This window comes from Apium graveolens, chromosome 8, assembly GCF_009905375.1.
Source record: "Apium graveolens cultivar Ventura chromosome 8, ASM990537v1, whole genome shotgun sequence".
Taxonomy (NCBI): Eukaryota; Viridiplantae; Streptophyta; class Magnoliopsida; order Apiales; family Apiaceae; genus Apium; species Apium graveolens.
Genome location: NC_133654.1, coordinates 252,706,638 through 252,778,726, shown reverse-complemented (window position 1 = coordinate 252,778,726; position 72,089 = coordinate 252,706,638). Strand labels below are relative to the sequence as shown.

The 72,089-nt window shown below is 35.2% G+C and overlaps 2 protein-coding genes, 1 long non-coding RNA gene and 1 other non-coding gene across 5 annotated transcripts; 2 read left to right on the top strand and 2 right to left on the bottom strand.

Moving 5' to 3' along the window:
• Nucleotides 1-4,829: 4,829 nt before the first annotated feature.
• Nucleotides 4,830-8,320, bottom strand: LOC141677083 (uncharacterized). The gene is made up of 3 exons (XR_012557323.1): nucleotides 8,154-8,320; nucleotides 8,011-8,068; nucleotides 4,830-4,992 (listed from the first exon to the last, which is right to left on the bottom strand). It is a non-coding gene; the product is annotated as an uncharacterized LOC141677083 (long non-coding RNA).
• A 12,836-nt stretch (nucleotides 8,321-21,156) lies between these two features.
• LOC141681365 (small nucleolar RNA R71) lies at nucleotides 21,157-21,263 on the top strand. Its single transcript, XR_012558804.1, has one exon. It is a non-coding gene; the product is annotated as a small nucleolar RNA R71 (small nucleolar RNA).
• A 16,833-nt stretch (nucleotides 21,264-38,096) lies between these two features.
• Nucleotides 38,097-53,707, top strand: LOC141678003 (vacuolar protein sorting-associated protein 52 A). The gene is made up of 21 exons (XM_074484177.1): nucleotides 38,097-38,231; nucleotides 39,481-39,621; nucleotides 39,799-39,893; nucleotides 41,114-41,171; nucleotides 41,278-41,373; nucleotides 41,810-41,911; nucleotides 42,219-42,302; nucleotides 43,291-43,371; nucleotides 43,598-43,741; nucleotides 44,209-44,300; nucleotides 44,963-45,044; nucleotides 45,980-46,162; nucleotides 47,373-47,488; nucleotides 47,595-47,653; nucleotides 50,011-50,111; nucleotides 51,230-51,280; nucleotides 51,563-51,742; nucleotides 51,854-51,988; nucleotides 52,203-52,274; nucleotides 53,079-53,136; nucleotides 53,222-53,707. The coding sequence occupies exons 2-21, from the start codon at nucleotides 39,595-39,597 to the stop codon at nucleotides 53,524-53,526; spliced, it is 2,121 nt and encodes a 706-aa protein (XP_074340278.1). The 5' UTR covers nucleotides 38,097-38,231; nucleotides 39,481-39,594; the 3' UTR covers nucleotides 53,527-53,707.
• Nucleotides 53,708-54,753: 1,046 nt separating this feature from the next.
• Nucleotides 54,754-58,487, bottom strand: LOC141678605 (ATP-dependent Clp protease proteolytic subunit 2, mitochondrial). 2 transcript variants are annotated; one of them, XM_074484951.1, is made up of 3 exons: nucleotides 58,106-58,487; nucleotides 56,973-57,392; nucleotides 54,754-54,927 (listed from the first exon to the last, which is right to left on the bottom strand). In XM_074484951.1, the coding sequence occupies exons 1-2, from the start codon at nucleotides 58,407-58,409 to the stop codon at nucleotides 56,974-56,976; spliced, it is 723 nt and encodes a 240-aa protein (XP_074341052.1). In that variant the 5' UTR covers nucleotides 58,410-58,487; the 3' UTR covers nucleotides 54,754-54,927; nucleotide 56,973. The 2 variants fall into 2 exon arrangements, with proteins under 2 accessions (XP_074341052.1, XP_074341051.1); XM_074484950.1 differs by lacking the exon at nucleotides 54,754-54,927 and adding an exon at nucleotides 55,024-55,411 and having other exon boundaries at nucleotides 58,106-58,486.
• Nucleotides 58,488-72,089: the final 13,602 nt, after the last annotated feature.

Genomic DNA, 72,089 nt, shown 5'->3' with positions numbered 1-72,089 from the left:
GATGATGACGACCCTGTGACCTATAATGAGGCTATGAGTAGTCTTGACTCAGAGAAATGGCATAGTGCCATGAAATCCAGAATGGAATCTATGTATACGGTATACAAAAGATAGATTATAGCAGTTGGCCAGGTGGAGACCTATAAGGCCAGGCTTGTGGCAAAAGAATTCAAACAAAGGCAATGGATTGACTTTGATGAAATCTTTTACCTGTAGCCCTGTTAAAATCAGTTCGGATTTTGCTTGCGATTGCTGCTTACTACGACTATGAGATCTAGCATATAGCCAGATGGTTTTCTTTCCAAGGGAAATGAAAGCCTAGTGTGTAAGCTACTGCGAACCATATGTGGTTTAAAGCAAGCTTCTCGAAAGATGGAACATCCGTTTTGATGAGACAATCAAGGAGTTTGATTTTATCAAAAACGTAGATGAACCATGCGTCTACAAAAGGGTTAGTGGGAGCGCGGTAACATTTCTTGTATTGTATTGAATTAGAATTGACACACATAACAACATAGCAGACCCACTCACAAAGCTACTTTATGAAAGTCACTTTGATCGTCATAAAGACAAGATGGGTATTAGATACCAGAGTGATTGGCTTTAGTACAAGTGGGAGATTGAAAGGAATATGTCCTAAGTCCAATCATGTATTAGGATTTAAGAATAACTTTTATGTAATCTGTTTTGATTTCATTGATATTAATAAAGACTTGTTTTGTTTTTATTACGGGCTTTATCTATTTTAAGTGTTTAAATAAGATATACCATAGTTTAGAGTAAAGCTTTTTATGGATTATGATGAGATCATAATAGTGAGACCTAAAAAGATGATAACTCTAAACTTAAATAGTTCCTGGTCGTAGGATTACTAACTGGTAATTAATAATCCGCAAAGATCGGTACATACTATGCTTGCTTCATTATGAAGAATGTCTGTTCTCATAGACATTTGTGTGGTGACACTATAGCTAGTATGTAGGTGCTTATTATAGAATAAGTTCACTGAACATGACTCGCCCAGCTGAACAACTGATGGAGTTCACTCACGTGTCAGCAGTTGTTCGCTTAGTGATAGTTGTACAAGTATCATTAGATTGAGGTCATCATAGTCATCTTGTGTACACTGAACTATGTTTTGGTTTAGTTCTTAGTCTCCAAGGACAATTATTAGAGCTCTTCTGGGTATAGGAATTTGTACACGAAGATAGTGTATGATCAATAAAGGATCTACCCCTTCCAGTGAAGGAAGCGAATGTTCAAGGCTGATCCACTTATGCTACTTCAGGAATCTCTGGTCAGAGTGAATGAAATTAGAAAGGAGTTTCTAATTTGTATAGAACTAAGCATAGTAAATGGTAAGCAAGCGATTAAATTAGATAGGCTTGACACGAGATCCATGCCTTGTATTTAATCGGGACATTGTAGGGTAGAAGGAGTTTATTGTACGGTAACTATTCACTGAATAGGTTATTGATATTCTAAGCAGTGAATTCATATTATCCGGATAGTCGCGATATGCTGAGAAGTATCCCTCACGATGTAGAATAAATGTGATTAATTAATTAATCATATTTAATAAATTAGAGAATTTATATAAATAATGATAAAATAGTTTTATTATTATTTATTTCTACTACCGGCTTAATATTGAACCTACAGGGTCACACCATAAAAAGAGAATGATTTAATGGTGGAGGAATTAATTAATAATGGCTAATAATTATTTATTTATGAAATAAATAATTAATTGGCAAATTTAATAATTGATTAAATGAGATTTAATTGATTATAAATTAATTAAGAAAAGTTCTTAATATTATTAATTAAGGATTTAATTTTTGGAAATTAAATCAAGAGAGAGAATTATTTCTAAAGTGTTTTGAAAAAGGATTAATAATTAAAAGGTGTTTTAATTATTAATGAGAATAAAAAATGGGATAATAATAATAATATTTATGGGAAAATTTCAGCTGAAAATTTTGCCTATAAATACACTATTATAGACCCTATTTTATTCTAACCCACATCAAACCCGAAAACCCAAAAAGTTTGGAAAACCCAATTCTCTCCACCTTCTTCCTCCTCCTTAACATCGTTTTCTTGGTGGATACCGGTGGAGTGCTTCACACTTGAGGAGCAACTGCTAAGGATCTCTGATCGTTGTCTCCGAATTATTTTAAAAGGTTAGATTCGATCCCTCGAATTTTTATTCACGATTTATATGCTTTTATTTGGATTTTGTATGTGTAAAAGTGTTTTGCCATGTCCCCGCTGCGTTTAAAATCCATCAGTCTTCAGGTACTGATAACACATTCAACCTTTCCTTCCGACTCAATGCGTCTGCTACCACGTTCGCTTTACCGGGATGATAATTAATCGAGCAATCATAGTCTTTGATCAACTCTAACCATCTCCTTTGTCTTATATTAAGTTCCTTCTATGTGAATATGTACTTTAAGCTTTTGTGATCCGTGAAAATCTCGCACTTTTCTCCATACAAATAATGTCTCCAAATCTTCAAAGCGAAAACTATGGCTGCTAGCTCCAAATCATGAGTAGGATACTTCTGTTCGTGTGGTTTCAATTGCCTTGACGCATACGTAATCACCTTTTCGTGCTGCATTAGAACACATCTTAATCCTTTGTGAGAAGCATCACTATAAATTACAAAATTCCCTTGATCATCTGGAAGTGACAAAATAGGTGTCGTGATCAATCGTCGCTTCAACTCCTGAAAACTTTCCTCGCATTTATCGTTCCATATAAACTTCTCATTCTTTCGTGTAAGCTTTGTTAATGGTGTGGCAATCCTCGAGAAATTTTGAACAAATCGACGATAATATCCCGCCAATCCTAAGAAACTTCTTACCTCAGTGGGTGTTTTCGGTCTCTCCCAATTCGTAATTGCCTCGATCTTTGCCGGGTCCACTTTGATCCCTTTATTACTAACTATGTGCCCTAAGAACTGAACTTCCTATAGCCAAAACTCACACTTCGAGAATTTAGCATATAACTTCTTTTTCCTTAAAATCTCCAAAGCCGTTCTCACATGTTCCGCATGATCCTCTTGTTGGGAACCACGGACTTAGGGTGTTACTACGTTTTACGATAAATATTACGAAAAGAGGATTACCTTGTTAATGGTTGATTCCACGCTCTTCTATTGTATTCCCAAATTCCCTTGAGCGAAGTGTGGCCTCCGTCTTCTCAAGTTATCCTCTCTTCTTGCTCCTTGGTGGCTATAATATGTTTTCACACAATTCCAAGCAAGAAGAGAATAAGAATATATATAGGCTACAATATGGACCATGGATAATTAGGTTGGGCCTTCTAATTACATCTTGAGCCTAGCCAAATGTAATTAAATATTAATTCAATCCACTAAAGAATTAATATTTGCACTACCTTTCCTAATACTGTAATTTAATTAATTCGGTTCCAATATTATTTGCTTAGACCATGGATAATTAGGTTGGGCCTTCTAATTACATCTTGAGCCTAGCCAAATGTAATTAAATATTAATTCAATCCACTAAAGAATTAATATTTGCACTACCTTTCCTAATACTGTAATTTATCCTCTCTTCTTGCTCCTTGGTGGCTATAATATGTTTTCACACAATTCCAAGCAAGAAGAGAATAAGAATATATATAGGCTACAATATGGACCATGGATAATTAGGTTGGGCCTTCTAATTACATCTTGAGCCTAGCCAAATGTAATTAAATATTAATTCAATCCACTAAAGAATTAATATTTGCACTACCTTTCCTAATACATCATTAACCCGAATATTATCAGGACATGGATTCCTTCAATAAATAATATCCACCATGTATATAATTCCATCACCCAAAATATAATGATATAATTCAAAAGAATTATTTCATATATAAATCAAAGCATGTAAATAATATACACGTGTCAATTACTATTTTCGGATTAAGAACCTAAGCATTAATAATAACATAGAATCTTAGTTCTCCTTCTTAATCAGTATTAAGGGAACAATTCTAAATTTGATCATGTTCAATATACACAAAGTATACTAGCATTATTTATTAGTCAATATAAACTAATCTAAATAATACTACAGCCATACCAGTGGATTGTCCAACACCACCTGTGCTGTGAACCTTATTATATTATATAACCGTATTTAACAATCTAATATTCTGTATCCCATTTGATACTAGATTGTTCACAATATATAATATTAGACAACATGTAAACATTTAAATGATTCTCAAATAAACTAGCCAGAAATAAATGTACATACTTCAAATAAATATTTTCAGTATACACTAACAATCTCCCATAATGTACCAGAACATATAATTCGTTTATTCATCATAATAGAAACATTACGATCCAAACAAACATTATAACCATCCAAAGCAAGTTTAGAAACCGAAATTAAATTCCTTCTAAAAGAAGGTACATAAAGACAATTGTTCAAAACCAAAATCCTATCAGAACCAAAAGATAAATGAATAACTCCTACTGCAACTACTGCTACTTTCGTAGCATCTCCCATGAACACGTATATCTCACCATCTCTAAGCATTCTGGATAGTTGGAACCTGTAACACCCCCAAATCCGGGGTCGGGGATCCGGGTTGTCACGAGTTCCATTTCCCTTAATAACACCCAATCTTAATAAATAATCAACTACTCTGTACTGTGACCCCACAATAAACACACACACCACAAGTTATAGTCTCAGAGATGAACACTCAAAAAATAACACAAGTCCTTATATTCCATAATTATAAACCGTTACACCTTAAAAAGGTTCTGAATAAATTTACATATTCCTTGCCATTATTACAATTCATATTATACATAAGTCTGGTTCATCAATAGTTGAAAACCTAGCCTATTGGTAGCTCCTACCTCAGCTACGGGGCATCAGCGCTTTCAGAAGACTGCGGAACGTTTTCTAACCGCTTGCGAATCGGGAGCTTGGTCCTGTTCATCTTTTCTATCTGTTGTTGTGTGATGAAAGAAGAAAGCAAGGGTGAGCAGCAAGCCCACCAAAATAATATGTATAATGATTAACAATATATGAGCCTTCTCATAGTACTCATGAAAGTCTTGGTCAAAAGAAATGAACCAAATTTGATATCTTAATGCGATGAAGTCGCAAAATATTCAGTATATATACATATATACTTTTCAAAATCTTGGAAGTCCTCTTCCATACATAATATACACAGAGTTCCAGTTATAATTGTATAAAAATATCGGTGCAAGGTGATCTCATATATCTACCCTTGTCTCAACGTTTTTCTGAAAACTTTTGATATGCATAAGATAATCATTAACTAGATATAAGTTGAAAATATGAAGTTACAAGATACCCCAATATACTTCTATCTTTTCCAAATATTACTTGAACTACCACCGTTCAAGTTATAATCAGTTCAAAAGTTCATCACATAGATGAGACTACAAGACAAGATTTGAATAGATTCAATCTTTGAATATCATTATAAATAATGAAGTTACGAGATACTTCATTAAATCTCGATATATATATACACCTATATATATACATTTCATACACTCCTTGAAAACCTCTGTTATGAAAATTATAAACAGAGTTGCAATATCCAATGAATTTGGAAAGGAGAAAACCTTGGCATAAACCTGATATCTTGCTGATCAGGCAAAGATACCAATAAGTAACCTTTTCTACTAGTAGATGGACGAATTCCCCACTGGTCATCACCCTGGCCGCAATAGGACCTTATGCTGGACTGCCACTCAGCCACTTACGCATTTGATGGACTCCCACTGAGCCACTTACACTTTCATGGACGCCCACTGAGCCCATGTTGCTTATGTCGACTCAAATAGATGAACTTACTTCCCGAACGATGGGCAAGTAATCAAGATGTTTTCTCAAAACAGCAACCTCGTTGCGAATGTAAAATACACCACTGAGCCGGATCCCTCAAGTTTTGAACGAGTATTTAAATCCCCTTTAAAAGGAAGATCTTAAATATAAAAATGAGTTTTGGGATCCGCTCTAACTTTTAAAAATCATTTTGAAGACTCGAAAACACTTTAAAGAGTGTTTGGAGTAATGCTGATTTAATGAAATAAATCAGTCCCAATATATTAGAAAATATCTGAATATTATTATTTAAATAATATTCCCATAAAGAATAATCTTTATAAAAAAATAATTGAAGTAGAAGTTTTAAAACTTATACTTGAAATGAGTATTAAATAACCAAAGATATACTTATACGAAAGTACTATCTTTATTTGAATAATCAAAGATAAGTTTGATTATCGACACCTTATTCTTTAATAAAATAAAGAATATCTCAGCAAATAATCAGAGTCATAGATCCTCAAATGAATATTCAAATAATATTTTTTAATTAAATAATATAAACTGAGTCATAAGCCCTCGAATGAATATTCAAATAATATTCAATAAATAATATAAAAGAGTCATAAGCCCTCGAATGAATATTCAAATAATATTCAAATAATAAAATAAAAGGAGTCATAAGTCCTCGAATGAATATTCAAAATAATATTCATTTAATAAAATAAAGAAGTCATAAGCCCTCGAATGGATATTCGTAATAATATTCATTAAATAAAATAAATGAGTCATAAGCCCTCGAATGAATATTCGAATAATATTCAATAAATAATATAAAAGAGTCATAAGCCCTCGAATGAATATTCAAATAATATTCAAATAATAAAATAAAAGGAGTTATAAGTCCTCGAATGAATATTCAAAATAATATTCATTTAATAAAATAAAGAAGTCATAAGCTCTCGAATGAATATTCGTAATAATATTCATTAAATAAAATAAAGTTATCGAATAAACCTTATTCGGTTAATAGTTTTAAAAACTATATCAATATATATATATATAAATATATATTATACTCGGGAGCCTCGCCTCCCGGTTTTAGAAAAAGTTCACCTTTTGATCCCCTATACTAAGGGTATACGCAAATACCGCTTATCTCTAGCATAGGTATTATGCAACGAATAAGTATTTGAACCAACAGATATATAAATCAAGAATACAAAACATGCATGCATATATACCATATCACATGCTACAATATATCGCAAGAATTTGCTAATAACAAATATGCATTTATCACAAGATCATGCATATACACATATACATCACAACAACAGTATAACGGGTAGAAAATTTGCCTGAGCGACTGGGGGTTACAAATGGCTCGGGACGAGTCTGGTAACCTATAAACAACATATAAGTTGGAATTAAACCGAAGTCACTTGTAAATCTATACTTTAACCAAATTAGACTCTAACGCTCGCTTTGCGCTTACTGATTCTCTTAAGTCGCTCGAGTACCCTCGGCTCCACCATTTTTAATAAATTAACCATTACGAGTTTTAAGGCGATTCCTTCGCGAGTACCTTACCAACTGCCTAATCCACTTAACATAATTGTTTCATACCCCAATTAGTCATTAAAGGTCCTTAAACACGGTTTCAAAGTAAGGCGAGGGGTAATGGTTCGGTCGCGAAACACCGTTACTTAAAACGGTCGTTTCTCCTAAACCGTACATCGGAATCAAACGAACTACATATCAAAACGAAGCTCGTAACATGAACTATCTAATAATGGCAATGGTCAAAACCTAACAGGGAGTTCTAGGGTCCTGATGTTAAGAGCAAAAACAGTCTAAAGTAAATCGGACATTACGACGGCTATGTTTACGCGATTTCCCAAATTTTTACCATTCCAAATCATATCAATCCAACTACCAATCAACAACAACTCAAGATACACATCAATGCTACTGATTTCAGTCATAATAAGCTCAAGGATCTCAATCCAATCATATATTATAACATCTCCAAATTCAACTAAACTACTTAACAATTAAGCTCGAATCATGCTTATCATTCAAATTACTACTCATCCATCCAAACCATCTCCAAACTTCAACATTCAAACTTATTACTAAAGGGTGTAAAGATTTATACCTTTCTTGGAGGGTGGAAAGTTACTAGGAAGCCTTATGGAGCCTCCTACAAGCTTGATCTTTCCAAAGAAATCAAGAACACAAAGTTAGGCTTTGAAGTTTCTAAAAGTCCGATTTAAATAACTGTAAAAATGAGGGTCTTACCATGATTATTTGGATGATACTTGTGAACAAGAGTTGTAGGCCATCTCAATACCTTTCCAACGAGCTATAGAACACAACATTTGAGTGAGAAATGAAGGAGATACACCAGTTTTAATGTGCTGGTTCTGTTTTGGCCGAGAGCAATGAAAATGGGGGAGAAAAAAGCTTGCTTGTTTTGACTTATTTTGTGGTGTAAATGGAATGGTAGGTGGATATTTGTTTGGCTAACTCTTGGTTAGTTAGTGGAAAGTGATGTAAGCAAGCCTATGTCACCACTTACATCACTCTTGCCACTTGTCCTCTTCTTATGGTGGAAGCTTTTCATTAAGCTTAATCCTTATTAATTAGGTGCTTTAATACTTGTATTATCCTTGCTAATCCCCTAGCTACTTGCCCAAGCTTGATCCTTAGTCGTTTAATTGCTTTACGACTCGTTTATTATTCATTCTCGTTGATCGTTTGAGGGATCATATCCGGGATCTTATTACTTGGGTTCCCCTAAACCTTTCTCAATATTTTATATTCCTTTTATGATCCTCTCTTATAACCCTTGAATTTAAATCCTTTTAATCATGTTACCTTATACTCAATTCTTTCGGTATCTGGTGGATTTTCGAAAAAAATCAAAGTGTCCGGATCCGAATTCTAATGACCTTTACATACACTCATTTAATTTATGGAATACTAATACGATCTTAGAATTTCCATAACAGTACTCCTATATAACGTGGTCTGATAATTTTCCTTAATCAGCATTGTCAGCAAAAGTTACTATTCATCCGTGTTTTAAAAATTCCAAAAATTGGGGTTATTACAGAACCCCTGCATAGAATTACAAACATGATCAGTGGCTCCTGTATCTACACACCAAGTGCTCGTAGATATAGCCGCTATAAATGTGTCTGTAACTAGAGAAAGAGACATACCAGTATTGTTTGTCTTCGTAGGAAGAGGACAATCATGTTTCCAGTGACCTGACTGTTTGTATCTGAAGCACTTTCCCTTAGGCTTTTTCACACCACCCTGAACTCCCACTGCCTTCACAGCTTTCCATGTCTGAGCCTTTTTCTTCTTCTTAATACCTTTCGGCTTAGAGGAAGAACCTTTCTTAGCCACATTCACTTGAACACTCTGCCGAAATAATCCTTCAGCTGCCTGAAGTTCTGTCAGCAGTTCCGCGAGACTATACTGCCTCTTGTTCATGTTGTAATTCAAACGGAACTGCTCAAAACTCTGGGACAAGCTCATAAGGATAATGTCAATCTGGGTTTCCCCGTCAAGTTCAGCACCAAGGATCTCTATCTCATTCAGATGCGACATCATCTTGAGAACATGATCCCTTACAGGTGTGCCTTCAGCCATCTGAGTGTTCATTAAAGCCTTCATGGCTACTTGCCTAGCAGCCCTATTCTGATCTCCAAAAAGTTCCTTGAGATTAAAGAGCATATCTGAAGCAGTGGCCATAGACTGATGCTGATGCTGCAAAACACCCGACATTGCTGCCAGAATGTAACATCGCGACATCTCATCATCCTTAATCCACCGTTTATAATACTCTTTCTCATCTTCAGGAGCATCAGCAGCAGGCTGTTCAGGCTTGGGTTCATAAGTGCAAAACTTGTACTCCTCAGCAGTCAACACAATGTCCAAATTTCGTTTCCATTCAATATAGTTAGGTCCGGTAAGTTTGTTATCCTTAAGTATGGTGAATAGTGGATTAAAACCCATTTTATCCTGAGAATCATGCATAAAAACATCATATAAATAAGGGTGCATTAATTATTAAGATCTAAATTATTAAAATTTAATGCACTAACATCTAAACACCATAAGCTTCTGGTACGCCACGATGTGTGACATGTATACCACCTAATTTTGTTTAAATGTTACTTCGGTCCTATTACTAAACAATATGCCACGTTGGGGTTGACTATATTATTTTTCATAGCTAAGTGTATACCATCATCAAATCTTAAATTATTCGAAATCTATGGAACTTGGTACGCCACGATGGGTGGCGTGTATACCTTCCAATATTCGTAATTTTGCCTTGAATAGAATATTTCAATTCAATATTCATCAATGGTTTGATTTCCAGGTAGTGGAGGAGTCACATCGGTCTCGCTTAAAACCCACAACCTTACAAGTTCGATAAACCCGTTTTTGACAAAATCACCCCAAATCAGAAATAAAGAAAATCCGTATTTATTCCTTTCAAAATTTATTAATTTAAGAAGTTTGTTCTAGTAATTTCTATAACATTCTATACACCATAAATTACATGCCACGATGGGTGACGTATATATAATTTATATTCGTCTTTATGTTAAATTACCTACAACCAATAATGGAGACCATGAGATTTAATTTCATATTAATTCCCTCTCCCACTTAGATTTTTTTTTTATTAAAATTGAGGAATTTTAAAATTAAATGGGGCCCTATGTTGTTATGATTATGTCTAATCATGCATTCAAAATACACACATAATTTTAGCAACATATAACATTTAATTAAAGCAATAAATAAAATTTATGTCCATGTCGTCCTAATTAAGTTAAACATGCAATTTTAAAAGAATTACACACATAATTAACGACACATATAATCAATAAATTAAAGCAATAATTAAAATTTAATGGAAAAAATTAAAATAAATTTTCCACTATTATGGCCCTTGAAAAAAAAATCCAGCTCTCAAAAAAAAATCTGCCCCAAGCGCGCCCCGACGCCCCCAGCAGCCCCGACAGCCCCAGCAGTCCCAGCTGCCGCAACGGCCCCAGCAGCCCCAGCTGCCGCAGTGGCCGCAGCGCGCGCGCCTGTTGCTTTTCTGTGAGTTTTGTTTTGATTTTGTTCGATCCAAACATCAACAGCAGCCCCTTGTAATCGCACAGCGGAACAAAAAACTACCGGAATTGATTTCCGATTGCACATAACTATTACAAAATACCCGGAACAATTACAAAAAAATAGATCTAATACAAAATTAATTTTGTAAAATCTATTCTAACACGATCAACCCTCGTGTAAATTACAACCACGATTAAACCACGTGGAAACCAAAACAAAAATTAACCACGATTAAACCATGTGGGATCCAAACACATAATTAAAATATACATGGCCATAATAGTGGATTAACAACCTGCATCAAAACCAATACAAGCAAAACACTATATACACGCATATATAATTACGACATGGATATTATATCATAAAACGTAGAACCCATTACCAGGCTCTTGATACCAATTGTTGGGAACCACGGACTTAGGGTGTTACTACATTTTACGATAAAGATTACGAAAAGAGGATTACCTTGTTAATGGTTGATTCCACGCTCTTCTATTGTATTCCCAAATTCCCTTGAGCGAAGTGTGGCCTCCGTCTTCTCAAGTTATCCTCTCTTCTTGCTCCTTGGTGGCTACAATATGTTTTCACACAATTCCAAGCAAGAAGAGAATAAGAATATATATAGGCTATGTTAGGGCGAAAACACGCGCTAATATTCACGCAAGTATACGCGTTCGCAAGTAATATAGAATATTTTCTAGTTCGTTCCCTCAGAGACTCAGACTAAATTATTGTCTAATTAAACTCACTCACCAATGTATGATTACTTCTCAATGTTAAGATACTAACACTTAAAATTGTTGATTAAATATTAACTATAATTAACTACTTACTTAATCACTTAACTAACACTTCAATTTATCAATAATAAAACACTCATGAGATCACAACTTCATTATTACTTCCTTCTATAGCCATTGTTATTACCTTTAGCATGTGACAGTGATGATATTAATCGAATAACACGAAACTGATAAAAGCCAACTTTCATTGTACTAATACCATTCTACCAAGCATCCACAATTAAGATAGAAGTTGAATAGTCATCAATTATGTTGAGTTCCCATATGTCTACAGAAATTGACAACACAACGATTTAAGCACAAGTTATTCCTTTTGATTACATAGGGCAAATAAAACGGTTAGAGTTACCCACTAATCATGCACAACGGACATGAACCCATGCTAGCATGGCAAGTTCTAAATCTCAAGATCCACCGTCGCTTCACAAGAGATTAACACCCTATCTTATATGTTCGCGACGCACATAAGACGAATACGCACAACCAATACTAGATATCATGCAATTATCACACACTAAAGTATTAAACAATTAACTAAAGAATTCCATAATAAATCCGTTGCAACCCCATGATCACGATTAGCCCACAATAGCACTTATCGTCATCATGGGTTCATATGAAATCATGATAAACAAACACAAGAAAATAATAACTAAACTAATTATATTAAAACAGAGTACGTCACAAGAGTAAATAAGTTCAAAGCAAGAAAACTAGCATCCAACGTTACAACGAAACAAGAATCACAAGAATATATGCTTCCTCTTCGTTGCGGTGTGCTAAATCGGTCTTCTTCCTTATCTCCTTCGCTCCTTGCGTAAAAACACAATCTTCTTCAATCCACACTTGTGAAAACGTCTCAAATCTACTTATATAATAGTCCCATAGAACTCAGATTACATAGAAGTGGAAACCAAACAAAAGTAGAAGTCCTAAAATAATTTATCTTTTTTTCCCGACCCTGCGCGGCCGCTCAGCATAGCTGAGCGGGCGCTCAGCTTGCTGCGCGGCCGCTCAGCAATGCTGAGCGGGCGCTCAGACCTCTACTGGAAAAAAATTGATTTTGCTTCGTTTCTTCGCCGTAATCTGCCCATTTCTTTCCTCTCGCAATGGTGAACACACGCCAAGGCTTATTCTTGATGATTCCTCCCCCGAAATGCAACTAAACCCTGAAATGCATAAACACTAGAAAAATGCATCAAATACACAAAATACTTGATTTCAAGACACCAATTTAAGCCATTTTAAGACGCTCTAAGTGGTATAAAATGCCACTTATCACACCCCCAAACTTAAATCGATGCTTGTCCTCAAGCATCACAGACTCAAAAACAAATAAAAATATGCATGAATGCAATCTATATGAAAATGCAGCGATCCCCTTACTACAATTAATCAACCAAATTGCCACATCCCAACGAATGCAGTTAGACAACTAAAGATCAATAAACTCATGCAAACGGACATACAGCCAGAAACGTGGTATGTGCAAATGCTTAACAGATATGCTTCAGAACTAGACCAATTACTATGACTAGACTATCCTCAAGGCAATCCTACGATTATACAAAGAATAAAAAATTCTAGGCACAAAGTGATATACAACACTACAAGAACTCTGGAGCTTACTACGGAATCGTGCTTTTTATTTATAACTCAAATGCTTATTTTGACCGTGCAATGAGTGAGGTCCACAAAAGACTTATACAATGGTATCCATGTAACGAGCGTTAGGTTAGCGGATCCCAGACTCTAAAAGCCTTAGGTCACTAGGCACAAAGTCCCCTAAGAACTTAATAACTCGAATACCAAAGAGCCCACTCTTGATCAATTATGCAAATTTTTTTTTTTTTTTTAACTTCTGAGCAAGTGCGTTTCGCTCCATCTTGCTCAACCCTAGACTACTCGCACCATATGCGAGCCGGCTACTAGCCATTTGACGCCTAGCCACAACTAGCAACAACTTCCATATTTTTTTCTCCAAAATTTTTTCTTTTTCATGCCTTTATCACTAAAAACCTATAATCGAATTCTAAGTATAATAAGTAGATTGACCTTGAAAATAACCAAATCATAACAACAATCTAGCCCTTACGCATTCTCTAAGACTTAGTGGACTTACAATTGTTTCTAGCATGCATATCAACCTACACAACTTAATATCACTTTAATGCTATCACTACACTCGCATCAATATCACAATCCAGTCGATAAATCATTGCAAAAGGGATCATGGTAAATGCATGAGCTACATGACATTCATAACAAAAAAAAACTATATGGCATAAATTATGCAACTATATGAACTAAACTATCATGAATATGCAACTAAATGACACACACACAATATTCCTTAACTACCACCCCCAAACTAAAAATCTTCACTGTCCTCAGTGAAAGTAGTAGAAAGGAACACAGGGTATACCTACTCGGAGTCATCATCATCATCACCCTCAGTGGGTGGAGTATCAGGCGGCGGGTATGCAGAGTCCTCACCAAAAACTGGCCACTGGATATCAGCTCCAAGGCCTCGAAAAGCAGTCCCTAACGCAAGGGTGAGCTCCTGAGCAAACCTGCTCTGCGTCTCATACATGGCATCCATCCGCCGTGAAAGCCTCCTATACTGGGCATCAACCATCCCAGCACCCTCCTGAGCTCTCGAAGAACCAGCCTCATCACGCCCTGGCCTAGCCATAGTAGCACCTCGTGCTGGACGCCCTCCTGGAAGACGATAACCCAGCCCATGCTCCTCAGGCTCACCACCGGTCCACTCCTGCATCCCATTCAGAGTGCCAGAATCAATCGAAGCTGCTGGCAACTGCAACTGCTCATGAGCCGGCCAGTTCACTCCCACTGCTAGGCATAGCTTCATAACCGTAGATGCATAAGGGATGTTCATATATATCGCTCCCCTCAAAAACTTCAGAATTCCTTGGTAGATAAACTCACCAAGGTCCACATAGTATTCCTCATTCAGAATTCCCCACAACAACTGTGCTCTCTCAACTGTGACCTCGTGTGCATGCGAAGAAGGCAAAATATTAGCACAAATAAATGCATTCCATGCACGGGCATACCTGTTCATGGCGATCGCCGGAAAGTGACGATACTCATTAGTGCCGGTCCTGCAGGTCCAAACTGTGCCCGGTCGACAGAGAGTCGCACAAATCAAATCCAAGTCAAAATCCTCAGCAGTCTTTTCATTCCAGTTCTCCTCCTCGGGCTTCCTCTCTCGCTGTCCAATCACACGGCGAATCGCCGCAGGATGATAATCAACCGTCAGCCCTCGGACCACAGAAAACCCATTCTTTTCAGCCTTCGCGTTCGCGTAGAACTCGCGAACAACGCTCATCGGTACTGCTTCGGGTGACTCACAAAAAGCTATCCACCCCTTCTCTGCAATCATGGGCAGCAACTCACCATCCCTCCCCGATGGTAAAAACCCCCTCTCCTTCAGAATCGGCTTCCCCAACAGCCTAGTGTACTCCTCTTCCGTGGCTCCGTCAGTTAACCGAGGCCTTGCAGCAGTACCCATCGATGAATCAGCAGTAGGAACCGTGCTGCTGCTGTCAATAGTGCGTGCTCTCTTGGGTGCCATTGATTCGTGAATAAAAGTGTGTAAGAACTGATTTTTGATGTTTGTGAGAGGGTTTAAGTGTAGGAAGTTTTGTGGGAGATATGTAGGATAGGTGTATGTATATATAGGGTGTGGATTAGATTAGGGTTTGGAAATTAAGGGGTAACATGATGGGGTAGTGGGAACAAATCGTGGGTTTATGGGCTAAAACTGTTTTTGTGTTTTTTTTTTCTGAACTGTAAAAAAAATTCTGGTACTCGACCCCTGAGCGGTCGCTCAGCAAAACTGAGCGGGCGCTCAGCTTGCTGCGCGGTCGCTCAGCAAAGCTGAGCGGGCGCTCAGGGGGTCACTGGAATTTTTTTTTTCAGCCCCTGTTTTCTGATTTTTTTGTGTTTTTGGATAGGTTATTAACTTCTAAGGGTTCCTGTAACAACAATTCATGGGTTGCCTCCCACGCAGCGCTTCTTTTTCGTCATTAGCTTGACATTTCGTACCCTTCTCAAGTAGTCAACAAAATGGCACTAACCACTTCTCGGTTTGCCATGTCCCCATAGTAGTGCTTTAACCACTGACCGTTAACCTTGAATGCTTGGTCTGGATCATTCTCAAAAATTTCCACCGCTCCATGTGGAAACACAGTTTTGACAATAAAAGGTCCAGACCACCTTGATTTCAACTTCCCAGGAAAAAGTCGGAGCCGAGAGTTGAATAAGAGAACTTGTTGCCCTGGCACAAATAACTTTGGATGTAGCCTCCTATCGTGCCATCTCTTCACCTTTTCCTTATACATTTTGTTATTTTCGTACGCTTGAAGTCGAAATTCATCAAGTTCATTAAGCTGAAGCATTCTTTTCTTACCAGCTGCATCTAAATCCAGGTTCAACTTTTTCAATGCCCAGTAGGCCTTATGCTCAAGCTCCGCAGGTAGATGACATCCCTTACCGTACACCAACTGAAACGGTGACATCCCAAGTGGAGTTTTGTATGCTGTTTTGTAAGCCCAAACAGCTTCATCGAGCTTTAAAGACCAATCCTTCCTTGACGGACAAACAACCTTCTCTAGAATGCGCTTTATCTCTCTGTTAGACACTTCCGCTTGACCATTTGTTTGCGGATGATAGGCAGTAGCTACTCTATGATTCACATTATAACGCTGCATCATAGAAGTGAACTTACGGTTGCAAAAATGCGATCCTTCATCACTTATGATTACCCGAGGTGTTCCAAACCTTGTGAAAATTTGCTTATGAAGAAAATTTAGCACTGCCTTTGCATCATTTGTCGGTAAAGCTTTAACTTCGACCCATTTTGAGACATAATCGACTGCCAGCAAGATGTACTGATTATTGCAAGATGAGATAAAAGGCCCCATGAAATCGATTCCCCACACATCAAAGACCTCAACTTCAAGCATCACATTTAATGGCATCTCATCCTTTCTTGACAAATTTCCCACTCTTTGGCAACGATCACACCTTAAAACAAACTTATGAGCATCCTTGAACAAAGTAGGCCAGAAAAAACCTACTTGCAGAATACGAGCTGCCGTCTTCTCACCACCATAGTGTCCACCATAAACCGTGGAATGGCAGTCTCGTAATATCCCCTCTGTCTCACAGAACGGGATACATCTCCTGATGATCTGGTCAGCTCCCTGTCTAAACAAATATGGTTCATCCCACATATACCACTTCACCTCATGCAGAAACTTCTTCTTTTGAGCGGATGTCAAATTAGGAGGCATTATATTGCTGACGAGATAGTTTACAATATCTGCAAACCATGGTTCTTCCTCCTGAATTGCAAACAACTGCTCATCCGGAAAAGATTCATTGATTAACGTCCTATCTTGTGAAGAAGAATCGGGATTCTCCAACCTAGAGAGATGGTCAGCTACTTGATTCTCAGTACCTTTTCTATCTTTGATCTCTAACTCAAATTCCTGAAGTAAAAGCACCCAACGAATGAGTCTCGGCTTCGAATCCTTCTTGGAAACCAGATAGCGAATAGCTGCATGATCAGTGAATACTGTTACTTTCGTACCAAGCAGATAAGATCGAAATTTCTCAAAACCAAATACTATAGCCAAAAGCTCCTTCTCAGTAGTGGTGTAGTTCAATTGGGCACCATTTAAAGTCTTACTCGCATAGTAGACCACATGGAAGAGATTTTTCTTGCGCTGTCCCAGAACTGCACCTACCGCATAATCACTTGCATCACACATCATCTCAAACGGTTCTGTCCAATCTGGTGCTGTAATAACTGGTGCAGTGATCAAACTCTTCTTGAGAGTCTCGAATGCTGCCAAACATTCATCATCAAATTTGAAAGGCACATCTTTCTCAAGCAAATTGCACAACGGCTTAGATATCTTTGAAAAGTCCTTGATGAATCGCCGATAAAAACCCGCATGACCAAGAAAACTACGGATTCCTTTCACAGAATTAGGTGGGGGAAGATTTTCAATGACTCCCACCTTGGCCTTGTCCACCTCCAGACCCTTGCTAGAGACCTTATGCCCAAGGATAATGCCTTCACGCACCATAAAATGACATTTCTCCTAATTGAGCACCAAGTTAGTTTCCACGCATCTTTTGAGTACGGCGCGCAGATTATTCAAACATTCATCATATGAGTGTCCAAAGACGGAGAAGTCATCCATGAACACTTCGACGTTATTTCCAATCATGTCAGAGAATATAGCCATCATACATCTCTGAAAGGTGGCTGGGGCGCCACATAACCCAAACTAGGGCTGAGCAAAACCGAACCGAAACCGAAAAACTGAACCAAACCGTGCTAATTCGGTTCTAAATTTTTCAGAAATTCGGTCTATTCGGTCCGGACCGAATAGACCGAATTAAAATTCGGTTCGGTTCGGTTCTTTTCACTAATATTTCGGTCCGGACCGAATAGACCAAATCATAAATACTATAATTTTGTATTATATATATTTTACATATATCTTAAAAATTATAATCAAAATTTTTAATTTGTAATTATATTTATGAAATATTAGAACTCTACATATCACATTACTTTAATTATATTTTAAAATTTATAACTTGTGATTTAATTTATAATGCAATTTTATTTTTGAAAAAAATTTCGGTCTATTCGGTCCAAAACCGGACCGAACCGAATTATTTCGGTTCGGTTCGGTCCGGTCCATAATATAACTTCGGTCCGGTTCGGTCCAAGAAAAAATGACTATTCGGTTTTTCGGTCTATTCGGTTCGGTCCGGTTTTGGACCGAACCGACCGAATGCTCAGCCCTAACCCAAACGAAACTCTGCGAAAAGCAAACGTGCCAAATGGACAAGTGAAGGTAGTCTTTTCCTGATCCTCTGGTGCAATACAAATCTGATTATACCCGGAATAACCATCCAGAAGACAAAAGTACTCATGACCCGCCAATCTGTCAAGCATCTGATCAATAAATGGAAGAGGGAAGTGATCCTTCCTTGTGGCTTTGTTCAATTTTCTATAATCCATGCATACTCTCCATCTTGTAACTGTTCGAGTAGGGATGAGCTCATTCTTTTCATTTGCGACCACAGTGATACCTCCCTTCTTAGGTACACATTGTACGGGGCTCACCCACGAGCTATCAGAAATAGGATAAATGATGCCTGCATCTAGCCATTTCAGAATTTCTTTCTTCACCACCTCCTTCATGATGGGATTCAGTCTTCGCTGCTGTTCCACAGTTGGCTTACTACCTTCCTCTAGCAGAATTTTATGTATACAATATGAAGGACTTATCCCCTTGATGTCTGCTATGGTCCATCCTATAGCCGATTTGAATTCTCTCAAAATCCTTAAGAGCTTGTCTTCCTCACTACCTGAAAGGTCAGATGAAATAATAACAGGTAACGTAGATGAATCACCTAAAAAAGCATACCTCAAGTGCTCAGGTAATGGCTTGAGCTCCAAGGTAGGTGCTTCCTCTATTGATGGTTTGAGCTTCCCTTCAGCGTTCTTAAGGTCAGAAGTACCAAGAAATTCAAATGGTATGTCCAGCTTTCGCTTCCAGGGAGAAGCGTTCAGATATTGTAATTGCTCGTTGCTATCTTCATCATCGCTGTCAAAATCCCCCACTAAGGCCTTTTCCAATGCATCAGACATTAGCATGTGATCGAGTTCCGAAGTAACCGCAGAATCAATCACATCCAATTTTAAGCACTCCTCATCTTCTGTAGGGAATTTCATTGCCTTGAATACGTTGAAGGTCACATCCTGATCTTGGACCCGCATAGTAAGTTCTCCTTTTTGCACATCTATCAAGGTACGGCCAGTAGCCAAGAAAGGCCTTCCCAAGATTATGGGAATCTTCTTATCTTCCTCAAAATCCATAATAACAAAATCTGCTGGAAAGAAGAGCTTATCCACCTTGACGAGCACATCCTCAACTATGCCCCTTGGGTAAGTAATAGAACGGTCAGCCAATTGTAGCGACATGTATGTGGGTTTTGGATCTGGCAGATCCAGCTTTTTAAAGATCGACAACGGCATCAGATTAATGCTTGCTCCCAAATCACAAAGGTACTTGTCGAAAGTCAGATTGCCAATGGTGCAAGGAATGGTGAAGCTTCCTGGATCTTTCAGTTTTGGTGGTAACTTTTGTTGTAGAACAGCGCCGTATTCTTCCGTGAGAGCAACGGTTTCAAGGTCATCCAGTTTCACCTTCCTTGAAAGAATAGTCTTCATAAACTTCGCATAACTGGGCATTTGTTCCAGAGCCTCCGCGAAAGGTATATTGATGTGAAGTTTCTTGAACACCTCCAGAAACTTCCTGAACTGTCTATCCAGCTTTTGTTGCTGCAATCTCTTAGGAAAAGGTGGTGGAGGATAGAGCTGTTTCTCCCCTGTATTAGCCTCAGGCAGAGTGTGTTCAACAGTAGTCTTCCTTGGTTCCGCCGCTTTCTCCTTTTACTTAGATTCTTCACCACTAATTTCAGCTTCTACTTCTTTTGCCTTTTCAGCATCAGTTACTTTTCCAGACCTTAAGGTAATAGCCTTGACCTGCTCTTTAGCTTCCTTCCTGCCTGGTACTTCCGTGTCACTGGGAAGAGTGCCAGGTTGATGATTGAGCACTGCATTGGCTAATTGACCTATTTGATTTTCCAAGGTCTTGATAGAAACCGCCTGACTCTTGCACAACAGCTTAAGTTCCTCAAAATCAGCACTAGTAGGTGCAGCTGCACTTCCCTATTGAGGATATGATTGCCTTGTAGCATACTGCTGTGGTTGCTGGAATCCAGGTGGGTTAAACTGTTTACTCACTCATTGCTGATATGGTGGCTGAATAGCATTCTGATTATTCCCCCAGCTGAAATTTGGATGATTTCTGTTGTTAGGATGATAGGTCGCTGGCACAGGCTGCTGTTGTCGCTGATAATTATTCACATACTGAACAGATTCGTTGACAAAAGAACACTGATCCGTAGCATGAGAACCTGCACAAAGCTCACAAACCATAGCTATTTGATTAACTCCATACGTAGCCAGAGAATCAACCTTCATTGATAGCGCTTGGAGCTGGGCTGCAATAGCGGTGGCTGCATCAACTTCCAGAATACCTGCTACCTTGCCTGAAGTCATCCTCTGAGTTGGGTTTTGATGCTCATTTGCAGCCATCGTCTCTATAAGATTATACGCCTCAGTATAGCTTTTAGCCCATAAGGCGCCTCCAGCTGCTGCATCGAGCATGGGCCGAGATTGGGCCCCCAAACCATTATAGAAACCAGTGATCACCATCCAATCCGGCATTCCATGATGTGGACATTTTCTCAACATTTCCTTGTAGCGTTCCCAAGCCTCGCACATAGATTCTGTAGGTTGCTGTGCAAACTGAGTGAGAGCACTCCTCATAGCAGCAGTCTTTGCCATCGGATAAAACTTCACCAGAAACTTTTGCGCAAGATCTTGCCACGTAGTGATGGACCCAGCTGGTTCAGAATGTAACCAGTCTTTAGCCTTGTCCCTCAGTGAGAATGGGAAAAGCCTCAACTTGATAGCCTCATCAGTCACGCCATTATACTTAAAAGTGCTGCAGATCTCGACAAAATTCCTTATGTGCATGTTGGGGTCTTCAGTTGCCGCTCCTCCAAAAGAAACAGAATACTGCACCATCTAAATAGTGCCCGGCTTGATTTCAAAGGTGTTAGCTTGAATAGCCGGATGAAGGATGCTTGACTGAATGTCATCAATTTTAGGTCGAGAAAAATCCATAAGAGCTGGATCAGCTTGAACAATACGATCTCCCATGTTTACTGGTTCTTTCTGCTCAGTTCCTGAATCCGAATCCTCAAAATCTAACTTCTCCGGAATATCAAGAACTTCGTCTGTCTCCTCAGCTGTATCTAAAGTCCTCTTGCGAGCACGAGAACGAGTTTGCATAAACGCTTGCTAAAGTACCTGAAACACAACCAGAAAAAATAAGTAACTACTACGTCCTAATCACTGAGTCCTAATGACCAATGATGGTAAGTACATAAACTAAACAAATACGTCGAGTCCCCGGCAGCGGCGCCAAAAACTTGTTAGGGCGAAAACACGCGCTAATATTCACGCAAGTATACGCGTTCGCAAGTAATATAGAATACTTTCTAGTTCGTTCCCTCAGAGACTCAGACTAAATTATTGTCTAATTAAACTCACTCACCAATGTATGATTACTTCTCAATGTTAAGATACTAACACTTAAAATTGTTGATTAAATATTAACTATAATTAACTACTTACTTAATCACTTAACTAACACTTCAATTTATCAATAATAAAACACTCATGAGATCACAACTTTATTATTACTTCCTTATATAGCCATTGTTATTACCTTTAGCATGTGACAGTGATGATATTAATCAAATAACACGAAACTGATAAAAGCCAACTTTCATTGTACTAATACCATTCTACCAAGCATCCATAATTAAGATAGAAGTTGAATAGTCATCAATTATGTTGAGTTCCCATATGTCTACAGAAATTGACAACACAACGATTTAAGCACAAGTTATTCCTTTTGATTACATAGGGCAAATAAAATTGTTAGAGTTACCCACTAATCATGCACAACGGACATGAACCCATGCTAGCATGGCAAGTTCTAAATTTCAAGATCCACCGTCGCTTCACAAGAGATTAACACCCTATCTTATATGTTCGCGACGCACATAAGACGAATACGCACAACCAATACTAGATATCATGCAATCATCACACACTAAAGTATTAAACAATTAACTAAAGAATTCCATAATAAATCCGTTGCAACCCCATGATCACGATTAGCCCACAATAGCACTTATCGTCATCATGGGTTCATATGAAATCATGATAAACAAACACAAGAAAATAATAACTAAACTAATTATATTAAAACAGAGTATGTCACAAGAGTAAATAAGTTCAAAGCAAGAAAACTAGCATCCAACGTTACAACGAAACAAGAATCACAAGAATATATGCTTCCTCTTCGTTGCGGTGTGCTAAATCGGTCTTCTTCCTTATCTCCTTCGCTCCTTGCGTAAAAACACAATCTTCTTCAATCCACACTTGTGAAAACGTCTCAAATCTACTTATATAATAGTCCCATAGAACTCAGATTACATAGAAGTGGAAACCAAACAGAAGTAGAAGTCCTAAAATAATTTATCTTTTTTTCCCGACCCTGCGCGGCCGCTCAGCATAGCTGAGCGGGCGCTCAGCTTGCTGCGCGGCCGCTCAGCAATGCTGAGCGGGCGCTCAGACCTCTACTGGAAAAAAATTGATTTTGCTTCGTTTCTTCGCCATAATCTGCCCGTTTCTTTCCTCTCGCAATGGTGAACACACGCCAAGGCTTATTCTTGATGATTCCTCCCCCGAAATGCAACTAAACCCTGAAATGCATAAACACTAGAAAAACGCATCAAATACACAAAATACGTGATTTCAAGACACCAATTTAAGCCATTTTAAGACGCTCTAAGTGGTATAAAATGCCACTTATCAGGCTACAATAGGGACCATGGATAATTAGGTTGGGCCTTCTAATTACATCTTGAGCCTAGCCAAATGTAATTAAATATTAATTCAATCCACTAAAGAATTAATATTTGCACTACCTTTCCTAATACCGTAATTTAATTAATTCGGTTCCAATATTATTTGCTTATTAAATTCCCCATGTTTAAAATATCATATGTCCATTAATTAAATAAATTATTGATAATTTATTTAATTAATATCTTTTATCCTTGATCATCCACTCAACCTTTATTTAATTATGCCAGAATAAATTCCACCTGCAGGGTTTCACATAATTAAATCTTTTTGAGCTTTCAAGGGGACATCATTAACCCGAATATTATCAGGACATGGATTCCTTCAATAAATAATATCCACCATGTATATAATTCCATCACCCAAAATATAATGATATAATTCAAAAGAATTATTTCATATATAAATCAAAGCATGTAAATAATATACACGTGTCAATTACTATTTCCGGATTAAGAACCTAAGCATTAATAATAACATAGAATCTTAGTTCTCCTTCTTAATCAGTATTAAGGGAACAATTCTAAATTTGATCATGTTCAATATACACAAAGTATACTAGCATTATTTATTAGTCAATATAAACTAATCTAAATAATACTACAGCCATACCAGTGGATTGTCCAACACCGCCTGTGCTGTGAACCTTATTATATTATATAACCGTATTTAACAATCTAATATTCTGTATCCCATTTGATACTAGATTGTTCACAATATATAATATTAGACAACATGTAAACATTCAAATGATTCTCAAATAAACTGGCCAGAAATAAATGTACATACTTCAAATAAATATTTTCAGTATACACTAACACCTCTTCCGTCTTTGAATAGATTAAAATATCATCTATAAACACAATAACAAACTTATCCAAATACTCCTTGAAAATTCTGTTCATCAGGTCCATAAACGCTGCCGGGGCATTGATCAATCCAAAAGACATCACTAAAAACTCGTAATGTCCATACCTTGTTCTGAAAGTTGTCTTTGGTATATCTTCTGGCTTGATCTTTAGTTGATGATATCCTGATTTTAAATTAATTTTGGAGAAATATTTGGCTCCCTTCAACTGGTCGAACAGATCGTCAATTCTGGGTAACGGATACTTGTTCTTGATTGTCAGCTTGTTGAGCTCCCTATAGTCAATACACAGTCTCATGCTTACATCTTTCTTCTTGACAAATAATACCGGGGCTCCCCACGGGGATACACTGGGTCTGATTACTCCTTTCTCTAACAGCTCTTGCAATTGCTTCGCTAGCTCTTTCATCTCAACAGGCGCCATTCTGTACGGGGCCTTGGATACTGGTTCTGTTCCAGGTGCTAAGTCGATCGCAAATTCAATTTCTCTATCTAGAGGAAGTCCTGGTAACTCATCGGGACATACGTCTGGAAATTCATTCACAACTGGAATATCTTCAAGTTTTGTTGGTTCTTGACTTCTGTCAATCACATATGCCATGAAATGCTCACATCCTTGTCGTAGTAACTTCTTGGCTTGAATCATCGTTAAAAACTTCTTTACTTGTTTTTGACCCTTGAACGTTATTATCCTTTCGTCAGGCGTCTTCACCATTACCTTCTTATTTCGACAATCTATCTGGGCATCGTGCTTAGATAACCAATCCATCCCTAATATAACGTCAAATTCTCCTAACTTAAATGGTATCATATCTACACAAAACTTACTACCAGAAATCTCAATCTCACAATTCCCACAAACTTGATTAACAGATACACGTTCTTGATTTGCTAATTCCATAGTCATTATTTCATTTAAACACTCAACTGGACAATTTAACTTACTAACAAAATCTTGTGAAACAAACGATCGAGTTGCTCCCGAATCTATTAACACTTTGGCACATAAAGAATTCACATTAAGCGTACCTGCCACGGCATCCGTATCTTGGATCGCCTCCTTCACCGATATGTCAAAAACTCTAGCCCTTGGAGTCTCATTCACTGCTGGGGTAGATCTCATAATCCTTAATACATTACTGACTGGGGCTAATGTCTTGCAATCCCTGACCATATGTCCTGGCTTTCTACATTTAAAGCACGTAAATCCAATGGCTGGAACCTTTACTGCTGGATTCCGGATAGGCTGATCCTTACTTGTTGGTTCTCTTGCTGGCTGATTTCGGCACTCCCTCGAATAGTGCCCTTTCTGGTTGCATTTAAAACATACCACATTCAACTTATTACAAACTCCTCCATGCTTCTTTCCACATACTTGACAATCTGGAAAAGTTAGTCTCAACTGATTTGGCTGATTTGTATTAACTGGACGGTTGCTCTGGCCTCCGTCTCCAGCATTCTGTTTTCTTAAATTAAAATTTCTCCCTGGCTGAAACTTGCCCTTCTTAAAATTTGGAAACTTCCCTGGTTGTGACTGACCATCACTTCCCTCAACCTTCCTTTTCTTGCTTTCTTTCTCCTTCGGGAACATCTCACTCTCTGTCTCTGCGATCATAGCCTTTTGTACTACTCATGCATAGGTATCCAATTCAAAAATGGCTACCTTCCCGCTGATCCAGGGTTTCAAACCTTGCTGGAATCTTTTAGCCTTCTTTCTGTCAGTATCCACATACGACGGTACATACTTTGACAATTCCTCAAATTTACCCTCATAATCTGTTACCGACATGTTCCCTTGCTTTAATTCTAAAAACTTCAGCTTTATTTGATCCTGAACAAACTGAGGAAAATACTTTTCTAAAAACAATTCCTTAAACATTTCCCAAGTAATAACATATGTACCTTCCAATGTCTTCACCATCTCCCACCAATAGGTGGCTTCATTCTTCAGATAGTAACTTGCAAACTCAACCTTCTGTTCCTCCTTTACTTTCACTTAGGCAAATGCCTTCTCTATTTCCTTTAACCACACATTTGCTTCAATTGGCTCTAAGGAACCCTTGAATTTTGGTGGGTTTACTGCCTGAAAAGTTTTGAAAGTTACCTGGGGGTTGGTCTGCCTTTGTTGTTGTTGTGCCAGGTGAACTGTTTGTTGGGCCAAGATTTGAAGAATCTGGGCTATTGCTGGGTCTATGGGTCCTGGGTTCACATTTGGGTTTGTATCATCTTGGTTGTTATTGTTGTTGGTTCCTTCATTCTGGGTGTTGGTGCGGGTATTTCTTCTGGGAGGCATTTCCTTTAAAGAATCAAACAACTTATTCAGCTTTTGAATCAAATCTTTGTATAAAAGAAAAGTTTTGTAAAACAGAGGTATCTCTTTTTGAAAACAGTTGTAACTAAGTAAATTGCATGCTTCCTTACAGAATATAAACAGTCATGGAAAACAGGGTACATGGTATCACAGGGGTATAACTGGTGCAATAGATAAGGTAAGGTAAAACAGGTGCAATAAAATAAATGACAGTGCTGGAAAGGAAAAAGGTACGGATATATATAGATCAAAAGTTTTAGGTAGTACAAGCGTAAAGACGCTTCGGAAGTAAAAGCAAAAGGGTACAACAACCTACTCACTAGTCATCATAGCTAGTCTATAAAGACAACTCAAAAGTCTACTGATACACACTACACACTACTATACATACTACATAACCATAACAACACTGCTCAGCATCTCCATCTCTAAATTTCTGGCTCATGGCAAATCTAGGCCTCCAATCTCTTCAAGCTCCTCTAGAACCCACTTAGCCCACTCCACTAAGAAATCAGGAGTGATGTCCTCATGTGTAGCCTCAGCAATCCTCACAGCAGCTGCTCTATGAAACGCCTGGAGCCTCTCCCTAAGTCGCCTCTCACCACTCCCCATCTCTCTAGTACGCATGATATGCAATAACTCCTGGATCTGACCCTGTAGGAATCGCTGCTCCATAAGGCAAGCCTCAAACTGATGATATGGGACATGATAGGAAGAGAATTGGAAAGTTACTCCTATGACTGAATGACTAGTAAAGCCTGAATCAGCAGGTGGGGGTCCTCTGACAGGTGGCCTCATGCCTGGAGGTGGAATAGCCTGCAATGGTACGGGATGCAATATATGTGGAGGTAGTATAGCCAACACTGGTGGAACAACAAGACGTGGATCCGATGACGGCACTCCAACTGAAGGCTCTGAGTGATCAGCTGATACGGGAATAAAAGAGTCGGCCATCGCTGCTATCTGAAATCATATCGCAATATCAGAATCTCAACTCATAACGCGATTTACACTAATACCTGATATACTGAAGCACTCAACCTCTCGACGTTCTATCTTTCTATTCCTTACTTCTAATCCTAACCCTCTACCCATTCCCGTCAACCTAGGCTTGTGTCAGTGACTTATAATCCTGTAGCTCTGATACCAAACCTGTGGCGCCCTCCAAACCCGGGTCAGAAGTTTGGGGTCCACACACACATACACGTACCTTATTTATAACCTGCTTATAACAATAATAAAGATAACAATAATATGCAGTGACCCTATTTACCAACTACCACGGATCACAACAGGCTAAAGTATGCACACAAGCCACACATCTACTTATATTACATATCATTCAAATCCCAATCATTCAAACTCAAACTGAGTATTAAACTTTATTACAAACTTTTACAGACTTAAATTATTCCAAAAGAAGCCTACTAGCTCAGCTTTCTCAACCTGAACCCCTAGCTCTCACGCTGGACTGGGGATCCTCGTTACCAACTGGTTCCTTTTTAGCTGGAAAGAATATAAACAACATCGCACAAATGAGCTAACTAGCTCAGCAAGTCACAATGACAAAACTGAGAATAATGATCATCAATAGAACATGATTATGGTATCAAGTGAACAATGGAGTATGATTTATAATTGGATATTATACTTTTAATTTAAAAACCAAGGTTAGGCTGCTGATCAGTCACGCACTAACCCCGAGCAAGGCGCACAACATTGCTCTAACTACTGGATCCAAGGCACACATTGGCCTAACTTGACCATTATATGGTCTGACCACGAATCTGGTCCACAATTTTATAAAAACAATCCAATTCTAACATAATAACTGAATAAGCAATAATAAACAATAACCAGAATCATTAACAACAATGAGTGTTTAACAATGAAAGGGTTTCAATCCTTGTAAGGATCAATAAATTAATTTCAAAGCTTGGATGTTGGGTAATGAAAGCATTGGATAACAAAGGAATCAATATTTCAGGGTTTTAAGGATTTGGTCATTCAAAGCATAAGATATCATGGATTGAGTATATAAGTAATTCAGTTCAGCGTTTGGTATTTAGTTTGTATGTATTTCTGAAGTAGTATCGTAGATTCGTGGTTCGTGTTTGGGTATACAACAATCAGTGGTCTAGAAAGAATCAGGTTACGGCTCAAGATCAATAACTGGAATCAGGGTTTAGGTTTCTGTGCTTCAAAGCACTTGCAATATCACAGGATTATCAAGTACCACAATATCTCGAGAAAGTTCAGAACACTTGCCTGGTACTAGCTTACTATTCTGCTCTCGCTTCCAATCACAATCGTCTTATTCCTCAACTACCTGTTTTCCTTTCCTACGCCTTGCCTCTTCTGCTCACATATCATAAACATCTATCAATAATCGACTCATAGAGTTCTATTCAACACATACTTCTATCTACCCTTCGTTTTACCCAAATCCGATTAACGGATTGAAACTTATGTAATAATCAAGTAAACACCGAATATATAGACTGATAGTTAATTAACAAGTCACATATAGCACATAATACATCACGTACTCAATGATATATTATTTATAAAGAAGTCTCGGGTCATAAATAGGCTTTCGGGTATTTAAAATGATTTTTAAAATATTTTTCGGAATTAAAACGGGTCGTTGGATCAATTCCGGGTTAATAAACAGGATTCGGTTGGCCAATTCTGGCTCCGAAACAATTTTATACTAATTATCGAGCCTTGGAAATAATTTAGAATAATATTTTAAAGCTCAAAATTATTTTTCGGAATTTTTAAATCATTTTTAAGTAATTATATCTAATTAAATAAGTAAATAAAATCAATTAATAATTAATTAAATCAATTAATCAATTAATTTCCAAATTAATTGACCAATTAATCGATTAAAAATTAACTGAAATTAATTAACTAATTAATTCAGATTTATTTCTGAATTAAAAATAATTTTCAGAATTAAAATACTAATTTTTAGAATTTTCAGAAAATAAAAACGAATTTTTATAATAAAAATAAATAGGAAATATGATTTTTAAACATTTTTAAAACAGGAATCCAATTTTTGCAAAGTCTGGAAACCTGGGGGACCAAACTTCATCGTTTTCAAAAGTACAGGGACCAAACTGCAATTTTGCAGTTCCAGTCGCCGGAAAAGTCGGGGGTGGCCGGAGAACTCGACTCCGGCATCCTCCCACCACCACAAGCTCCAGATCAATACTACACAACACCAGGAATCTATATCTGCAATCAAAATTCATCAATAACCCCAGACTTGGCCGGAAATTGGCCAAGAACATCGCCGGTTTCCGGCGAACATAGTGAATTTTAAAAACACAACTCCCTTCGATTCAGACATCCTCTGTTAACGAGCTATATACCAATCGATTGAAAATTTCATAAGAAACACAACCCACTATAAATCAACAGCTAATAACCCCTAAATCAAAAACCCCCAAATTTCAATTGAAAACATTCATACGGGTTATAAACCCTAATTTTAAAATTCGAAAATCAAACTCAAATTTGAACATGTTATTGAACTCCAAATCAGACGTATAATATATCAAAATCATCAGGAAAACAAGCTCTACAACATGCAGTCATCAAATCATACAAACAATCATCCGAACAAAAATTCATATTTTTAATAAATTTAATTCGAAAATAAATAAATTTCCAGAAAATAAACCTTTGATTCTGCAGTGAAACAAAGCTCAGAATCTGATAGAACACTTCAAATCCTTCGTTTTGGTTACTCAAGCTTTGAAAACAGAGATCGGTAACGCCTATTCAAAATTAGTATCCCGTTGGATCATTCCGGATATAAAACGGTACGTTTATTTATAAAAACTGATCCAAACGGTATCGGTTTTCGGGATAATTATCCAAATCAGTACAATTTGTACTACGGTCTTGGTCTCAGCGCCTGGTTACACGTACTACGAAGTGATAATTGGGATAGTTTAATAAAAAGCTCCCGTTTATCGAAAATACGGGTTTTATTGATTTACCGAAACGAATATTGTATCGAAAATGTTGCGCCGGGACCCGCGCAGAACAAACCGTACGCCGGATCGAAAAAGTCGAAACATGGAATATGCTCGGAATATTACAATTAGGTTAGGAAGGAGTTCTCGGAAGAGTTTCGAGTTCCAAAAACGTAACAACGGATGACGTCGATTGGTTCCCGTTTTTATAAAATAGATTTTAAATACTCGAAAAAAGATTTTATAAATTTCATATGATCCTTATAAATCCATAAATCAACATAAAAATAATTAGGAAGATATGACAATTATCTATGTTTTATTTTGGACATATAAAAATTAAAATACTCAATTAATATTATTTTTTTGAATATCCAAGTACAGATAACATTTAACAATTAACTCACAGAATAGATACTGAACACACATAATAATTATTTAATAGCAAAATAATTACACGATATATCCGGGATATTACAAAAATGGTTCTTGTAAACATGTTTATGAACTATGAAAACTTCAACGTCGAGTTCAGTTGTGGTGACTGGGAACAGGAATGGCACGTCACTGCCATTCCTGATGAGATATGGAACTTGCTTCCAAAAGAGGTTCGAACAAATCTCTTTTTCTTTGAGATGGACTATTAACTCCATCTTGATCGCTTGGAAGAAGAACAGAGAGAGGCTTTTCTTCAGCAAGAACGGATCATCCGTCTTGCAGTGTTATTTGTCAGCAGCAGGAGGAACTAATCTTAGACTAAGATTATCTTGTAATCTTTTGCATGTAATCTTCAAATTTCATAAAATGTACTCTTTTGATATTTTAATGAAATTTATTTTGATTGCAAGATTTAGTCTTTGTTTATCTCGTATTATATGCATGTGAATGTTCTCATTGAAGCCTGTTAATCTTTACTTCATCTACTTGAACTGTATTTCTTGATGAATGTTTTGATTAAAATTGTGGTTACTAATAATTTGTGATGATTTGACAAACAAATGTTGAATTTGAATCGACATATCCTGGGTTACACTTGAAAAGGTAGAAGCAATTGAGAAAGCTCAAGAGAAGCAACATGCCCAAATCTCCGAGGTTCTGGCTAATCAAGCTTCTCAACAGGCTCAATTGGATGAAATCCAATCTTGAGTTGAACTTCTTCTCTCACTCCTACTATCAGATGATGCCAAAAAGGGGGAGAAGATAGTTAAGTCTAAATGCTCTAATGATCAAATAATGAAGAAGAAAGATGATGAAGCTGATGGCCAGGGAAACCCTAGCAAGGGTAGAGGTCAAGTTCAAAGTAAAGGGCAGAGCAGCAAGGTTTCTTCAAGGAAATTAATTACTGATGCAAGCAAATCTTCTATTCAAAAGAAGACAAGTTCTGAAGATGCTCAAACTCAAAATCTGATAGCAAGTACTGAAACTCAAAATCTGATATCAAGCTCTGATGAGAAAAGTCTGATGACAAAGCCTGATATTCTGATATAAGGTGGAAGTCAAGATTCTCAAAGGTTTATGCAAACTCTGAAGCTCAAGGGAAAGCAGACTACTTTCTACTACAAGGATCCCAAGATTCAGACACTTGATGAGGAAATTGCTAGAAGATTGTTTCTGAAGCATAATCCAGGAATGGATTTAGAAAATCTCAAGGAGGAAGAAGCTAGATTTAAAGCTGAAAAGAAAAATCTAAAGTCAAAAGCTTCTGTTGCAAAGAAATCTCCAAGGCCTAAGGTAAAAGGCATTGTGATCAAGGAAAAGTCAAATACTGAGGCATCAAAGCCCAAAACAAGATCACAAATTGAGATTGATCCCAAAGACAAAGGGAAAGGAAAAGTTGATGAACCAACCAAGCCACTGAAGATGAAAATATCTCAAATTCTGATAAAGCCAGTGTGCAAAATGGTTCATGTTACTGATGATATTCTTGCTGAAGATAAAGATGTTCAAACTCTGAAAAAAAGAAGATTTCTGAAGAATTAAAGACAACCTCTGACAAGGCTCAAGTTGTTCAGAGTGAAGAACTGCAAGCTACAACAAAAACAACAAGTTCTGATAAAATCATCAAGACATCAACCTCTGACAGTGCTCAAGTTGATTTAGACAAGATGAAAGTAGCTGACAAAAAGAAACTTCTGTGGAAAAATGTCAAACCATCAGATCCAAAGAAAAGCCAATTGTTATCTGATTTCATGACTGTTGGATTGAAAGTCAGAGAAGCAAGAGACGGAGCTGGACTAGTTTCTGATGAAGCTAAGATAAAAATAGGAGTTGAAGTGCTGATTAGAGATCTATTTCTTTTAACTGATCAACCTCTTAAAGATGTTATACAGAAACACCTTGATAAGGTTATCTCTGTTCAAGTGGTACTGGATGCTCATGACAAACACAATGTCAAGAAAAATCTGATTCTATTTCTTGAAGATGGAAGGACATATCAAATGTCAGAATCAGATGTGCTGAATAAATCATTGAAAGAACTTCAATTCTTTCATTACCTTTTAGAGGTAAAGTCAGATATTACCAAGAGATGGTCAAACTTCATATTGAAGACCATCAGAGATAAAACAAGAATTTCTGGTTCAAGAGTTACAGAATTCATTCCTAGTATTGTTGAAAATGATAGAAGTGAAACTCCAATGAAGAAGGATTCTGCTAAGCTTGAAGTGTTACTGAATGAGAAATGTCTATGCTACAATGAAGATTCTTCTCATCCTAGGGTAATAAGACTGAATGATGGTTTAGAAAGAAACTATATCTCTGCTTTAAGGACTGCAATCTACCGGATTGGAAGTCAGAATGAAGAGATGAAGCAAGTCAAGACTATACTCTCTCAAGTCCTGAGGATTAAAGAAGAAAAGCTGATATCAAACTTTGTCAAGAATCATTATGGATTCAGATTGACTCAGTGAGATTGGTAAAAGCTACAAGGACTGTAAGTTGTAGTTAGTTATCTAGTTAAACTCTTAATTGCATTTGTACTTAAATATTTTTGACATCATCAAATCTATTAACTTGTATATTTTGCATAATTTACAAGTTGGGGGAGATTGTTAGATATATTTGAGATGTCATGTCTAATATGATTTATGTTTAGTTTTCAGATCTTAACAAATAGGTCATATCAGGACTTACTGGAATCAGGACTTACTGGAAGTCAGAACTTAATATCAGAACTTAAGGTCATATCAGAACTTAAGTACGGGAAGACTTTCATATAAGGAAGGAAGTTGATTTACAGTAGAAGATCGAGACTAAAACAAAAGAAGATGTGCATGGAAAGAGTTAGAAGACTGGAAGACTTGTAGAAGATATCTGATTGATATATTTTAGGATACAGAATTATATTCCATATCAATTAGAAGTTATCTTGTAACTGTGTACTATAAAAACACAGACTTAGGGTTTACACTATATGTGTTATCATTATCGAGAAGATTATACATTGTAACCTAGCAGCTCTTAGTGATATTTATTCATCACTGAGAGAGAACAACAGTTCTTATTGGAACAGAGTTTATTCAATATACTTGATCTTTGTTACATACTTGTGTTAAATCGATTTGATTGTATAAACACTGTATTCAACCCCCTTCTACAATGTTGTGTGACCTAACAACGAATTTTTCTTAGATCTGAAAAGATGAGTTCTCAGAAGGTCAGTAGTATTAAGGTTCCTCGGTTCGATAATTCGAGATACAATCTATGAAAGAAGAAAATGTTTATATATATTCGGGTGTCAAATCGAGAGTGTATGAAGGTATTGAGAGAAGGAAGACATGTGCCAATGAAGGATCATCCAGAGTTTCCTAATATGAGGATGTCATGTCCTGAAACAGAATGGAGTGCTCGTGACAAAGAACTGATAGCTCTGGATGAAGGCCTGTAGCTTATTTGGTGGATTCGATGGATGATGATATGAGTCACCAAATTATGGTCTGTGATAGTGCAGACACATGTGGGAGACCATAGAATTGCTTATGGAAGGAACTGAAGATGTGAGGCAGAATCGACTGGATATCTTGACTTCACAATATGAGGCGTTTAAGTCCTTGCCTGGAGAAAGCATAACACAAGTCTTTGAAGACTTAATAAATTATTGAATGAATTGAGTATTCATGGCAAGACTTATCCTCGAAGAGAAGTCAACATGAAATTTATGTTGGCCCTACCTCGCCATCTTGAGAACAAGGCTTCATCTGTTCGTGAGCGTGTTGAGTTTGAAACCATGACACTTGAGAAGTTGTATGATAAACTGAAAACTCATGAAATGGAGCAGGAACAAAGGAAGATCATCTATGGTGGTGGTATTGTTGTTAGCAAGAATGCTGAATTACTCAAGACAACTGCTCTTATAGCCAGTGGAATCAAAGAACTTGACATTACTGCTGAAAAACCTAAGTCTAAAGCTGAAACGCTCTTTGAAGCTGAGATGGATGATTGAAGCCTCTCCGGTAATCCTAGTGACTCCTATACCATTGAGGAGATGCAAGCTATGGAAGATCCTACTATGGCCAACTTAGATGGGATGTTCAGTAACATCATGTTTAGAAGGAAGCAGGGCTTTAGAAGTTCTGGAAGCAACAATCGTGGTCAGAGGTCAAGTTCATCTTCTGGATCAGGTTATAAGACAGGGATGGTTGATAGAAGCATGTTCAGATGCTACAATTATGATGAGGTTAGGCACTTTGCCACTGAGTGTAGAAAGTTTCAGCAAGCAAAGGATAAAGGCAAAACTTATCAGAAGAAGGACTCAGGTAGCTCAAGGAAGTATCCAGTGAAATCTTACATAGCTGAAGGGAAGAGCTGGGATGACACTAATGATGAAGAAGAGCAATATGAAAATCTAGCATTGATGGCAGAATCTTCTTCCCAGGTAAAATTTTCAACTATTCGTGCTTTACCTGCAGATAACTTGTGTGAGAATGAACACTGTGGCGTCTTCAGGCAGACCATTCTAGTGTATGGAAATGTTATTTCTCATCACTATCTTAAGGCACGATGTAATACAAAGAAATGCATTGAAAAATATGATGCCGTAAAAGAAGTGTATAGAAACATGAGTAGTACACTAAGATGTACTCTGCTTGATGTCGAAGGCCTTAAAGTAGAACTTAAGAAAGTTAAAGATGAAAATGATAAGTTAGTTCTAGATAGGGTCAATATTGAGAATCTTAAGCAAACCAATAAAGATTTAGAGCTTAAGATTACTAAGCACCTTGAGACGGAGGAAGAGCTTAAGAAATCCATGCCTAGAAGCCAAGTACAAACCTCCCTGGTGCGTGTTTGTTGAGGTCGCAAGTAAGGGTACGTAGAGACACAAGGTCGCAAGTCAGCATGGTTCCTTGAAAACTAAGTAAAATATCTCTCCTAGTTAGTCCAAGTCGCAAGCTAACAAAGGATGCACTCTCAAGGACGCAAGTAAATCACTTGGATGCAACCTGTCAATTCAAATACTAGGTCCTGGTGCATCCACGTAGTCTTCTTCTCTCTCCTGTCTATCAGCCTACATAATCAATTAGCTACAAATGGAATTAGTAATCTCTCCATTTTTACAACAGTACGAAACTCTTGTAAAATAGTTTCAACATTTCTTAAAAGCTCGATTTGACAAGGAGAGATCATGTCCAATTTGATTTACACCATTTAAAACCTTACAAACTTTTAACACTCATTATTTAAAACTCTTTTGATCGTATTTAATATCATTTAATAAGAGTTAGATTTTTAGAGTGATACGAAGAACCCTAGATTTATAGTTTGTTGTTTTGGTTCTTTTTATACTTGTAGTTTCGAATCTTTGTATTTAGAGTTGTAAGCAAACCCTCCGGTTATTTATACCTTTGAATAAAATAATATTTACCCAGAATCTTTTTGTTTGTTTATCTCGTTTTTAGTTTTAATATTCAGCTGGATTAAATCGATAAAATTGAAAAACATACATTCACATATGTGGACAGAAAAAAATATAGCAATTCTTTTATATCAATAATAAGTTTAAAAACGTCATTTCTCTTGTATTTTGAAACTTAAAAAACATAATTGCTAAATGTAGTAAAATTTTGCTCCGCGCAGTATTCGGAAATTACACCATTAACAAAAAATCATGGTGCATTTAATATTTAGTCTCTATGCTCTCTCTTCTTCAAACTACTAATTATTCACAATTTGTTCCATATTCTTTTCATTTGATATTTGTAATATTATTGACCAACATATCACAAATATTTTAGCCGCAAAATTATTATATAAAATGATAATACGAATGCTAAATTAAACAAATATACTCTATTTGTAATAAGTTATATACCCATTTCATCATCATTTGAAAATAAATTTAAATAACAAAAGAAGTCCATTTTCAAATTTTTAGCTTTTGTTTATATATTTTTAATCATTATATTTAAAAAATACATAACATCTTAATTTAAAACAATAATTTCACATCCACATACTAGTCATTAAATTTACCTTTTTTAATCATTTTTAATGTAATTTCAGTACATTTACATGTAAAACTAATACAATTAACGTGGATAAGACTTGAAAAATATAATTCAACTAATTTTTTTTCTTAATATAAGTTATTTTTTCAAAGGATACTATTAAAATGAGATGAGATTGAGGGAGTATTAATCAATCAATCAATATCAAGATCTTTATTTTATATAAAAAAATTCTGTAGTGTGGCATATGTTTAAATTAGTAAATTGAATTAAATTAGTGCCAAGTTAGAATATACAACTTTTGGCAAGTCCTATTTATTTTACAAAAAAAATATGTTGATATCAGTTGGAAATTCTATAACCTTATATCTTCAGTGTAGTATATATTTAAATAATTAAATTAAATTTGAAATTATGTAAAATTAAAAATTAATCGGAAAAAATGTATGGTTAAGTATGTGTGAGTTAGTAATAATAACAGACAATAAATAGTCAAGAATATCATTTAATAGGCTATGAAGACTCTTAGGTTCTGTTTGGGATTGCTGTTAAAAATTGCCGTGCTGTTACGAAAAGTGCTGCTGAACAAAGCTGTTGTAAAAATCAGATGACTGTTTGACAATTTTTTTGATACGTATATGTTTTGATGCAAAAAATTAAAAATAATGATGTTTTTGGTAAGGTTTGATGGTGAAATCAGCATCTGCTTTCGCAGCAGCTCAAAAGAAGTTTTTTCCAAAAGCATGGGGGACTTACTTTTCCTAACAGCAGCTTTTAGGCCAAAAGTACTTTTCCGAAAAGCAGCTTTTAAATTTTACCAAAACAGTTTTTAATTGTTTTTCAGCGAAAAACTGTTGTTGCTGTCTGCAACAGCAATAACAAACAGACCCTAATATGTGCAGGGATTTACATGTAATTTTTCATTATTGCATAAAATAAAATCTTACTACCGCCCTGAAAAAAATGTTTGAAAAATAACTTAGAAAATAAATTAAATCCATAAAAGAATAATTTCCATAGAAATAATAAAAAATTTCGATTGGACATAGATTTTTAAAATAAAGATGAAAACAGTGGGGGTGTGTAATTAAGTTGTTCTGGATCGATCTACATCACCTGCAAAAAGCTTCTTAAAACTCCGATCGAACAAGTTGTTCACAGATCACATTTCAATTCTATCAGGTAGTTTTTGCTTATATATACATACACGCTCATATATGTATATGCTGTTTGTTTTAATTTCCATTATTATTCATTGATGGCTTTTTTAGTGATTTACTTCATTTTAGCGAGTTAGGTCAAGTTAGAATCGTGTAAATCTGCGTAGAATGATAGTTCTGTATGTATAGGTTTCAATTGATCTTCTTCAGCTATTGCTAATGTTTGTATCGGTTATTTTATCTAATTGTTTAGCTCATTTACCTGCCTACTTGTGTTTTTTTGTTATCAGTTTGATTGAGGTTTACGTAGTTTCCGATGGAAGAATGTTTTAGGATTTGTAAATAGAGTTCGGAGAATATACAAGTAAATAACGATATAAGTTGTGGTAGTCTTCGATATTCTACATTGAAGAATATTTTAGAATTGTGAGTAATGCAGAATACGGAGGATGTACAAGTAAACGATATAAGTTGTTTGAGGTTTGTGTAGTTTTTGAATTTGTAGAAATTCTACATTGAAGAATATTTTAGGATTTTTGAAGAATGCAGAATACGGAGGATGTACAAGTAAACGGTAAGTTGTTTGAGGCTTATGTAGTTTTTGATGGAAGAATATTTTAGGAATTGTAAATAGAATATGGAGAATAATGTACAAGTAAACCACATAATTTCGATATTCTACATTGAAGAATATTTTTTATTTTTGAATTTGTGAATAATGTGGAATACAGAGGATGTACAAGTAAATGATATAAGAAGTTGTTTTAGGTTTATGTTGTTTTCAATATTCTACATTAAAGAATATTTTAGAATTTGTGAATAATGCAGAAAATGGGGGATGTACAAGTAAACGATATAAGCTGTTTGAGGTTTATGTAGTTTTCGATATTGCACATCGAAGAATATTTTAAATTTGTAAATAGTGCGGATTACGGAGAATGTACGAGTAAACAATTTGAGAGGGAAAGAATGAACAGCTAAATTTTATGCGTCTAGGGGTTTTGCCATGGTTTGATATTGTTTTGGGTCAAGAACGTGAAATATATGTATATGTACGTATTTTGAGTTTATTTTATTATAGGATCTCTATTCTATATTATGTTGATGGTTAAGGTTTATGGTATGTCTTGACGAGAGTTTGAATTTCATCCGTGATTAGTATTTTATGTTACTTCGTAATACTAGATTGTGATAATAGCATTGTTACCTTTAGATATTTATTGTTAAATTTGTATTTTAGTCAATAATGTACTTTATCTTTCGATTTGTAGTTCTTTGCAGTGTAAATACTCCAGCTTGGATGTACATCTTTGATATGTACTGGTGAATGAATTGCAGAATTCAAGCGGTTAGTCTAGCTGCTAGTAATTGAATAAGTTATCAGGATGGCTGAATTAGCCATGAACACACTGGTAAACTATGAAACTCATCTCATCCTATTGATTAATATAAAATCCCTTCTTCCAAGTTTGCCCACTAGTTAAGTTAGTTAATGTATGTTTGTGTGCGTATTTGATATATTTGTTTATAACTGCATTTAGCAGTTTTTGTTATATAAAGATAGTTTATGGTGTTTGATTATGCTGCAGGGTCAATCTTATAACGATACAAATGATACGCAAAACCATGTGTTTGATCTGGGGGAATTTGTTGGTGATTTATCTGTCGATGAGGATACTGCCAGGTACTATTCCACGGTAATTATTTATGATTACTAAAATTTTTCAGAGCTGTTGAAGTATCTCTATTACGTAATTTAAACTAGTGACAGAACAAATGACATATTGGGTAGCATTATATTAGTATCTTTTTACAGGGCATTTCACATTTCAAATTGTCTGATTTAATTTGTACAGGTCTGAGTTGATTAACATTTAACAGGATAAAGTAGTTTCCCTGACACTTTTTTTTCATACTTGTGATGCAAAGGAATTCTAATGGTCGAAGTAATTGCATGTATTTGTACTCTTTAAAACAATATTAAATTACACACATGTTTTTGAAAAGATTTACTTGAAGACAGTCATTTTGCTTTGATAGTCGATTTACATCTGAAGACTGTGAAGACTATTGATCTCAAACTTCATCAAATTGTTGTAGAAGTATTTATTTGTCTTTCAAGTTTAAAAACCGTTCTTGTTGGTCTGATGAGATATTATGTTCCACAATGTTGTCAAGGTTAGTAACAGGACTTTAGCGCTTTTTGACGAAGAAAGATGATTAAAATATGCAGAATAAACACTATTTTTAGGGTATCAATCATCTGTATTTACCTGGAATACACTGAGATTGTATTAGGCTTGGGCTCCCTATTTTCTGGGAGTTGGCTATTGTGATTGTCTGTTATCTGAACAATGTACTAACATTCAATATATACCTGATGAGAAATCTTATCACCACTAATTGTTGTAAGATAATTAACATCAAGTGAATTCTGATAATTTAGAAATGTTGCATATGTTGGTATATCTACTTGCCTTTTTACGAATTATTCAACTAGAGAGACATTTCAGGACATCCTAAACTGTCAAATCTGTACCCGTTGTTAATTAATGTTTGTCAAGGCGATTTCAGTTGGTTGTATTCTATTTACTTGTGCAAAATATTAGGCCGGAGTGCCGCCCTCGTCAAATTTAATAAAGCCAATGTAGAGTACAAAAATCTTGTCTGCAACAATAAAAGTTGTGAATGCCAGAGTACATGTGGCAATGTACAATGTTAATTTTTCTGAAAAGCAAGTATACTGGATTATCTATCATAATGTGTAATTTGGTGCTCACATACCTGATTGCATTTTGTTCCCTTCCTTTTGTGAACAGACTATATTTGTAGTTCATTCAAGATGTTTAGCATTATGGTTAACAATTTGGTCTTAAATAAGTTATTTGTTGCCTTAATTTTCAGTGATGATATATCACTTGAAGGTTTGCAGCAGGAGCTAGAAGAATGTAAAAATGATGATGTAAGTGCATGTTATTTTGTTTCTCTGCTCGTTACTAATATGTTACTGTTTTGTCACTGATGCATATGTTACTTCTGATTAACCCACTACAATGTTGAGGTTCTAGGTGGTAGCAAACATACTGTCCAAAGGAACAAAATTACGGGACTACACAAAGGGCGTTGAAAACAATTTACGACAAGTTGAATTGGACTCCATTCAGGTTTGTAGACAAAATTTCCACTCCTTTTCCTGTATATGTGTTACACACACCGTATTGCTTATTTATGATTTTAAAGTTTAGTTCATGATTTATTTTGCATCAATTTTAAGCTTGGTATTAATTTCTATAACAATACTTTTCCTCTAGCCGACACAAAGCTCTATTGTGTCTATGCATTTCCACAAAACTGATTATTAATAAAATATATCTTTGTAGTACCATTGGTTTCCTTTTAAACTTTAATACTAGTTCATACTTTAAGCTGAGCTTTAGGGGTACTTAACTTTCTTTCTTGCACAAAGACCTTACTCTGGTACATGTTCAGTATTACTTTGGATATTTTTGTAACTTATCAAGTGTAACCTCAAAGTCAAGATACCATTTGATTTGTTTATGCATTTGTTGCTAATCTAATCGTGCTTCTTTTTTACAATAGGATTACATAAAAGAAAGTGACAATCTAGTCTCACTTCATGATCAAATTCGTGATTGTGACATCATCCTTTCGCAAATGGAAACATTGCTCGGTGGGTTTCAGGTATTGTTTGACAGATTATGTATCAGATGTCTCCTTTAATTTTGCATCACTAGTGACCTGCACAATTTTTTGGTTATTTTCTATTAATATGTTATTTCATCCTCCATCCCTTTCCTTCTTGCACGCTTCCAATTATTGATCTTTTCCTATCTACTTATGTATACTCAAGGGAACTTTATTAACCCATTACTTCAATTTTTTGATATTGAAATTATGTGTTAAACTCAGAATCACTTTATCTCTCTCATAAATTTACTTTGTAATTTGGTTCTTCAAAATGTTGTTTTGGGACAAACTTTTGTTTCAGGATGAAATCGGTTCAATCAGTTCAGACATCAAAATTCTTCAAGAGAAGTCCATGGATATGGGACTCAAGCTTAAGAACCGCAAGGTAGTGTAGCGCAGTACCTTTCTGATGTACGACAAGGTTCATAAAATGTAAAACAGGGGATATAACCTATATCCATAGAAAATTGGCAGAAAGCACACTAGATCTGCAGATTATTATAAACTGTTCAACATTTTATATAATTGAAATCTTAAAATAATGAAGTTTACATTTTTTGAATAGAGACCCATAACCCTGGAGATCAAGTAAAATCATAGATAGAAGAAAAGTAATTCTAATTGGTAGATACTACCTGATAATTATTTACTTCTTATGTTTTAGCTCTTCACAAACATACTCAGACTCAGAGCTTGTTATTTTGGTCTCGGCTTGAACTCGACAACTGAGGCTCGACTCGCATAAATTCAGCTCGTTCGATTATAAATACATATAAAGTTCAAACTTAACTTCTTTAATAAGATTTCAATCTCAATCTAAAACACAGTTAAATTTTAGTTTAGTGAAATGGGCTCCATCAAGTCGTTTGATTAAACTCAATCTCGCAAAATGTGCTTAAACTTGTCTTTGGTCACTGCCCTATCCGTGAGTTAACCCCCGCCCCCTCAGTTGATAAGAATGAAGTAATGTCAGTGCAACCAATGTTGTCTTTAACGATTATAAAAGATAGTTGGACTTCTGTTTGAAATCCTTTTGTATTGTTTCCCCCTGTACCAGGTGCCTTGTTAATTCAATCATGTACTTGTGATGCTGCTAGTGCCCCTTTCATGAAAAGGGAAGTCACTAACAATGCGTCTCTGTATTTGTGATTGGAAGTTGGTGTTTTGCAAAATTAGGGATGGATGAGTAATGTTAAGTTAAATTGTTGTTTATTCTTTTTCTTAATACACTTAATAAGAGTTCTTTGTTTCGGAGCAAACAGAAATTGATTTTAACATAGCTTAGGTAATCGACATGCTTAACACTATTTTGGTTGTATCACTAAAGTTTAATATTAGCATGTTTTTGCTTTTTAAATATGAAACTTCGACAGGTTGCAGAATCGAAATTGGCCAAATTTGTTGAAGATATCATCGTCCCGCCAAGGATGATAGACATCATTGTTGATGGAGAGGTAACTTGATTCTCCAGAATTATTTTTTGGATGATGAAATAGGTTCTTTTTTACTTCTCCTTAGTTGCTGTAACATGTGTTTCTTTTTGATATTATTTTGGTTCCGTTGTTATTTATTTTAAGCACGCGACTATAACATCTCATTTGAAACGTTATTTAATTCACCTAGTAATCATACAGGGTTGAGTTTCATGCCTGATGACTATATACGTTTATTTGCATTTAGGTCAATGATGAATACATGAGGACTCTGGAAATTCTGAGCAAGAAGCTGAAGTTTGTTGAAGCTGATTCATTGGTTAAAACATCTAACGCTCTTAAAGATGTGCAGCCAGAGCTAGAAAAACTTAGACAAAAAGCAGTTTCAAAGGTCTTTTTATCTTAGAAAATTGGAAATCCCTTGTTGCTTCATTAAATTTGCAGTCCAATAACCGTTTAATTGAGGGTTAACTTCAGGCCTGGGATAGTGGTTTTATTATTTTCCGGAATCAGTGTTTATTGGTCTTGAATTTTTCACATAATCTACTTCATCTAAATGATAGGATTAGCCACTGTAATAATATAAATTTTGATTTTCAAAATAACGAGCTTTTGGTTAAATAGCTCCTTGTGGGTTTAATTTGATTCAAAACCACCATTTATCTGTTTTGTGTTTTCTTCAAGATATCTTATTGCAACATAAAACGAGATGTATATATGTGCATTCTTGCTGCTCTTAGTTTATAATATGTCATTGGTTGATCTATTATATGGTCCATAATGCAGGACTTTTTTATGTTAATATAACCTTCTGTTTTGTAGAGGTAGTTCCTTATTAATTTTTTGGTTCCTCTGAAGGTATTTGAGTTCATTGTTCAAAAGCTCTATGCATTACGAAAACCCAAAACGAATATCCAGATACTACAACAAAGTGTTCTATTGAAGTACAGGTAAATTATCTACTTGACATTTTATAGCAGTACTATCTATAAGTTCAGTACAACTTATTCTTAGAGTTCTGTTAGATTATTCACACACTATATTTTATGTTTTTCTCGATTTAACTAACATTTTCTTTTTGTTTATTTGGTTGATTATGCTTTCTGTTTGCTTTATTTGTTGCATGATCTATTTTTAATCAAAAAAAATGTTTTAGCTTTTACTCTCACATTATTTTTGTGACATTTTGGATAATTAATATATATTCTGTTACTTAAACCATTCTTTTGTATGAATTAATTCAATATGAAGTTACTATTGTTTCTTGTTCAAGGTTTTTATTTCCTTCTGTTGTTTCCTTGCAACTTTCTAAGAAAAGGTAGATTGACATTATTCAAGCAACAATAATCAGTGGATAGAAAATAATGACAAGAGCATCTTGCACAACAGATACGAATATAGGAAATGTGATTATATTGTAAAAGCACTAGCATGTTTGCTGGATTCTTTTTGTGGAAGTGTGTGCTGAATATTGTATTTATATCGATTCTTTTGATGAGACCTTAATTTAGTTGTCTTTTTCTCTAATACAGAGTGAAATAGCATGACATCATGACTTTGGAGGATTCTATCTATTTGTGTCATATGCTTAACGTGTAATTTAATATGCCAGGTATCTCATGTCCTTTCTGAAGGAACACGGGAAGGAGATCTATAATGAGGTTCGTGCGGCATACATCGACACTATGAACAAGGTAATTGCTCTATGAAATTGCTTCCTTTTGATGGTACTGTTCATTCAGTGCCACATGCATTATTAGTTTACCAAAGCTGGAAGGGTTTATATGTGTTTAGTGGAAAATTTAGGGTAAGGTTTCAATATAGATATTATGGCCAAATTATTCTTTGCAATTCATTCATGCAGAGATTGCTTGTAATATTTATGCTGGGAATAGTTTGTCTTTTTGATAATTGTATGACATAACTATCTTCTTAGAAAATTGTTTTAGTAGTCCCTATAGGCTATAAAGCCAATTGGTTCAGATTCATATGTGTAGTTTTATCAGAATGATCGATACACCAAGTATCTTGAACTTTTTGGATCAAAATAACTTGTGATTTTATCAAAATCGGTGACACAATTCTTCTTTATGGTCTTCTTGAATCTGAAATTAATTCTGGAATTTCCATTAACTTGTATTTAGCTTGCTTGACAACTTCCATCTAATGAACTTAATTGTTGAACAATGATTGACATGAATTATGGAAATTGGAGTTATCTAGGAGTTTGGAAACTCAAAGCAAACCCTTAGCTTTCTTTATGATTTGCCTACATGCAGCAAAAATCTTATTGTTCCATGCACACTAATTGGGATATGATCTGGTTCGGTTTCTCATTTAACACTTTAAGTGTCTTATATTTTCCAACTTAAAAGTTACAAGCAACTAATTTAATTTGCTACTTTTCTTTTTCGTTTTTTCGTTTTTCTCTTCACATATGCTTATTGAAAGTTGCACTATCTTGTAATTTTCTTGTATATATTGTAAAACCTTTTCAAATTGTAACATGCTTTAGAGAGCAAAATTGATTTATGTTCAACTTGGAATATTATAATGCCTATTGAAATTGCTGAACATTTACGATATATTTGTGTTAAACTAATAGAAGTCGTATAATTCTTACTTGCAGGTTTTAAGTGCACAATTTCTTGCTTATATTCAAGCACTGGAGAAGTTGCAATTGGATATTGCAACATCGAGTGATCTGATAGGTGTTGAGGCCAGAGGCACTAGTTTATTTTCAAGAGGAAGAGAACCTTTGAAAAACCGGTCTGCTGTTTTTGCTCTTGGAGATCGACTGAACATTCTCAAGGTTTGATAGCACCATCCCTACAATGTAACGAAGCTTCTGCACACAAATTTCTTATAATCTTATTTAACAAATGTGTAATGGCAGTATGTATTATCTTTGTCATTATTGTCATTTTTGGTTTTTTACATTCTTGTTTCAGAGCTTGAATACAGTTCCTGTTTTTAGCCTATCATAGTTTATTGAAATGTGGAAGCATTTTTCTGTTGATTATGTATGTCGAAATTCATTGATATATGGGTATTATAGATATGGTCCGTGGTACGCTTACCCTGAAATCTGGACTATATATATGTATATAATAAAATAATACATAAGGTTAAGCAGCCCAGCGCAATTACCAACCACAATAAATATAGCTACTTTTTATTATCTTTGCCCCTTGAACATGCAAAGCACAATAATGACTGTAAATTTGCCTTTGATTTTCTTTTCCTTTATTATTTTTCATTTAAGTATTATAATAAATGAAATTAGAATTTGTAAGTTAAAAGTACTCTTGGTTATAAATTTGCTAGATATAACAGTTTAGAGGCCTAATACTCTCAATTTGTTCAAATTACTGTTCAAAGCATTGTTTTTGCCTTTTATTTTTCCTATTCGTTATTTTAGTTGTTTTTTACATATAATGCATTTTGGCTCCCACTGAACTCTTAGTCAGGCTTGGCCACTGCGTGGTACCATCAGTTTGTGATGGATTGTTGTATAGATTGATGGTAATATGGAAATTGAAATAAAACTGCAAGCAATTTCCATGTTTAAAATTTTATTTGAATTTTTCAATTGATTATTTTATTGTTATATGATTTTTTTCTCTTCAGATCAGCCGGATATAATTTTTTTATCCGCCGTTCATTTACCTTGTTCTTTAATTTACCAACTTCATGTTCTACGGAACTGCTACTCTCTCTTTTTCTCTGCCAAAGTCATTAAATTATATATATATATATATATATCTTATTTAACGTAAACTATGCGAGGGTCGTCCTTATATATTAAACGACTAACTAAATAATCGAAGCTGAAAAACGCTATATATTCATCGCTTTTATGGCTCTAACTTATGATTTATCTTTATTTGTATAAACAACCAAAACCAATTTTTCCATATCTTATTTTCTGTACTGTCCTTACACATTTGGTTTATTCTACATTTGTAATTACCTTGATCGTGTTGGCCTTAAAATAATTTAAAAATTTCTAATATATACAGGAAATTGATGAACCTGCATTAATTCCACATATAGCTGAAGCTAGCTCCAGAAAGTATCCTTATGAAGTCCTTTTCAGGAGCTTGCACAAGTTGCTAATGGATTCTGCATCTTCTGAGTAAACTGTTGATCCCACAAATTCATATGGATTAACTGAACACACAAATAGAAGTTATACGCTCTTGAAGCCCTTGTTTATTTATATAGATCTTATAATTGTGCAGGTACCTTTTCTGTGGTGATTTCTTTGGTGAAGAATCAATATTTGGTGAAATATTTGCAGGTACCAGTGTTTTGTTTTCTTAAATAGTAAAATAGTAGTATTATTCTTCTCTTAAAAATGCGCTATTTTTTTGTTGAAATATCAAACCAAATGTAAAATATGCTAATGTGAAGAATATATTATATTAGCAACCAACCATGTATGATTCCAGCATTACTAGACGTATTTGTTATTGAAATAAAAATGTCAAGCGGGAGTTTTGGACACAATAAATATTTTGGACCCGGCTACGGGACACATGGTAATTGTTTTTTCATTAACAAGTATTTGGATAAGAAAGCATAGAAATCTATTATATATATAATAGAGCAAATAGGGGGTTGGGTGAGACAATTTATTCCAGATTACTAATTTACCCCTTAGTAATAAATACAAATAATTGTCAAATTTAATACCATGTATTAATTACACTTAAGTCATTATTACTCCTTATTAATAAAAATAAATAATTGTCATATTTAATAACATATATTAATTACACCTAACTCATTAGTATTAATAATTTTATACATGTTACCATTTATCATTGAATATTAACAACCTATAATTAGATATCTAAAATTTAATAATATTTGCCTATATATATACTAAATTCTTATTTTTTTTAAAGACTTTATATAAAATAAATTTATTTTCAGCAGATAAATTTAATATGCTAGCTAATCTGAAAATGACAATGTTAGTGTATCAAGTATTAAATTCAAGAAATAAAATAGATATTCTCTTTGTATATGAATAAAAGAGTGGGTTATGAGGGGGGTTATAATGAAGTTGAGATTCTTATTATATGACCAAATCGAATATAAACTAAGACTGGTTTGAAGATTTTGAATATATATAATAAAATATTAAAATATCAAGTTCATCACAGTTACATTAATATTTTACAATAGTAAGGTGAATCATTTTTTTACATTAACCAATTTAAAGTTTTTCAGAGGTATAAGTAAAAGAGTTATAAGATTACTGCAGTGGTATGAAAATCAAAATTTTTTCCAATAAATTGCTACAAGACAACCAAACAATCTATTGAGCAAAATCGGAGCATACAACATTTTTGCCATTTTTGATCAAAATCGGCAATTTTTCGGTCAAAATTTGACGAATCAAACACACGATTTGAGACTATGAAGAGAAGAAAAGGAAAGGAAGAAGAAATATACTCAGCATCGAGTTGGTGAAGAATGACGATTTTAAATGAAGAAATCAGACGGCTGCCGAATAGAAACTGAAAAGATAAGGGAAGAAGAAGAGAGATGCTTAAAGATGATTAGGACTCTTATTATTTTAATAAATAATGCACACAAAATAATGTTATAACTTAGTATGGATGTACAAATGCAATTTTACACATCTCAAATATAATTATTTTACTTATATATTTTAAAAAGAATATAAAAATATGTTCGATATTATTTCGATTTAGCATTTCGATAAATTCTCGATTTTTGATCAATCGTAAATCAGTACCAATTTAGTCCATTTTTCAATTTTCATTATAATTGATTACTGACCTATCTATTAATATATTTATCATAAAAAATGATGTATATTGAAAAATGTATTTATATTGTCAATTGTACAATATTATATTTAATGTGTCGGCTTTCATATCCAATCATTACATTTTCTAACATGGAAAGTAAGATTACCTCGTATTCATTATATTTTGTATCACTAATTGTACCATGTAAACAACTATAATAACTCTTTAATTAACTTCGCAATATTTCATTCTTATGAGTTGTAATTATTTTCATGAGATATTTCTGCTTTCATTTGTATTATATTTTGATCGTATTCATTCTTATGAGTTGTAATTATTTTCATGAGATATTTCTGCTTTCAATTGTATTATATTTTGATCGTATATTTCGATTTCATTTCCGCATATTCAATTCATTTTGAGAAAAAACACGTTAAGTAAGACATCGATCTCAATTTCATAAAGAGAGATATTTAGTTAATCGATCCATCCTAAAACAACATGAATATATCATCGATAATTACAATAAAAATAACATCAATTCACACACTATAAAACATGCCCGTGCATTGCACGGGCTATAGAGCTAGTTTTATATAATATTTGAACTAAAACATCTGACACGAGTATGACTGCCGAAATTAAAGCATCAGAGTATGGTAGATGTCAACTTGCATTGATAACCCTTAATTATTCTTTAACCCAACATTTCTTATATGCACCTGTGCAGTTTAGTGTATGAAATTATTTAACCGCTAATTTATGAGTGTAACGACTTACTGTCAAGAGACATGGAATAGGATTTTATTATTATAATATTCGTTGGGTTTTGATTAATCTCGTAAAATTTATGTTCTCTGTCTTCTTGTAGGTCCACTTTTGGTTATTGACGAGCACTTCAATTCAATCCTTCCAAATTGTTATGATGCAATTGGTTTGATGCTTATGATATGTATTATACACAGACACCAGGTAACTTGTACTCCACACTATTAGTCTATTAACTTTCACACTGGACTACCTGATTCGTGAATCATGGACACTTTAATGCTTCAAGAGGCATCTTTTAGTGCTTCAAGATTCAGCTGTCGATGCATTTTACGACAGCCTAACTTCAGACGGCCCAGAGTTAAAAAAAAAAATAAAAATTGGCCACTGGCCACGCATGTTACAACTTGAATTGTTTCTTTTAATGTACTCTATGAAGGTGATTCTATCTGTAGTTATCCTAAAAACATGAAGTCAAATATTCTAAAATATTGGTTCTTAGATGCAATAGTGAATAGAAGTTAATTATTTAGTGATTATTTTTTTCTTAATAAAGTCATTATAGGATTCCATGTTCTATTTATATTTCATATCATATTTTACACTAATAAATTTTACTTCATTTTTTTTCATGGTATATGTAATATAAACCTAATATTAGGTTAGATAGCAGAACAAACCTTTATATCGTTGGTGATTTGACCAACCAAAATAAGTAGTATATGATACATATGCTGTTGAGAGATTCTAGGCATCTGCTTGGGCTGCATTTATAGTGTTTCAACTGAAACAGTGAATGTTAAATTTACTATGAATATTCTATATCTTATTTACATCAATAAATTTACTTCTTTTTTCATGGTATATGTAATATAAACCTAGTAGTAGTTTAAATCTGATCTTAGTAAGCAGAACAAAGCTTTTTAAAGTTGGTGATTTGATTTTTACCAACCACATAAATAGTATATAGTTCCTTCAAACAAAAAAAGTAAATAGTATATAATACATATGCTGTTGAAAGATTAAGTCATCTGCTTGGGGTGCACTTGTAGTATTTCAATTGAAAACAAAGAAAGTTAAATTCAATCTAATTATATGGCAACTTAGAAGCAGGTTTCAGGGCACATATGGAGTTTCTTCTCATACTTTGAAGGGACTTGCACCCCCTTATTTTTTTTTCTTGGCCTCAGATAAAAAAATACACTTTTGTGCAATCCTTAACTGTACTTAAAATAATTATAGCTGGAGGATGGTAACCTTTTTTTGTCGGTTTAAAACTGTACTGATACTTTCTTGACAGTTAACATTCTTGTTCCTGTCAGGTCATAATGTCTCGCCGTCGGATACCATGTCTGGATTCATACTTGGATAAGGTTTGTATCTGATAATTTTTTACAACTTCATGCGTGATTAACCAAACAAAAGTCCTATTGGGAAAGTTCATGAACCTGAAGTATGAACTTTATTACACATTTGGTAGTGTAATACTAGTAGGTTTGACAAAATAATGAGATGTGAAGATAAATTTCAGGAGTGTAAAGTAACCTTGTTTTAGAGTCAATGAAATAAAATTTTATGAATAGTGCAGGGTATTTGCCTATATATAAGTATGATTTGGACCATAATCAGTTTAGTGTTTTTCATTCACTTAACAGGTTAATATTTCTTTGTGGCCACGCTTCAAGATGGTTTTTGATATGCACCTTAATAGCCTGCGAAATGCCAATGTAAAGTCACTTTGGGAAGATGATGTTCATCCACATTATGTCATGAGACGCTATGCTGAATTCACAGCTTCACTGATTCACCTTAATGTGGAATATGGAGATGGTCAGGTAACATATATGTGAAAAGAAAGATTAGGAGTAACTACTATCTTGCAATAGCAGTAACCTTATGCATGGAACTTATGTTTCTATCTGGCGTTATGCTTCTTAATGTTTTAGCTTGAACTGAACATGGAAAGACTTCGAATGGCTGTTGATGACTTGCTTGTCAAGCTTGCAAAAATGTTCCCTAAGCCAAAGCTACAGACTGTGTTTCTAATAAACAACTATGACATGACAATTGCTGTATTGAAGGTATTTTACGAATAATATATATGTTGCATAATTAACTTGTCGGCATCTTGTTATACACACTTTTTTAGGTCAAGTGTACATTGAAAAAAAATTCTGCTGTTCATTATTTCAAGCAGTTTAGAAGTGAATGGTCAAATGTTTTATTGTTTAGTATTGTAGTCTTGAGAGGCTTTGATATTTTTCAATAGCTCACTAGCTTTGATTCGTTTTCCAGGAAGCTAGTGAAGGTGGGAAAATCCAGATACACTTTGAAGAACTTCTGAAAAACAACACAGCTGTATTTGTGGTAAGTATCCGCTTAATAAGAAATAGCTTATTTTTGCAACTCTAGAAGTATTAAAGCCTGTTGGGTTGACTTCAAATAATTTACTCATAACTTATACAGTAGTACTTTATGTGCATTCAAGTTAATACTGAAAACTTTTACTTAAGTTGGATGTACCTGTTTGGGTGATTTTGGTTTAAGTAAATTTATTGTTTGGTAGTTTTGACTTATTAAAATTAATTTCAAACTATTTGAACATAAAATATAGGTACTAAATATCCAACTTAATGTTTCAAGAAAATAATGTCGCAGTGTGGTGTATAAATAGGGTCTGTCGAAAATAAGCTGAACTGATAAAAGTACATTTGAGGTACTTAAAATTTTTTAAACCCAAGTTTAACTTTAAGCCCACAAATATAAGTGAACTCAAACAACCCGACTCCAACTTAAAGTAGACCGGAACAAATTTTCAGTAACGTCAAACATGTTCTTGGCGTTGCCAATATATCCGTGCTATCTAAGTTTCATTCTTTCTCCAATTTCACCGACTAGCTCTGCTTATAAAGAATGCACTGTTAAAATAAATCTGATAGTGTTAAAACCACATTTGTTCGAAAATAAATATGATAGTGTTAAAACCCCATTTGTTCAGTAGCGCACACACAGTGGGTCAAATACCCTTTGTTCCCAGACTTGTACAACTAAAATATATGTTAACAAAGATTAATACACATGTATGATCTCTTCTGCAATAATGTCGCTAATTCATTTATTAGCTCTTTTTCACTTGCAATTTTTTATCAATATTTCATTTTTTTCTTGTAGGAGGAACTACTGCTAGAGCATTTTAGCAATCTTATAAAGTTTGTCAAGAACAGAGCCTGTAAGATTCTGGCACAAATTACTTTCCAAATTAGAAGGTATAAAAGCCTGTTAGTTTTTTTTACTAATTTGCATTTTGTTACTAGCCGAGGACTCGAGTTCTGGTTCTGAGAAGCCAATTACTGTTGCTGAAGTGGAGCCGCTCGTAAAGGACTTTGCCAGTAGATGGAAAGCAGCGATTGAGCTGATGCACAAGGATGTCATCACTTCTTTTAGCAATTTCCTCTGCGGAATGGATATCTTAAGAGCTGCCTTGACTCAATTGCTCCTTTACTATACCAGACTCTCCGATTGCATCAAGAAAATTACTGGTGGATCTGCCCTAAACAAGGATCTTGTTTCTATATCTTCAATCATGTATGAAATTAGGAAATACTCTAGAACTTTCTAGGTCATTTAATGTGCTGAAAAGTAGCCATGACTGTTAAATTTTGTAACAAGCAAAAAATTGATCTTTACTAAACTAGGTGTAAATGACAGTGGTGATGAATGTGGGTTGTAAGAAAGAGAAAAGTATATAATATTGGATTTAAATGCTACAATTTGTAAGAAATCTACCAGGCTTTTGCTTCCGCCAGTGTTTCTTTAGGCTATAAGATATGTTTGAACTGTAAATAGAATTCCTCATGAATTCGGGTATTCAAATTTAGACCGGGCATTTGAATTAAAATCTGAAGGAACAAGTGATTGGTACTATTCGGCTCCAAATATATTGGAATAATAAAGTAGGACTCAAATTTGTTCGAATTTTATACGAATACGAGTAAGATTAGGTTTTTAACATAGTCGGATCCGATTCGAATCTGAATTCTCGGATTTGTATTCAGCCCTAGGTAGTAAATCCATTATTATGAATTAAAAATCTGGCTACTAGGAGTCCACAATGCCTCAAGGGCTCCGTTTTGCGTCCCCCGCAACACGCTTTGATGAGGACCATTTGGTTTTCAGAAAAAAAGTGCAAATCCAATTTTATTCGCAACTTTTTGGAGGTCTCCGAATTGAGCCGGAACTAGTGAGAATGGTTAAAAAGTAAAGGGTTAAATATCAAATGGTTACTCAACTAAACGCCATATATCAGTTTAATGATCAAAGTTAACGGGATATCATTTGAATCACTAAAATCATAATAAATATCATACAGATAACTCAAAATATGTGCTCGAAAATTAAAATTTATTTTATAGAGTTTTATATATTTTTCTTCAATTCTATTATAACCAAATGAAAATGTATGAATTTTAGTATTTTCTACAATATAATAAGATTTTTTAAAATTTATCTACTATTTATTTTTAATTTTGTAGTCATTTTATTTATTTAAATAAAAATAATTAGTAGATAAATTTTTAAAAATCTCAAAAAATCATCTAAAATACTATAAATTCATAATTTTTCATTTGGTTCTAATAAGATTTTAAAAAAAATGTTTAGAACTCCATAAAATAAATTTTAATTCTCGTTTGATATTTATTATTACTTTAGTGATCCAAATGATACCCCGTGACCTTCAATTGAGTGACTACTTTGATATTTAACCCATAAAGTAAATTACAAAACATTTGACTGGTTTATTTCAACTTTGAGTTCTTGGTTGGAATTCAATCCGTAATAATCAAACTGATTACTCTTGTTTTATAAACGTGTATTATGTATACATCTGTAAAACAGTCATACTTTTGCAATTTGAAACGTTTCATCCATGGTTTACCCGGTCATCCTCCTACATGTGAAAAGCCGGATAATCTAAGCAGATTTACAAGATTTCCAAGTAGAGATCCCTTTGGCCATGCTTCTGGAGAATAAAAAAATAGTAAAAATATTGAAGAAAGAAATTTGTATGTCCTCTATTTGTGCAAAAAATCAAAGCTGGAGTACAATTTGAAAAATATATCAAGAAGAGCACTACTTAAAAACAGGTACAAGACCAATTTAATTAAAGCTTATTTTCTCGGGATATAAAAAAAACCAAGAAATCTAATCATACCTAGTAGCTTATGCAAGTTTATAGATCGATACAATTATTCTGCCAAGAAACGGCAAGCTTTACTTTTAGACCTTACCAAGATGAACTGGATCATGTTATAAGAGAAACCAACAAAAGAGGAAAACACAAAGTAAATGCTATTTTGTTCTCATGGAATTCTAAATTATGAGCCACCACTGAAGTCTTAAATTGATTGGCAGAAAAAAAATCACAGCCTCCACATTGCTCCGAATTTCTCCAACTTAATGAACAATTCCCCCTGGAAGAAGTTAGTTCGACATCAGCCTAAGACCTGAAATGATTGCAGCGGACTCATATTAACTAAGCAGTTACTTTTGAAAACAATTATAAGAGTGAGATATAACAATATCTCTCATATTATTCTCTAAGAATTGAGCTAAATAAAGGACAAAGACCATTATAAGAGCTCCTTCAAAATAATTTCATTTGGTATTGACATATGATAATAACTCTGTCCATACTCCATAGCCATCTACATGAGTCTCAACATTATTTCCAAACTTTCATCGACCATTTTCATACGAATTATGGATCCCAATTATCTATTAGATGGTGTCATTGTTACCAATATAAGCGTTTTCTCAGCAAATAAGCCCACCACATTTAACTCTCCCCCAACCCCAAAAAAACATCATTATGTATATGATGCACTGCCGCTATCATAAATTATGTCAAAATAAGAAATCTCACAATCATTGTTCTATATCTTTAGAAGGATACAAGTTGAACAAGTTGGAACTTGGAAGGGTAAACTGATGTTGCTTAAATAAGGAAACAAGACCTTCACAGTGACCTTAATCTGAAATCTAGGGTCCAACTTAAGAAGCAAATAGATATCATTTATGAGTGACTTTTTGAATTCAAATGACCAAACCAATAGAACTTCAAAGATAAAAACTCATATTTTGATCTTTCGGGGACTGAGAACTGGTTACAATGTTATACATGTCAAGTCAACCGATTTACTTGACACATCATTTTACAAATGTTAAACATTTGGACTACATTAGAAGATTATTGCCTACTGAACCTACTAAACTGTGGTGACTAGTAGTCTATTAAAATATATGATGCTTGCACTATATTGGCCTCTTACTATGCTACGTTTGAACATGAGATGTGGGATATATACAGGATCTACTGACTGGTCTAACCTCTAATCAACGTATAACCGTGAAGTAGTTCTGATACTCTGTATCCCCTATCTTAAGCTTGAAGTTTCGGCTAGATTGGTTCTTTACAATTCAATTTCTGTTTCTAATTAACAAAAATATGACATACAAATATTAAATATACAATGTAATCTTCAATACATAATTAACAAGCATACGCCATATGGCACATATCCTAGAATAAAATGTTGATGCAACAATGCAAAACTGAAGTAAAAAAATCACATTATCTAGAACTACAACTGAAGTTGACAACTAAAAATGGAGATTTATGTGAACTCATAAATTAGTCAAGAATATATTGAAGATCAGACAAGCATAAACATAAGAGCATTAAAATAAGGGCTGTTTGCATTATAATTTATATCTGAGTGTTTCTTGGTAAGGAACATGAATTTTGGTCAGTGAGTTCAGCCAAAAAATTAAAGAAATTCACGTCGGAGAGGAAAAATTGAGTGACAGGGAAACTGAACGATAGAACTGTAGACTAGACATGTGACAAACAGTCGTAGGGGTATACTTGTAAATAATAAAAGGTAAGGAGCTGATGTGCACATCTGATAAATATGAAGGGCATGGATGTGTACAAACACAGACAAGTTTGTGGCTGAAATGTAAATAACCCTAACTTTAGTAAAACATAGAGATAGAGTGGCTTGCCTCAAGTTGAAGTTTTATCTTTTCCTTCATTAACAACAGCATCAGTGACTAGAGCCATCGGCCTTTCATCAATGACCTCGTCAATAATCCCAAATTCCTTAGCTTCTTGTGGAGTCATAAAATAATCCCGATCCATGTTCTTCTGAATTACATCAATAGGCTGTCCTGTATGCTTTGCATACAAGGCATTTAGTGCATCCCAAAGGCGGACAATTTCTTTGGTGTGAATGGTCAAATCTTTAGCCTGTCCACTATACCCACCTGATGGCTGATGAACCATTACTGTGGCATTAGGCAGAGACCGCCTCTCACCCTTAGCACCAGCAGCTAAGAGGAGAGAACCCATTGATGCAGCTTGTCCTATGCATATTGTGTTGATCGGGGATCGGATATACTGCATTGTATCATATATTGCAAGACCTGCAAAATGTAAAAAGTACAATGACAAAACAAGGAAACATACTGTTGAAATGTTGCAATTCAATTGAAAGAAATAATATCAAGTGAGAATGAAATGAAATTTATACTGTTATGTTGGTAAATATTCATGGTTTCCTTCCTCCATTTCATTCATACATTCCACAAATTTGGAAATAAATGCCTCATTTTCTTTACAAAACTCGTCTTAACAAAGACCTGGCACTCTCTCCTTTTATCCGCCCTTCCTTCTTAAATCCTTTCTTTCACCTAATACCTTTTCTCACAAATTCTCATTTCTTCCCTCATCACATTCCTTACCACCAACACAAACATCACCCCATTCCAACCAACCAATCAAAAGTAACAATAAAACCATTAAAAGATAACGTCCTAATTACATTAAAATCATCAAATCAATAAAACTAAAATTCTCGCTAGGAAACACTAATGCAGAACTTCTCACACCTCCATCCCATTCCACACGTTTAAACTTTAAACTAAAACTCACATATATTAAATACTAACCAGCACTTGTACAATATAAGTCATACATTCATAACGCCATTCCGCCATTCTATCCCACCAATTCAAATATACTCACCACATTTTACTAAAATCTCATTTTCCAAAACACATTATTTCCGCAAAACAAATAAAACAAAATCACCAAAACACACCACCATATACAAATCAAACACAAATATTATCGATACCTGCCGTAACAGCGCCACCGGGAGAATTAATATACATATGAATCGGCTTGGACGGATTCTCCGACTCGAGAAAGAGCAGTTGCGCAACCACAACATGCGAAGTATCATCAGAAATAGGGCCATTGATGTACACAATTCGCTCTTTGAGAAGACGAGAGAAGATGTCGTAAGCTCGTTCGCCTCGGGAAGAGTGCTCGATTACCATTGGAATTAGGTTGCTGTAACATCTGCGATGATGAGTCGAGTTGCGAGCGGCGAGTGAGGTGCCGAGTTGACTCAGTGAGCGAGAAATGAGAGTTCGCATGGTGGAGTTTTGTTAGGGTTTGGGGAATTGGGGGAGGAACTGGTGTGGTACTGCCAAAATCAATAAATTAAAATAAAATTAAGTTTGATATGTTATGATATTGATAGGATTAATTTTTATTTATTTAATGGTTAAAAATAGGTGTGAGCATTCGGTTCAGTTAACCGAATACCGAACCGAAATAACCGAAATAATTCGGTTCGGTTACCGAGCCGAAATAATTCGGTTATGATTTTTTATGTTATTCGGTATTTCGGTTTTTTTACCGAAATACCCGAATTACCGAAATTATCGAAATATAATAAATTATATATATTAATATATACATAAATATATTTATTTATATATTACTTATTTTTACCTAGCTCATTTCTTTTTTTTTCACTTGAATTATTAATTCCCCGTTGCGAACTTCACTTTTCCTCTCTTTTTATTTAGTATATTTAATTGCTATTTTCCAAATTTAGATTTTAATGTATTTAGTTTTCACGATCTTCAATTTAGTTGCTAAAATAAAAAACTAAAATAATTAGTAAGAATTACTTTTATTGTAATCAGGACACCACACCATAATATTCAAGTGCATGGAAGTGCAGCTAAGAGCATAAGTTTAACTGTTGTACCATCATTAATCTTTGTTGTAATTTATTAAATATTTTATTATTAAAATTTTAATTTTTTTCTTAATTCGGTTTTTTAATTCGGTTTTCGGTTTTAACCGAAATAATTATTTCGATTCGGTAAATAACCGAAATTATTTCGGTTCACTATTCGGTTCTGATTTTTACCCTTATTCGGTAACCGAATTATATTTCAGTCCGGTTACCGAATAACCGAATACTCAGCCCTAGTTAAAAAAATATGTTGTACAAGTTTCATGTGTATTAAAAGAGTTGCATTATCCGAAAAAAACAAAAAGAGTTGCATCGATAAAAAAAAGAACTTAATGCTCATAGGTATGTACTCATCTAAGGTTGAGAAGTATAAATTGATTTTAAATGTTAATATATGGGTATTTTTATAATTACAAAATTATATTAAAAAATAGTATTATGGATCCAAATTTGGGGACAAAAAATAGTTTTAAAATAATATGTTATTTTGTCATTTTAAGCTATTTTAGTTAGTGATGGTTTATATAAATACAGGGGTTCAACTTATTAATTGTCTGATTATCAATCACAACATGTCACGTGATATTTTGTAACCTTTTTAGGAAGCAGTTTTGGGTAACTAAACTAACGTTTTTCTGTATTAAAATTTTAAAACTTATTATAAAAATACACTTAAACATGTACTTATTGATATTTTTCTCTAATAAAAATTTACAAAAACTAAGGATTAAAGTAGTGTCGATCTTGACCTAAATCTGAACCTGATTAAATTTGTAATTTGACAAGTTAAAGAATAAAAAATGACTCGAAAGTGACTTAATTTATCCTAAAGCGACTCGAAATGATCCGTAACCAAAAATTTCAAAAAATAGTGGTTTAACTTGAAGTTTAATAGTCACAAATCAATTATCATTTTTTTAAATTTCACACAAATATTAAATACTTTAAAATATAACAAATCTTTTTTAAAATGATAAATAATTTAATAAAGAAAAGTTTTACGATATCTATACATGTAATCGAAATTGAAAAAACGCTTAATAATATCGTTGTTAAATCTCTTCTTCCTGAATCAGCAACCAAATGATTTTTTGAAGAAATATGTATATATTGTAATCAGTTTTGAGCAATCAATCGTATATGTATCACCATAAAAATCATTTATGATGGAATAATATCATGAAAATTTTGCATATCTATTATTCCGAAAATGATGAATAACAGAAAAATAAAAATAAAAATTAAACTCTCGCAAGGAGAGACTTAATAAAATCCACCTATAGCAATCAGTTAATATGTTATCTTGATTTTAATAGAAAAAGGTAATGTGAATAATCATATTACCTCCCTTTTTAATTTAACATATCGTTACTCTGTCAGTCAAAACTTTTGGTGTAGATTTTTGATGAAAAAGACATGTGTCAATTCTCTTGGACATGCACTTTAGACAATTGAGATTTATACCTGTTATGGATTAAAAATTAGGTTGTACTTATTACTAGGGTTGTTAGGAATATGTGTATTAGTTTGATGATAAGTTAAACAAAATACTTAAGTAGAAATCTAGTGTTTGTAGCCTCAACGGATAAGACCATCTTGGCTATCCGTTGAAGGAGTAGCTTTACTTAGCAATAAGTTTAGTATTGTAGCACATTTCATTCTCTGGATTCAAGTTGTAATTCTTAGATGTTGTAGGAAAGTATCAGTCATGTTGACTACTAGTGGATATGCAAATAGGAGGGCTAATTGTAAATATTTCATGCCTTGTAATTTTGTATAAGTGAAGAAGTATCAACTGATATTGAAGGCCTTCAACGGATAAGAAACAAAGCTTCAACGGATGTCTCTAATGCTTTAACGGATAATATCCATCAACGGATAAGTGCTTCAACGGATAAAGACTTCAACTGATAATACATCAACGGATAAAGCTTCAACGGATAAAGCCTCAACGGATAAGGCATCAACGGATGAAAGCTTCAACGGATGCTTAGTTCATTAGCAGTTGATAGTGACAATTCATAAGCTGATAGAGGCACATGGGTTGACAGAGACAAACTAGAATGTGGAAGCCTCTAGGAGGAATCAAGAAAATGCAGCATTTCCATTCCGGTGCAAACAAGGAAGTATTCAAAGACTAACAGCTAAGCCTAAATTGCATTGGATAGAGAAATGAAGAAGAAACATGTGAAGAGCCTTTTTAATTGTATTTTACAGTTTTGTCTTCACTTGTAAACTTGGTGATATATAAACCAAGTAGCAGCTAGTAATTAGATGTGAATTTTCCAGAGCTGTTTAGAAAAATCTAGAGAGAAAATCATCTAGTTTGTACTAGGAAGCAGCTGTGATTTAATTCTTTGAATCACAGATTTTCTGAAATAACACATCTCTGGTGGAACAACAAATCCACCATAAAAGTTTTTAAGTTCTTTGTGTTCTTTACATTTGTGTTTGAATATATATCTGTCTGTATTAGCTTCAAGCCATTCACACACATTTGCTCACTAAAACACTTAGCCTTAGAAACTACTCAAAACTTGAAAAAGTTTTGAGATTTACATTCAACCCCCCCTTCTGTAAATCTCATTGTTAGTCCACTGGGAATAACAATTGGTATCAGAGCAAGCTCTTAACATACAAAGAGTTTAAAGATCTATTCTAATAACATCATGAGTAAGAAGGATATTGGTGTAAAGATTCCAATCTTGGAAAGAGATAACTATCATCACTGGAAAGTGAAGATGCATTTACATCTTCTCTCTCAAGATGAAAGCTACATCAACTGCATTGAAAATGGTCCTCACATCCCTCACAAGGTGGCCACAGCTGCTACTGCAACAGTTTCTGTTGGACAGTCTATTCCCAAGCCAAAAGCAGAATGGACTGTTGAAGATATTGAAGAGATTCACAAGGATAAGAAAGCCATGAACATTCTGTTTAATGGCCTAGATCAAGATATGTTTGACAATGTCATTAACAGCCAAACTGCTAAGGAAATTTGGGATACTGTGCAGCTTATCTGTGAAGGCACTGAGCAAGTTAGAGAAAACAAAATGCAGCTTCTCATTCAACAGTATGAATATTTTCATTTTGAAGAAGGAGAATCATTGAATGATACCTTCAACAGATTTTAGAAACTGTTGAATGGATTGAAGCTGTATGGCAGAATGTACCAAGTCAAGGACTCCAATTTAAAATTTCTAAGGTCTCTATCAAAGGAATGGAAGCCTATGACTGTTTCTCTAAGAAATTCTCAAGATTATAAGGACTTCACACTTGAAAGATTATATGGAATTTTGAAGACATATGAACTTGAGATGGAGCAAGATGAGCTGTTGGAAAAGGGAAAGGGAAAAGGAGGATCAGTTGTACTTGTAGCTGACAGTGAGAAGGTTGGAGCCAGGAATGAGGAGAAGACAATGCCAAGTCTCAAAATTGGCACAAGCAAATCAGAATCAAGCAAGGGTAAAGAGCAAGTAGCTGAGGATGAAAACAATTCCAGTCAGGATGGCTCTGATGATGTTGATGAATATCTGGCTTTTCTGTCCAGGAGGTTTGCAAAGATGAAGTTCAGGAAAAATACAAAATTCACTAAGCCAAACAAAAACATGGTGGACAAATCCAAGTTCAAATGTTATAACTGTGGCATTAGTGGACACTTTGCAAGTGAGTGTAGGAAGCCAACCTCTGATAAGAAGAAATTTGAGCAAGTTGATTACAAAAAGAAGTATTTTGATTTGCTCAAATAAAAGGAAAGAGCTTTTCTCACTCAAGATGATTGGGCAGCAGATGGAGTCAATAAAGATGATGATATGGAATATGTCAACCTAGCCCTGATGGCTAATTCTGATGAAAATGAAACTAGTTCATCAAACAACCAGGTAATTACTACTGATCTCTCTCAGCTTTCTAAAAATGAATGCAATGAAGCCATAAATGATATGTCCAATGAATTATATCATTTGTGTGTTTCCCTTAAATCACTAGCTAAAGAAAACACTAGGATCAAAGAGAACAATGTGTTTTTAAGTGATAGGAATGTTGTGTTAGAGGATCAGGTAATTGAGCTTGAAAAGATTAAACTTAAATGCTTGATTGTTGAGAGTGAACTAGAAGAAGCTGTTAAGAAAGTAGAAATTCTTTCTAAACCATTTGAAAGTGAGCAAGAGGTAATCAAGGCCTGGAAAACATCTAGGGATGTTAGTGTTCAGATTGCCAAGGTTCAGGGAATTGAATCATTCTGTGAGGATGCCTGGAAGAAAAACAAAAAGGAGTTAGAATTAATTGATGGATTGTCAACGGATGTGGAATCAACGGATGATGAAAGTTATCCGTTGAAGGAAGAAAAAGAGCATCCGTTGAAGGCTCATCAATTAAAACAGGCAAGTAATTTTAAAAATAAAAATCTCAATAAGAAGGATGATTCAACTTTCAAGAATTTTGTCAAAGAAGGAGCCAGCACATCCAAAGATGCCAGTAAGGTGAATATAGGACACATGACTTTAGATCAGCTGAAAAATAGGCTTAAGTTGGTTGAGGATAAGAAGGAAACTAAAAGAAAATCTAAAAAAAATGGGAAGGTAGGGATTAATAAACATAACAATTACACACCTGATAGGTATGCTCCTAGAAAAAGCTGTGTGCATTGTAAAAGTGTTAATCACCTATCTGATAATTGGAAATCTGTTAAAAATGCTCCCATGCCTTCAAATCCCTCCATGCCTAACATGTCTATGTCACATCTGCATGCTATGCCTGTTATGTCTCATCAGAATCCCCATGCACATTTTGCAAACATGCCATATATTAATAATCCTTATTTTACTGCATTTAGTATGCCTCAAATGCCATACAATATGCCTATGTGGAATAACATGTTTGCACAATCTATGCGTTATCAAATTCAATCAAATATGCTAAATGATTCTGTGACTAACCCTACACTTCAACCAACCACATTTGAGATCAAGGTTGACCCAAAGTTACCTAAGTCAAAAGATGCAGGAGGAATGAAGTCTAGGAAAAAGACTCACAAGGCTGGACCCAAGGAAACTTGGGTACCAAAATCAACTTGATTGATTTTGTTGTGTGCAGGGAAAAAGAAGGAATCTATGGTACTTGGACAGTGGCTGTTCAAGGCACATGACATGAGATTTCACCCTGCTCACAGAGTTTAAGGAGAGAGCTGGCCCTAGCATAACCTTTGGAGATGACAACAAAGGATTCACTATGGGATATGGCTTGATTTCAAAAGAAAATGTCATCATTGATGAAGTTGCATTGGTTGATGGTCTCAAACACAACTTATTGAGCATCAGTCAACTATGTGACAGAAGGAATACTATTTCCTTCAATTCTGAAGCCTGTATTGTCACAAGTAAGAAGGACAATAAAGTGGTTCTAACTGGAGTTAGAAAAGGGAATGTGTACTTAGCTGACTTCAACTCTACAGATGCAGAATCCATTACTTGTCTTCTCAGCAAAGCAAGTCCAGTTGAAAGTTGGCTATGGCACAAGAAGCTGTCCCATTTGAATTTCAAGACAATGAATGATCTAGTCAAAAAGGACTTAGTTAGAGGAATGCCTCTAGTAGAATTCACAAGGGATGGACTGTGTGATGCTTGTCAGAAAGGAAAGCAAAAGAAATTATCATTCAGTAAGAAGCTTGAATCTGCAATTGATGAACCATTACAACTGCTACACATGGATCTTTTTGGACCAGTCAATGTATTGTCAATTTCAAGGAAAAGATATTGCCTAGTGATTGTAGATGATTTCTCAAAGTTTTCATGGGTTTATTTTCTTGGATCAAAGGATGAAGCTAGTGAAATCATTATCAATCATATCATGCAAGTCAACAATCATCCTGATTTCAAAGTAAGGAATATTAGGAGTGCCAATGGAACTGAGTTCAAGAATTCAACCATGAAGTTGTTCTGTGAAGAAAATGGGATCATGCATGAGTTCTCAGCTCCAAGGACCCCACAACAAAATGGTGTGGTAGAAAGGAAGAACAGATCACTAATTGAAGCTGCAAGGACAATGCTTGAAGAGTCAAAACTCCCAACTTACTTTTGGGTTGAGGCTGTTAACTGTGCATGTTACACTCAGAATATTTCTCTAATCAATCAGGCAAAAGGCATGACTCCCTATCAATTATTCAAGAGAAGAAAACCAACTTTAAACTTTCTGCATGTCTTTGGTTGCAAATGCTACATCTTAAGGAATCAATCTGATCACAAAGGGAAGTTTGATGCAAAGGCTGATGAAGGAATATTTGTTGGTTATTCTGCTGGAAAATCATATAGGGTCTACAATCTAAGAACCAACATTGTCATGGAATCTGTGCATGTTGTGTTTGATGATAAAAAGATTGATGGACTAACAGATAAGGGACATCATGAAGGACTCAAATTTGACAATATTGAGATATATTGTGATGATAGTGAAGATGAGAATGATGAAGAAGGCATCTCAAGAAGAATTCAAAATCTGCCTTTGGATAATGCACAGAATGCTGCATCCGTTGAAAGTCATAATTCAGCTTCTGTTGAAAGAGGCAATGCAACATCCGTTGAAAGACAAAGTGCATCATCCGTTGAAGTTCATAATGAAGCATCCGTTGATCACAGTCTGTCAACGGATAATCAATTCACTTCATCAGTTGATAGAGCTCCCAACTCCTTTCAAAGGATCAACAACTCAGGGGGAGTGTCAACCAATCAATATTCTATCTCACATCATGACAATACTGAGGCAACCTCATCTAGAGCTAATCTACCACCTCAAAGGAAATGGACCAAGAATCACCCTTTTGAACTGATCATTGGTGATGCTACATCTAAAGTGCAAACTAGAAGGGCTACTCAAGATGAATGTCTGTATAGTAGCTTTCTATCACAGGAGGAACCTAAGAGAGTAGAAGAAGCTCTATTGGATCCAGATTGGATTTTAGCAATGCAAGAGGAGCTAAACCAATTTGAGAGGAACAAAGTATGGAAGCTGGTACCCAAGCCAAAGAACAAGAGTTCTATTGACACAAAATGGGTATTCAGAAACAAGATGGATGAAAATGGCATTGTCATAAGGAATAAAGCCAGATTGGTTGCTAAAGGCTATTCTCAACAAGAGGGAATAAATTTTGATGAAACATTTGCTCCAGTTGCCAGACTTGAGGCCATCAGAATCTTTCTAGCCTATGCAGCCCATGCCAATTTCAAAGTCTATCAAATGGATGTCAAGAGTGCATTTCTAAATGGGGAATTGGAGGAAGAAGTTTATGTAAGCCAACCTCCAGGGTTTGAAGATCCAAACTTTCCAGACTATGTGTATTATCTGTTAAAAGCACTCTATGGACTAAAGCAAGCACCTAGAGCCTGGTATGAGACTTTGTCAAAATTCTTTCTAGATAATCACTTCACAAGAGGTACTGTTGACAAAACTCTTTTCTTTAGAAATGTTAATGGCTCTACAATACTTGTTCAAATTTATGTAGATGATATTATATTTGGATCTACAGATGATAAGCTTTGTAAAAGTTTGCTAAGTTAATGCAAAGTAAATATGAAATGAGCATGATGGGAGAGCTAACTTATTTTCTTGGTTTACAAGTTAAACAAGTTAGTGGTGGAATTTTCATTAGTCAAACTAAATATATTTATGATCTTTTAAAGAAGTTTGACTTAATGGACTGTTCATCTGCAAAAACTCCCATGGCCACTGCCACCAAGCTTGAATTAAACAAGGCTGAAAAGTCTGTGGACATTTCAAGTTATAGAGGCATGGTTGGCTCACTTTTATATTTAACTGCTAGTGGACCTGATATAATATTTTCTACATGTCTCTGTGCTAGATTTCAAGTTGACCCTAAAGAATCTCACTTAGTGGCTATTAAAAGAATCTTCAGATATCTCAAAGGGACTCCAAATCTAGGAATTTGGTACCTTAGAGAGTCTGGTTTTGATCTAATTGGCTACTCAGATGCAGATTATGCAGGCTACAAAATAGACAGGAAAAGCACAACTGGCACCTGTCAATTTCTAGGGAACAAGCTTGTGTCATGGTTCAGCAAGAAGCAAAATTCTATTTCTACACCAACAGCTGAAGCTGAGTACATTGCTGCTGGTAGTTGCTGTGCACAGATACTATGGATGAGGAATCAACTATTTGACTTTGGACTAACTGTTGACAAAATTCCTATATTCTGTGACAACACAAGTGCCATTGCCATTACTGAAAATCCAGTACAGCACTTAAGAACCAAGCACATTGACATCAAGTACCACTTCATTAGGGAACATGTGATAAAAGGTATAGTGGAACTTCATTTTGTTCCAAGTGAAAAGCAGATTGCAGACATATTTACCAAGCCACTTGATGAATCAACATTTACAAGATTAGTAAGTGAGCTAGGTATGCTTAATTATTCATAAATTTATGTCCTCTATATAATCTGCCTTGAAGCCTGAAATGAATTTGCTGCAAGAACAAAGTTGGCTTTAAGTAAGACTTATTCTATCAACGGATATTCCCTATCCGTTGAAAGCCAAAATTGTTCTATCAACGGATGTTCATTATCCGTTGAAAGACAAATACATTTCTGGTAATTTTATCCCTCAACGGATAAAATAGTGTTGATCATCAACGGATAACTATTTACCTTATCCGTTGAAATGTCACATCAGTTACTTTAAGTGAGTCACAGCCGTTGATTCTTTTACTTAACCGTTGATACAGATATACACTGTTGTATACATTTGTATTAAAGGCAATTTTCAGAATTTCTACAGTTTTCTTGATTCTTAAACGACTATAATTTATTTAAAAGTATCATTTAATCATTTTATTTACGTTTTAATTCAAGAAAGTATAAAAGCCCATTGAATTCTAATTTTCACTTTACGCTTTCTTGCAATTTTTATTCTCCTTCTCTCCCAAAATTCTCAAGTTTTTCTCTGCAACCTCTACTCACAACAATGGCACCAGTAGTCAAAATTATGTCTCAATCTGGATTTGTTTATGAAAAGAATAATTTCGTAGCCTTGGTTGAAAAGAATGAAGCCCATTCTGATTATCACAAGATATTGGACTTCATCAAAAACTGCAAACTAAGCTATGCAATGCTGGAAGCCCCAACCATCTACTGTGAGGTGATTGAGGAGATTTGGACAACTGCAGAGTTCAACTCCACAGATATGACTATTGCCTTATCTCTCAAAGGTAAGGATTATTGCATTAACTGTGATGATATACAGTCTTGCTTTAAGTTGCCTGAGAATAATGCCATGACACCACACACTGATAAAGATGTATCTGCTATGTTAGATTCCATAGGCTATGCTTTTGATTCTGCTAGTTTAGGTAGTATTAGAAGGAAGGGCCTTAGGAAAGAATGGAGTTTTCTTGGAGATGCCTTTATCAAGGTTTTCTCTGGGAAGATTAGCAATTTTGATGCCATAACTTCATCTCTTGTTAATATGCTTTATATGCTAGTTTCTGATAGGTACTTTAATTTTAGCAACTGTATCATGCTAGAATTAGGCTCCAGATTAGGTAACAAAGCTAATAGACCACATAACATCTACTATGCTAGATTCTTTATGTTATTGGCTAACCATGTTGCTGAAGGATTGGTTATATCAAATGAGAACAATAAACTCAAATGCTGGGCACAAGAGAAAAGGGTCCTTGCAGACCTTTTGAGAATGAACCTCAACAGCCAGGTGCCATTGGTATATTTGCCAATCATGAATGCACCACAGGTAAGTGAGGTAAACACTTCTATAACTCATACTATTTCCAATCCCATTGTTTCTTTGCCTTCCAGTGTGGCAATGGAATCCGTGTCTTTGTCCAAACAGGTTCCTACCAAAGCCACAAAAACTAAAATTTCAAAACACAAGTCAAAGAAAACCACCTCTATTGTTTCTCAAAAGACAACAGTTGTAACAACTACCATAAACCCTGAAGGGAGTGAACAGGGTGTGAGTGGTGAGGGGAGGGGTGAACATCAAGAAACCCCCCAGGATAAGGTGGGAGAGGTGAGTGGTACCCCAGCCAACCAAGCCACAGTCTCTCAAAAGACTGTGGTGGCTCAAAAGGAGTCAAACACATCCCTAGTTGCATCCTCCCAAAAGGGTGCAACTATTGAAAATAGTCCTCAACCAGGGACACAGAACAAAAGAGGGAGGGACACTGAAGCCACACATTCACCAATCAAAGCCTTTTCAAGGAAGAAGAAGGCCAAGACCCTAGTTTCCACACAAGGGGCACACACAGCATAGATACATCCACCTGTATCTTTGCCTTCTCAAATTCAGCTTGATGTGACTCCAGTAAATGTGGAGTCACAACCCCATTCTCTCATAATAGAAACACATCAATCATCAAACTCTCCATCACCCTCTCTAGATGTGGATATGATATTCACATCAATTCCTGATTCTCCCTCATTAAAACTCAGGGAGGAGCCCCACTCAAAACCTGATGATCATCATCTTTTAGATGATTTGTTGGATCATCATCCAATTCTTTCAGATATAGTTAAAGAATCTGTGTCACCTCACTTAAAATCAATTCACACAGATTCAACAATTATGTCACTTTCTATATCTACATCTTTTCCTTCTTCAACGGATATCTCTCATCCGTTGACAAGTGGTTGTTCTTCGACGGAAAAGCTTAACAGCAGTTATCTGTTGATATCATCAGTTTCCACTTCAACGAATACTCCCTATCCATTGATGGTCTCTACACATATAACAGAAACAATTCCAACTGTAGAGGACATGGTTATTGTACAATCACTTTTAGGTTTGAGGGAAGGGAGTGATAATTTGAGTGAGAGGCTGGGTTGCTCCCAGGAAAAAGGAGAGGTTGAGAGTCACCATATGCATGCTATTTCTTCCAGCATGGCAAAAGTGAGTGAGGGGAGTGCCACCTTAGAAGGTGAGGGTGAGGGTGTGAGGGTGTGTGTGAGCCAGGGGGAGTCCCCGATGCAAGAAAATAGAGAAAATGAGAGAAAGGCAGGTACAGAAGCTATAAGGGTGGATCCGGCCATTGCTAGTGAGTCAATGATAGTGGATGATGCAGAAAAGGGAAGACAATTTCAGCAACATTACAAAGCTGTAATTGATAACATTTCCTTGGATGCTGACACTTTACTCACCCTGTTCCAGCCTATCAATTATTGGCTGCTCAGGGCAATGTGGAGGCAGAACAGACTTTAAACATTGTACACACTTCAGAATCTCTTCTCAGAGACAAAGCTGCTGTTAACAGGCTGCCTTCTCAAACTGGTGAGCCATCTGAAGAATTTGGAGTAAATTCTAATGATGATGACTCTGATTCTTTGGATGAGAGCATGAACTTAGGGGGAGAAGCAGGCCCAAGTTCTGTTCCAGAACTCCCTGATTGGGCATGGGCAAAGGCATCTACACCAGGAGAGTTTGGTGTCACTTTGGTCATGCAAGTAATGACTATTCAGAAGGCCCTTCAGGAGACCACAGATGCTGGTACCAAGGCAATTCTTCAAGCTCATCTGGACTCTCTGCATCTCTTGCAGTTGCAGCATTTCAAACAGAATCTAAGTGTGGATGAACTCAAGCAGGACATTGCTGATCTGAAATCCTACAATGCTGAGAAGATGGATTCAGTCATGCCTTATGGTACTATACAAGATTTGTTGGGGAGACTGAGGAAAACATCTGATGCTGACAAGAGGCTGGCCAGGTTAGAAGACAGAGTTCAGATCATTGAAGACTCTATGGTCACCATTCTTCAGAATCAACAAACTCAGACAAATCTACTAATGCAGCTGGCAAAAGCACAAGGCTTGACCCCTACCCTTGATGATAACAAAAATGGGGAGAATAAAGGGGAAGGGGAAGGAGAGCCATCAATAACAGTTCAAATATCTCAAGTGCTAGTTCCTGCCATCACCACTTCTCCAACTATTCAAATCAAAGGAAAGCTTGATGGAATTGATCTAATCCAGATAGCAGCAGCTGAATTGCAAGTCAAAGAGCAAAGGAGGAAAATTGATGAAAAGATGCAACAAATTTTTGGTTCTACAACATCTAAATCACAATCTGTGAAGCATAGCACAAAGGTGGAACCAATTATTATGGTGCTCAAGCCAGTAAGGACGAATAAGGTTGGAGAGACTTCTTCCAAGAATCTGAAACCTATGGTTCTCAAGCCCAACAACAGATCCAATAAGGACTCTACAAAGAATCCTCTAAGCCTTGCTCAGATGAAAGAAGTGGATTTTCCTCTTCCAAAGCCTGATGAAGACAAGGTTTTGGGTGGAAGTATCATAAAGCACAAAGAGACCATGGATGTGGTTGTAAGGAGGAACATGGCTATTATCTTTAGAGAGGGAAAGAGCATCTGTGTGATGCAAGGACATCCCAAATTCTCAATAGCCAAGAGGGAAGAAACCCTAAGGTTGAAGGAAGAAGCCAAAAAGCTAAAGGCTGACAAAAGAGCACAAGCAAAGCTTGAAAAACAGCTAAAGTCAAGTCAAGCTGAAGAAAAGAAAGAAATTGAAGACAAAAGTGAAGATGAAGGTATGGGGGACATGGTTGATAATGATATGGAAGAAAGAAGTAAGGAAAGAGAGGAATGGCAGAAAGGGAACAGAAAGAAGGCCAATGCAAAGAGAAAGATGGTAGATGAGACTGAAAAAACCCAATCAAAATCCAAACCACTACCTTCTATTCCTGAACCCATTGTGCCTGACCCCTTCATAAATATTCATGGTGAAACAATCATTCCTAAGGAGGAACCAATTGATTGGGACACCATCAAATTTCCCACCTTCTTAACCTCTTCTCCACCATCAAAGAAGCAGAAAATAAGAATCAAATCAACACCCTCTAAAACCTCAATCAAATTCACTCAGAAGCCTAAGCCTAAGCCACAAGCCTCTAAGGATGATTATGTTCATATTTGTGACATAAAAGAATTTTCAGACATTGAACTCTATCTGGATGAGCTGGAGGAAGTAAGGGGAATAGCTGCCTACAGACAGCTACCAGAAAGACTAGTGTTCAAATACAAAGGA

What these genes read in the sequence shown, in the direction of transcription:
- LOC141678003 (XM_074484177.1), top strand. Translation starts at nt 39,595, where the DNA reads ATGGCTGAATTAGCCATGAACACACTG. An exon ending in TGACAATTGCTGTATTGAAG is followed by an intron (nt 51,989 to 52,202) that starts GTATTTTACGAA and finishes TTCGTTTTCCAG; the next exon opens with GAAGCTAGTGAAGGTGGGAA. An exon ending in GTTTGTCAAGAACAGAGCCT is followed by an intron (nt 53,137 to 53,221) that starts GTAAGATTCTGG and finishes TTTTGTTACTAG; the next exon opens with CCGAGGACTCGAGTTCTGGT.
- LOC141678605 (XM_074484951.1), bottom strand. Translation starts at nt 58,409, where the DNA reads ATGCGAACTCTCATTTCTCGCTCACTGAGTCAACTCGGCACCTCACTC. An exon ending in CGGTGGCGCTGTTACGGCAG is followed by an intron (nt 57,393 to 58,105) that starts GTATCGATAATA and finishes TACATTTTGCAG; the next exon opens with GTCTTGCAATATATGATACA.